Here is a 68,232-nt window from a genome sequence, read left to right as displayed (position 1 = left end):
GGCTAGCTCCCTGGCCAGAGATGGGACTCTTGCCTCAGTGACTGGTGATTGCTTGATAGTGCTGAGGCATTAACCCCTGTGCCACCAGCGAGGCCCAGAGATGGATTTTTCCAGCTTTTCTATGAAAGTTATTTCTTTAATAATGCACTGAGACCTGAAGAAAGAGTAAGGCAACTTATTAAAGAGAGAAGGGGATGTTCCTTCTAGGCAAAGAGGTTTGCACAAAAGGCCTTTTGGCAGGAAGCAGCATATTAATAGGAACTGGCATTCTTCCAGTTTGAAGCAGGGAGTGAAGAGGAAAAAAGCCCTGATAAGGGGTTCAATAAATAGGGTAGGACCAAGACTGGGGAGGCTTGTAAAACACATTGGAGATTGTCCCAAGTATGATATGTAACCAATGAAGTGTCACAATTAGATTAACATTTCAGAAATCTACTTGGCTGCAGGTTAAACCTAAATGGGAAAAAGAATAGATGAGGCAAACCAATGATGAAACTCTTACAAGAGCCTTCTGCCACAAGAGGGCAGCAGGGATAATAGAAGCAGAGAAAATTTGTTTTCCTGATTTAGGATATAAAATTGACAGTATTTAGTGAAAATTTAACTGAAATAATATAACATTCAGCTGTCTAACAGTGTGCCATTGACTGGGATAAACATTGGGGGAAGATTTGGAAACTGAATTAAGTGCCTTTGAGAGCCAAGAAATAGCAAGTAATCGTGGCTATATAGTTGGTTTAGAAAGTTTGGGGTTTAGAAGACAAATACTCAAGTACTATAATGCTGATTAAAGTAGAAGTAGCTTTCTCAGGAGAGCAGATATGAATAGGGAAAATACCTGGAATTTTGTGGGGTGTGTTGGATGATAAGAGATTTTTAGACCTATCCAGTGACTTAGAATACAGGTTGAAGGTATTGCACAGTGGGTCATAGCTTAAGTTTGGGAGAATTAGTTGATGTGTAGGTTTGTGGGGACTAGGTTAGTCTAGTTGAGAGTAGAGTAGTTGGTTGTAGCTATGGGCTGATGAAGGCATTAGTACTTAGTCTTCAATTTAATGGTTGTCAGCCTATCTGCAGAAAAGAAGCACCCAAGCCCTTATCCCTCCTCCTTGGATGAAGGGGTCCCATCAGCATTTTTTTTACTTGCTCTTGTGCTTATTATCTCACTAGGAGCTTGTTGGGGTTTTTTTTTTTTTTTTTTAAGTCACCCTGTTAGAGATACTTTCCTTTTTCAAGTGGGGTTATCACTAACAGAATGGTGGGAATAGACTTTGGGTTTCAAACCCACTCCCCCCCCCCTCCAGTTTGCTCACTATACCTCTGCTGCCATAGATGCCACTTAAAAAGCTTTTTCAATACCTGAAAAGCATTTTAGAATATATTTTAAAAATGTTAATTTCCACATCTCTATAAGAGATACTGTGCTTTAAGATACTTATGTCAGTCAAGACAATCATAACTTCGTGGTATCTTAATTTTTAAAAGATACAATACGCATTCTACCCATATAATTACTATAGCCATCCTATTAGATATAGGTAGATAAATTATATCTAGATGCTAACATTGTAAAAAGATTTGGACATTGACTCAGGAATTGGGCCCTATTCCAGTACAATATAGAAACTTGAGTTAGGACTGTACATTTAGTTCTTTTTTTCCTCTAAAATTGGTGGCCATGTTTAATATTACTACCTTTTTCTTTACTCAAGTTGGGGGAAGGAAGGGGTTATCTTAAATGTCAACACAAAATGCAAGAATCTTCCTAAGTTTCTAATTATACTCAGCATGTTCATTTTATTAAATTATTTCCAGCACGTTAGAAATAAACTAATAATTTATATTTCATGTTACATGTGAACGTGTATACTTACTGGAAGGCTGCCTAGTATAGACTTCTGTAGTAGTCTTTTTTATGTTTTCCTTGTCTTTCAAAGTGATCTGAGTATGTGATATGACACTGAAGGAGAGGAGATGGCATACTTTCACATCCTTGAGAATACTTTGGCAATAATCTACCTAAAGTTACCATTATCAGTCTGGAACATGCCCTCTTACAAGAAGTTGGCCATTGAGCGATTAGCATAGCTAGGCAGATAAGCAGAAAGTTACAAAGAATTTATACACTATTCCTTATATCCTTAGAGTCTTCCTTGCTGTTTCTCTTCCCTAATATTTTTATTTTGGGATGCTCCCATATCTGTTCTCCCTCATTCCTTGATGGTGTTTTCCTGTTTTGGCTTTAAGCATTACACACTGCCAATTTTCTAAATTTATATTTTCAGATGAGACTGTTTTCCCAAACTGAAGATTTTACCTGCCTTCTGGATATTTCTACAAGTATCTAATAAGTATTTATTAGGTATTTCTTGAATATCTAATAGGCATCTCAAACTTAATATACCATTTTTTAAAAGAATTATTTATTTATTATAAGTTTGTTATTTTGCATGGAGGAACTGAGATATAGGCCAGAGGTGCAGGGGGGTGAGAGGGTTCACCAGAGACAGTGGGGAGCAGAATGGGTGGATTGACTGAAATACACTGGTAAGGGGAGCAGCAGGCGAGACAGGAGAGGTCTGCTGTGCCATATATGGGGTTAGCTTCCCGGCCAGGGATCAAACCCAGGCCGTTGTGGTGGGCCATCTCCATGGCTGCACTGAGTTTCTCCTATAGCTGATACCAACACCATCATTTCAGTTGCTTAGATTCAATTGCTATTATATCATTCTTGAGTTACACCCCACATCCAATATATCACATCTTTTTGCCAGCCATTAAGAAATATCTGCCCTTTGACTAATGCTTTCATACTTTACCTGTATTATATTATTATTGCTGTGTCAGTTTCAGGCATGTTTGTTCAAATCATGTAGTGGCTCCCATTTTCCATCAGTAAAGCGCTCTTTTAATGAGCCTTCAGTGATTTGGTCCCTGTGATTTCTGACCACATTTCCCAATACCTTTCCTCCGTGCTCACTACATTCTAGCACTGTGGCCTTGTTTTTCAAACAGTCTAGGCATGCTCTTGTTTGGGCCTGCCTGGAATGCCTTAGCTATCTACGTGACATTTGTCATCTTAATGAGATTTGTTTTCACCTTTCTGTTGAAAATGGAACTTTTTTCTCCTTTACTGTTTACTTCTACCAAGCATTTATTACCTAACATTATTACCTTGCACAATACTTGATATTTTTGTTGTTCATTAGAACATAAAGGCTCATGAAAGCCAGGATCATCTTTAAGTCCCAAATGCTTACGTCAACATGTGGTACATGCATGATTAAATAAATATTGGAGTGTCCTTAAAAGTGTTGGTCTACCACAGTTGAAAGAGCAACTTAGCACCTTTCCATTTGTAAACTAGCTGTAACACAAAAGTTAACACTTTCAGTCATTTAAATACAGATTTCCATGGCATTACAGGCTGCAGATAGTGTGCAGCTATCACTGCTTTCCATTTCCAGAACTTTCTCATTTCAAGCAAACTACCCATTCAACAGTAACTGCTCTATCCTCTAGCCCATAACTACTTTTACTGTATTTTCTATGAATTTGCTTGTTCTTGATACTTCATGAATGGAATGGTGGGAATCAGAATATGGTCCTGTGTGGCTGGCCTTTTTCACTTAGCACGTTTTCAAGATGTGATGCAGCTTGCATCAATTCCATTACTTTTTATGGCTGAATAATGTGCATATATACATTGTGTTCCTCTGTTAAGAGGTTGAGTTGTCTCCACCTTTTGGCTGTGGTGAATAATCCTGCTATAAACATTGGTTTATACAGCCCTGCTTGTAATTCTTTTGAATTTGTATCTAATGGAGTGGAATTGCTGGAACTGAGGCAATTCTGTTAACTTTTTGAGCAACCCTGAAACTTCCACCACAGCTACACCCCTTTGCATAGCCATCAGCAATGCATGAGATTTTCATTCTTACCAGTACTTCTGATCATAGCCATTTTACTTACTGAGTCTTTACCTAGTAGTCAACTTATTTTTATTGAACCAGTTCTGTTGGCATTCGTTTACACATTAAGTCAGGAAAAAGTACTATTGACATAGCTTACAAACAGCTGCTTTAGAAAGTAATAATTAGAGGGCCTCCCCGGTGGCGCAGCGGTTGAGCGCTGGGTTGCAAAGCTGCCCGCAGCCTCTGTCTGCAGCGCCAGTTCGATCCCCGGCTGCTCCCCAGCCACCAGAGGAGGGTCCCACATGGCGCGACAGACCTCTCCTGCCGCCCGCTGCTCCCCTCAGCAGTGTACTTCGGTCCTTCTGCCTGCTCTGCTCCCCGCTCTGGCTCTGGTGAATTCTCTCACCCTCCCGTGCTTCTGACTGTACCCAGTGCATGTATAAACAAAACAAACAAATGAATAAATAAAAAAAAAAAAGAAAGTAATAATTAGAGCAGAAGTTCTTGTACATTTTGTTGTGTGTCAGTCATATAGGGAGAATGTGTAAGGATATGTGAAGGATACTTGAATGCATTTACTATGTCAACATTTTCTTATTAAATAGTCTAAAAGCTAGCTACTGAAAACTCTGCTTTCAGCTATCTACGTGACATTTGTCAAATGTCAGCAAAACGTAGACTGGAAACTTGTTACAAAACTTGGACCCGGCTTCAGTGAATATCCTCAAGTAACTCTAAATGCACATCATATTTTCCCAAAAATTTGGATTTTTACTGGGGTGCTTGATTCAGTAAGTTTGAACCCAAATAAGGTGGTTGGTTTTTTTTGTTTTGTTTATTTTAAGACAGGTTTATTAGGAAAGGAGAAGAGAAAAAAGAGGCATCTGTTTAAACACAGGTTGGCAGAGAGCTGCTTCTGCTGCTGGCTTGCAAAGGCCAAAGTTTTGTGGAAACCCCTACATAGTCACAGGCGGGCAGGAGGAGCACTTGAAATTTTATTTATTTATTATATCATTGTTCATTTTTAAATAATATTTGCTTTCCCCTACCCCCTCAAGTGTAGTCCCCGTAAAATTTCCTTCACCAATGCACCTGTGCACCCTCACAGTCCCCTGTGCTCCTCACTCCCTCCCTCCCATCACTTGAAATTTTTAACACATGAAATTGCCCTCTGATTTACCTTATCCCAGCTGTATGTGGAAATGCACATTTCTCCACATCCTTTTTAATAGTAGATGCTTTAAAAATCAGTTTTGCAAGTAAGAATGTGTTTTCTTTCTAAGGTTAAAATGTTAATGTGCTGCCACCTAACAAATTTCTTAACAATTTCTTAACAATGTTAAGAAATATATTGGGCGGGCCTCCCCGGTGGCGCAGCGGTTGAGTGCTGGGTTGCGAAGCTGCCCGTAGCCTCTGCAGCACCGGTTCGATCCCCGGCCACTTGGTGAGGGTCCCGCATGGCGCGCAGACCTCTCCTGCCGCCCGCTGCTCCCCTCAGCAGTGTACTTCGGTCCTTCTGCCTGCTCTGCTCCCCGCTCTGGCTCTGGTGGATTCTCTCACCCTCCCGCGCTTCTGACTGTACCCAGTGCTTGTATAAATAAATAAATAAATCTTAAAAAAAAAAAATTTAAAAAAAAAAAAAAAAGAAATATATTGGGTAAGTCTGATTCCATTTTATAACTGAGAAACAGTTTAGTGTGTGTGCATTCAGGCTCCAATTAATTCACCCAATCACAGGCAAGCCCAGGAACTGAAAGATCTAAGCAAAGCCCCAATATCCAAGAAAGAATTGAATGATTGTTGTCTATCCAATTTCCCTAGTAAGTCACAACAGTACAGTCAAGCCAGAATGAATCAAGAGTAGTAATAGTAGTGCCCTACTTATGGTGAAATCAGTTACTGAAACCTAGTTTCCCATCCTTACAACTGAAAGTTTCTAAACTTGTTCATTGTACACAATTAGAATCATTTGAAGGGGAGGTATTTTGTACCTACATATTTTGTACATGTATACATAGAACATTAATATTTAACATTTCATTGAAGAAATGTGTACTATCCTAATGTTACTTTGAATAGAATTCTCATAGTAGTGTAAGAATGGTCTTAATTTTACTTACAAGCCGTGGGTTTTATTTTCAACCCAAAGTAAAAGTATCTTCTTTAGCATTTGAGTGCCTGGTCTGCTAAGTATAGGATTCAGAAGATTATAAGGTAAGGAATGTTCTTTCTGTCCTTTGAGAGCCAGGAAATAATTTCTACTCAGTGAATACTGAGAATGACTGCAATGTGTAAATATCTTGAGCATAAAAAGAAAAGGCTGCTGTCTGGGAGAAAGGAATTAGATAACACTTGCCCATGTGTTATTTCATATGTGTCAAAACAGTCCTGTGGGGGTTTCTCTTTTTACAGGTGAAGTAAATTTAGAAAGATAAGTGGCAAAGCAGTAATTCAGTTTACTTTGGCCTCAGAAAAGCCAACCTGTACATGTAACAGTGGCACTTCCTATGGTCGTTATTTGCATATGATAGATGAAATGGTATGAAAGACTACAGATAAATTACAGTTAGAAGAAAAACAAACTCTGAAAATACAAAACCAATATAGAAACCAGATATAAAGTAGCTGGTATTAAATTTAATAAAAGATGTAAAAATCCTTTTTGGGGAACATTAAACCTTTTTTTGGGTAGACAATATTGACCCAAATAGGAAGAGTCAATATTGTAAATACTGAAAAGGAAAAAAAGGGCATTTGCATAGACACAGGTGGGCAGAGAGCCGCTGCTCCTTTGCAAAGGGAAAGGTTTGTGGAAAGAAAGAAAACACAATGCAAGTGCAGTTAAAAACCCAAGAGGTTTCTCTGCTAATTTGGTGATCTGTTAGTAAATTTTATGTAGAAATTTAAGGCAAATGATAAAATGGAAGGAGACCTGTGAGATACCAAGACCTGTGATAAGGTAGTACAGACTTGGTTCAGGAATAAGCAGACCTGTGTATGAAACCTAGATTTATGCTAGAATGGAAATTGTTCTGAACTGTACTGAACTACAAGTAACTACTTGGATGTCTACTAACAGCCATCCCTCACTGAGCAAACTTGAAATTTTATACTTGGAGCCACTCTGGTGAGCCTGTATCTTAGCCTTTGCATCTGATAATCTTTCTGTGCCAAGCCATTTCTGCCCTTGGTAAGTATAGGAGTCAGGAGAAGATTATAAGCTAAGGTAGTGTGGTGCCATCTTTTTTTTTCCCCCAGGTGTGTTTTTGAAGAAGAGCTGTTTGTTAAACCATTTGTGCTAACAAGTCCCCAATCTTAGAATGGTGACCTCTGTTGAGTCTGCTTCTTGAAGAAATTGGCTAAGATGGAGATTGCAGAATTAGTGTTTTCCTAGGACAGAATGGACCCTAGCATAGTGTTGGAAGCAATTACCCTTAGGTGGCAGGCAAAGTTCATTTAGGGACACTGGTATTGGGATAACAGTAAATAGTGTCAACAGTATTTGAAAGGCCTTAATTATCACTCTGCTGAGTATTCATTCAGGAGTTAGAGTTGCCCACTTGATGCTAGATACTGCTTGGACCAAACTTTAAAAAAAATAGCAAGGAAATGAATAGTTAATTTTTAAGTAAAGCAGTGGATATATTTTCCTCAATTTGGAGGGCTCCCAACCTACTATGACTGATGTCTAGAATATAGAGTTAAATTGGTTGAAGTTCTGGGGGTTTTTGGTGTTTACCTTTCATACATGTACATTTCAGGGTTAGCCTCAGAAGAGGTGGTGCTCAATTATTTAGGAAATCTTGGCTGCTGGCTTGTGGGATGTCAGATCCTAAGCACCGTGGTGAGGCTGCCCACATGGGGGCAGACTTACATTAGCTGTTGGAGTCCAAATTGTGTGAGAAGGGTGTCTGTGGAGGTGGTAGCCTGGGATGTACGATTGTTGTGCAGGGAGTGAGAGGGAAAAGTTAGAGCCTAAGGTGTCTGCATAGAGGTGCAGCCTTGTAAAGTATTAAAACCCAAGGTGAATAAGGAAGGTGTCCATCATAGGCTGCAGTTTTGGCATGGGGAGTCGGAGATTAAGTGGTAAAGAACGCCTACTGGTGTTGCCACAACCTGTGGGATGAAAGGGCATCCATGCACGGGACTAACCCAGCATGGAGGGTAAACACTAAGCAGGTGTGAAGAGGAGGCAGGTGACAGGCAGCACGGTGACCTGCTGTGAGGTGGCATAACCAAAGCAGGAAGAGGTGATCCCCATGTGGATAAAAGGGCAGCAGTTGAGATGGGGGAGTAGTTACATATAGGGAACTGATTAAATAGGAAAAAAGAAAACAAGGTTTTTCAGTGAGGAGGGAGTTAAAAATGCCAACAGGGTGAAAGTTAGAGTGAACCCTGTGTTTTTGGATTAATGTTCTAGATATAATGTGTATGTTTTGAAAACGTATGTGTATGTGTGTGTATATGCTGTGTTGAATTCATGTGTTCAGAGAGAGCCTAGAAACAATGACACTTCAGTGGAAATACCTAGCATCTAGATCTTAGCTTCTAAATAACATCTGCTAAAGGAAATCACAACTCTAGAGAAATGGCTGATTTTGACACTGGTGTAGGCAAAGTGAATGATGAGATCAGAAAATGTGCCAGAAAGCAAGAAAGGTCTTTTTTTTTTTTTTTTTTAATTTTCTAGAGGCATGTCTTATTTATTTATTTATTTATTTATTATTTGTTTGTTTGTTTGTTTGGTTTATACATGCACTGGGTACAGTCAGAAGCATGGGAGGGTGAGAGAATTCACCAGAGCCAGAGCGGGGAGCAGAGCAGGCAGAAGGACCGAAGTACACTGCTGAGGGGAGCAGCGGGCGGCAGGAGAGGTCTGCGCGCCATGTGGGACCCTCCTCCGGTGGCCGGGGAGCAGCCTGGGATCGAACCGGCACTGCAGAGGCTGCGGGCAGCTTCGCAACCCAGCGCTCAAACGCTGCGCCACTGGGGAGGCCCCAAGAAAGGTCTTAATGAACAATGGAAACATCAAAATAACCCAGAAAACAATGAGAATTTGCAACAAGCCAAATTGGGGACGATATGGGTAATAAAAAAGTGATAGTACAAACACATAGACCAATGAAACAGAATCGAGAGTGCAGAAATAAACCCTTGTGTATATGTCAAATGATCTTCAATAAGGGTGCCTATAGACAATAGGAAAAGGAAGTTTCTTCAACAATGATGCTAAGAAAACTGGACATCCACATATCCACATGCAAAGAAGGAAGTTGGGCCCTTATTTATACCATATACAAACTTTAATATGAGTTAAAGACTTAAATATATAAGACCTAAAATTACAAAACTCCTAGACAAAAACACAAGAAAAATACTGGTTTGACAAATGGCTTTTTAGATAGGATCCCCAGAAGCACAGGAAACAACAGCAAATGGATTAATAGGAAAAATTAAGTCTGAAAACTTTGGCACATTAAAGGAAACATTGGAGTGAAAAGGCAACCAATGAAATAGGAAAAAATGAGTTATCCTGAATATATAAGGAACTGTACAACCCATGTACATAAATGTGATCATTTAAAAATGGTTACAAAGATAGGATTTATGTATTTTAACCACAATTTTTTAGAAAACTGCAAAAGTAAGAGATTTTCATGGATTATAAAAAGAATGAGACTATAGAACATAAATTAGGTATGGGTAATAAGGTAGGGGTAATAATGAGGCTAAATTCATAGGAAATAGGATATTTACATAGTTTCAAATGTCTCCCTACAGTGTACTTTGTGATTATAAAAGGGCAAACATTAATTTTGCAGTAGAGATTAATGTGATCAATGTGAATATCAGTAATGGGATAAATTGAAACCCTGTACAACTTGATAGGTTGCATTGAGAAGAATACAGGCTAATATCTGTAATATGCCTGCTGAAGTTATATAATGTGATTCATGAGGAAAAAATAGGACAAACCAAAACTGAGGGACATTTCTACAAAATATCATGATTTCAAAATCATGAAAGTCAAGAAAAGATTAACAAACCGTTCTAACAATAAAAGTTATTATGTGACTGTCATCTGGATCCTTTTGCTTTATCAGACATTGGGATAATTAATGAAATTGAATGAGGCATGAAGGTCAGATATTAGCAAATATCACTTAATTTTGTAATTTTGTTTGTGATTATGTAAGAATGTCCTTTTTTTGTAAGGATAAACCTAAAGTAATAGATACCAGTTCAGTAATTTATTCTGAAGTTATTCAGGGTAGAAAGTTCTTTATAATTTTCAGCTCTCTTGTAAACTTACAGTTGTTTGAAAAATTTGATGGGATATTTGCATTTTATCAACTTTTAGGGGGAAAAAATAGTCTCTTCTTTTTGAACCAGTTTCTCTTCAAATCTTTGAAAATATATTTGAGTCCTTAAAATGTTTTTGAATACATGTTGCAAAGTTTGAATAGCTTTATCATGGGCAGATCATTTTTGAGATACTTCATCTGTAGATGAACCTGAAAGAACAAGATAATAGCTGGAAAATGCTGAACAAATCCTGGTAGTAAGGAAGCAACATTTTCTCAATGAGTTTTTTTTTTTTTTTTTAACTAGCTCAACAGACCATAGTTGTATGTATAGTCATGGTTCTAAAGAATGCTTTGTGGGCCTCCCCGGTGGCGCAGCGGTTGAGCGCTGGGTTGCGAAGCTGCCCGCGGCCTCTGCAGCGCCGGTTCAATCCCCGGCTGCTCCCCGGCCACCAGTGGAGGGTCCCACATGGTGCGCAGATCTCTCCTGCCACCCGCTGCTCCCCTCAGCAGTGTACTTCGGTCCTTCTGCCTGCTCTGCTCCCCGCTCTGGCTCTGGTGAATTCTCTCACCCTCCCGCGCTTCTGATTGTACCCAGTGCATGTATAAACAAAACAAACAAACAAGCAAACAAATAAATAAAGAAAAACATGCCTCTATTAAAAAAAAAATCTTTTAAAGAATGCTTTGTTCATATGTGTCAGTATAGCTGAGTTGTCATACAGCTGATCACAAATGTTCAACAACAGGTTCAAATCATTCAGAACTTGCTTCACTTTGTTAATTAAAGCTACAACGTTTTTAGTTGCCACAAAGGCTAAAATTCACTCAGGGTTTTCTGTCATAACTCTATTATGCAACAATTAACAATTGATCAGGGTTGTCATATCTGAGATAAAACCTCCAATAATAGACTATTATTTGCTGTCTGATTTACTTTAGTTACCACCAGAATTTATATGTATTTTCCATTTTTGATTCTTAACATATTTTAAGTAAATGTTTTTCAATTTAATGTCTTTCTAAATGTTTGTTTAAAACCACTTTATTTTGATGATTTCTATGAAGTATTTGTTATGTCGCTGATAACTGTGACCTCTGTAGGGAAATTCTCTATATTGCTTTACAATCTTCATAGCCACAAATACTAGCACTTCAGATTGATAGTGTACTTTCTTGTCTGAGTTCCTTTAACCTAGTGGATTTCTTTTTATGTGTAAACCAAAAAAACATAAGTCATGAAAACAAATGCAACATGATACCCTGGGGTGGATCCTAGAAAAGAAAAAGGACCCTAAGTGGAAAAACGAGTAAGATACAAATAAAGCTTAAAATTTAGTTAATAGTAAAATTCTAATGTTAACATCTTACATAAATCCAACTCAGTTGTTAAAACTAAGAGATTAATGACACTGGAGAAACTGAGTTATGTAATTCTCTATTTCCAACTTTTCTAAAATATAAAAATGTTTAATTTTTTATTCTTTTGTAAGATTCATTTATTCATACAAGAACTGGGGTACAGGCCAGAAGTGTGGGGGATGAGAGGATTCACCAGAGACAGAGTGAGAAACAGAACAGGCAGGCAGACTGAAATACACTGCTAAGGGGAGCAGCGGGCGAGTCATGAGAGGTCTGCTGCATCATGTGGGTTGCTCCCTGGCCAGCTGGGAATTGAACTCAGTGCTGCAGAGGCTCCGGATAGCTTCATAGGTTGCATCTTAACCCCTTGCGCCACCAAGGATGCCCAGGTAACAAATATTTTTGGGTAATACAAACGCAGTAATTCTGCACTCTGGGTGATGTCATCTTCAGTATTTTAAGTAACAACCTATATGTAAATGACTCAAAAGTTACCTCTTATGGGTAGATCTTTAACCTGTTTTTTTGGGTTTTGTTTTTTACATAGAAGAACTGGGGTGTAGGCCAGAGGTACGAGAAGTAAGAAGATTCACCAGAGACAGTGGGGAGCAGAACAGCAGATCTACTGAAATACATTGCTGAGGGAAGCAGCGGGCGAGACAGGAGAGGTCTGCTGCGCCATGTGGGTTAACTCCCTGGGCAGGGATCACACTTGGGCTGCAGAGGTGATAGCGCTGATACTTAATCCCTAGGCCACCAAGGAGGCCTTCAGTCATTCAGTGTTACGGTAAGGATGGCACATACAGTTTTGTTTGTGATGGATATAACAATATGAATTTACTCTCCTTCCATTAAAAAAAAAAAAAACAGTTAAAATTGGGTATTTTTAAATGGTTATTTTGAGACCTTAAACAACTAGCAGCCCAAGATGATCCCCTAGAAAAGTCAATTCTGCAGTGGCCCCAGGTGTTGCTTGGAGGGACATTCTGGATGCAGTGTAGACAGAAGGATTCCAAGTAGAACTGAAACAAATTGGAGACTAATGCAGCAAGAAGCAGAAGAAAGTGGCACAGAAGAGGGTGGGACACAGAAAAACAGTTCCAGAAATCTGTGGGAGCATCACCTTGAGTCTTTGCTAAATACCAAATCTTGCGTTTACTGTAGAGTGAAGCAGGAGACGAGGCACCAACCAATGAGTTGTACTGTGTGATTTCCAGATGTGTTTAATAGTACAAGACCATATAATTGATTTTTCAAGATGTACTATAAACAGATGATAGGGTAATGACATAAGGATATGTAGATGAACAACACAACAGAGAAGTCAAATACGTCCATACCTTATGCAGCCTAATACTTTCTGACAAAGGTGTCAAGGAAATTCAATGAGAAAAAATGTCTTTAAAATTTTTTTTTCTTACATCATTGTTCATATTTGTACAATATTTGATATCTCCCCTCAGGTGTAGTCCCCATAAATCTCCCACCATCACATCACCCATGAATGGTCACCATAATCCCTTTTGCTCTTCCGTCCTCTTTTTGACCCCTACCCTGCTGTATGCCTCAGAGCTATAGTTTGCCAGCAAGTTTTGTTTCCCATGGTTCCAGCCAACAGCCTACTTAATGTCAAATATATGAATGGGGCTCTGTTAGGTCATCTAGCTCTCAGCCACCCTTAGCTAACTACAAACACATGAGGGCCTAGCAGTTATCAAGCTAGCCCAGATCAGAACTGCCTATCTAGTGCAACAAATAGTAAGGAAAGTCAATGACTGTGATGCACAGAAAACACTGACAAGCTTTTCAAAATATTAAATAAATTTACTTTGATATAATTCTATGGTATGCTTTTAAAAAGTTACAAAGTAAACATTAGTACTTTTACCTTACATAGGAGGAAATTGAAGGTGAATACTTGGTCAGGATCACAGAGGCTAGTGCCGCTTATTTTTTATTTTGGAGAGGTTATGGGAGCTAGGTTTATATCACTCATAGAAACTATGGAGTCTGATGGTGCTAATTCAGCCACTGATAAGTCTTTATAGTAGGATGAGGTTGGAAGAAGACACTTCTGTACCTAGGTCTCACAATTCTATATTCTGAATGGTGCTCTGTCTTAGTGCCTTGCTTCACCATTCAGAGGTGATTTGCCAATTAAGATCTCATTTGGTCACACCGTTTAGAGTATCCTATTTATCCTCATTTCATCCTGAAGTAAGAAGCTGAGACAACTCAAGAACCTAGCCTGTTTATAATACTTGTAATCAGTGTTGCTAAGCCCCAATTCTTCTGGAGGAGAGGCCAAAGTATCAATACATAGTTCCTTTGACCAGCATGAAACAATTGTTGCTGAAGGGTGTGTCAGCCCAGTTGGGAGAGTAGGTTTTCTGCTTGTCTTCTCTGTTGCCAGGATGCTGATGCATAATGACCCATGATGGAGCTCCCATGGGGCTTCAGACTGTTGCTTCCTCCTGTGTCGTCCCAAAAAGAACTCTCTATCCCCCAACAAATCTAAATACCTCCAGACTACCCTTATCCCTTAGTCCTGTCCCCCACAATCACAGACCTCTAACAGAGTTCAAAATGACTCCCTGTATAAATGGAGCTGTCAGTTTAGGATGCATATAAATGAGGCTGTGATAGAAACCAAGACCTGAATCACTTGACAAAAAACCCCAAAAAACAATTGTCTTTCAGAACCAACTATAGTAAGAGTAAATTAAAAAGATGGGGAGACGTGAAAACCTATGCTAATATGTCAAAAACTAGGATGGTGTAGTAATAGTGTTTATTTTTTGTATTTTATGATGAGTTGACATTTGGGGGCCACTGTTGTCTGGGACAAGACTGCCCCTCAGGGTTAACTAATTCCTAGAGACAGTAAGTAAATAACTTGCTTGGGAACATGCCTTTCATATGCAAACTGAACAATCCAGAGGCCATACTCTGAACCACATTCTTTAACAGAGCCAAAATTCCCCTCAAGGACCCCAGGCTCAGGCAGCAAACAGCTAGAGACCACTCTTACAACCTAGAGTGTGCTGAAATTATTCAGACTAGCCAATCCAAAGTGCTTATCCAGCCTGGCCCCTTCCTTGCAATAGAAAGCACCACAGTGACTCTTGGTCACACTTTCCCATCTTCCTACCTTCTAACTGATCAGTGTGCTTCCGTTGTGGCCTGACATGACCTGATGTGACCATTCTTCTTGGGAATTATGAGTAACAATAAAATCTTATTTCAATGATACTAGCCTCTCTGTGTCATCATTCAGTCCTAAGTTAAAATCCTACAGATACAATCAAGGCAATGTAAGTACCCAATGAGAACAGTATAAAAGCTACATTGGGTCACCGGAAGAAGCTATTATTTTCAGCCAGTGACTGATGTATGAAAGACTTACTTTATTTCCACCTAGGAACAAAGCCATGTCATTTGGATGACAACCTAATATTCATTTAAACTGACTTTGAACATCTGGATTTTTTTTTTAAAGATTTATTCATACAAGAACTGGGGTTGGGCCAGATGTGTGGGAGGGTGAGAGGATTCACCAGAGACAGAGTGGGAAACAGAACAGGCAGGCTAACTGAAATACACTGCTGAGGGGAACAGCAGGCGAGACAAGAGAAGTCTGCCGCGCCATGTGGGTATCTCCTGGGCCGGCTGGGATGGAACCCACGCTGCAGAGGCTGCAGACAGCTTCACAGTGCTGTGCTCAGCCACCTGTGCCACCAGGGAGGCCCTGAACATCTGAATCTTAACAAGAGGAACAACTACTCCAGGGTAAGGCTCAGTATTCAAGAGTAAAGGAAGTAATTCTCAAACTGTAATCACCAATCAGTGCTACATCTATGGGTCAACTACAACTCAGAGATTGAGACTGGTATTAGAATGTTCCAGATGTTTTGGCTGAGGTGTTGGCTTAGGGGAAGGGCCAATGGATTACCACAGCACAACTTGGGTACCTTCTGCACTGTAATGAGCTTGAAATTTTGGTGCTAAGTAGAGGCAAACTTTTGATGCCCTTCTGCTCTGGTTCCTATCTGGCACACCTACTGCACTAGTACTCTTAACAGGTATAGAGGCATCAATCTGTAAAATAATAGAAACCTAAAAATCTTAGGTAAAATACTAAGGATTATACCCAGTTACTTGATTATAGGATATAAAGCAAATTTATCAAGACAGGGGAAGGAAACTTATTTCTACAACATATAAAGCTAAAAGTGAACCCTTTCACCCCTGGGGGGGGGCACCTCTGGCCTGTACCCCAGTTCTTGTATGCATAAATAAATAAATCTGTAAAAAAAAATCAGGGCCTCCTCAGTGGCGCAGGGGTAAAAAGTCTCAGTGCTATCAAGCTGTTGCCACATAATTAATGTAGCAAAATCAATGGTCCAGAAATAAATCCATGCATATATCATAATTTATGATTAAGGAGCCACATCATACAATAGAGAATGGAGAGTCTTTTAAAAATACTGCTGGGAAGGGTCTCCCCTAGTGATGCAGTGGTTGAGCGCTGGGCTGAGAAGCTGCCCACAGCCTCTCAGCGCTGGTTCGATCCCCTGCCGCAGGCGAGGATCCCACATGGCACACAGACCTCTCCTGACGTAACCACTGCTCCCCTCAGCAGTGTATTTCATCAGTCTGCCTGTTTTGTTCCCCCAGTGTTTGTATAAATAAATAAAATAAATCTTAAAAAAATAAAAATACTGCTAGGAAAACTGGACACTTGCATGTAAAAGAATGAAGTTAGATCAGGGCCTCCCCTGGTGGCGCAGTGGTTGAGCACTGGGCTGCGAAGCTGCCCTCAGCCTCTGCAGCGCTGGTTCGATCCCCAGCTGCCGGCGAGGGTCCCACATGGTGCGACAGGCCTCTCCTGCCACGCCTGCTGCTCCCCGCAGCAGTGTATTTCATTGGTTTGCTTGTTCTGCTTCTGCTCTGGCTCTGGTGAATTCTCTCACGTTCCCGCGCTTCTGACTATACCCAGTGCTTGTATAAAATAAATAAATAAATCTTAAAAAAAAAAAAAGATCAGTTTCTAACTCCATGCACAAAAATAAATGCTAAATGGAGTAAAGACTTAGATATGATACCTGCAATAATAAAATATATAGAAGAAAACATTGGTGATACAGTTCATGACATCCATCAATGAGAATGATATTTGGGGGAACTTGATCCCTGCAACAAGAGGAATAAAAGAAAAAACTATAAGGTCTACGTCAAATTAAACAACTTTTTAAAAAATTTATTTATGCATATAAGAACTGGGGTACAGGCCAGAGGTGGGGGATGTGTGAGAGGATTCACCAGAGACAGGGAGAAACAGAACAGGCAGATTGACTGAAATACACTGCTGAGGGGAGCAGCGGGTGGGACAGGAGAGAGGTCTGCTGCACCATGTGGGTAGCTCCCTGGCTGGGTATCGAACTCATGCTGAAGTGGCTGCAGATAGCTTCATAGGTTGCGTCTTAACCCCTTGGCCACCAGGGAGGCCTTAAAAAGCTTTGATACACTCCCCGGTGGCGCAGCGGTTGAGCGCTGGGTTGCGAAGCTGCCCGCGGCCTCTGCAGCGCCGGTTCCATCCCAGGCTGCTCCCCGGCCACCAGAGGAGGGTCCCACATGGTGCGCAGACCTCTCCTGCCGCCCGCTGCTCCCCTCAGCAGTGTACTTTGGTCCTTCTGCCTGCTCTGTTCCCCGCTCTGGCTCTGGTGAATTCTCTCACCCTTCCGCGCTTCTGACTGTACCCAAAACATGTATAAACAAACAAACAAAAACAAATAAATAAAACATGCCTCTAAAAAAAAAAAAAATGCTTTGATACAGTGAAAGAAAATATAGATTAAAAAAATAGCAGACTGAGTGGGAAAAAATATTAAAACATTACACAACCAACAGGGGATTAGTATCCAAGATATACAAAAAACTCATTTAACTTAATAAAAAGACAACCCAATTAGACAATAAAGTCAGGGATATGTGATTGACGACGTGTTTTATAAACATGACGTTCTCTGAGTTCAAGGCTGTCATACCCTAAGTGCATAGTGGGTTGGAGAGGCGAGACTTGAGGTAAGGAGACTACTTATTAAGTCATGTCAGAAGTTCTGACATGAAATTCAGGTCTAACTCAGATTCCATATACATGGAAGATAGTTAACTTGCGTTGTGATAGAATTTCTTACAGAAGGAAGATATGTTAAGTGTAGTTTTCCTGTATTTTATTCCCATTATTTTTCATAAAAAAGTGTGTATAAATTAGTCTATTTTAGAAGATAGTATTCATATGGTAAAACTTTAAAATACCTTTATTTCCTAGATGTTAAAACATCCATTTTTCTAGCAGATTAGATTTTATCATTCCATATATTTTTTTAAAGATGTATTTATGCATACAAGAACTGGGGTATAGGCCCGAAGTGTGGGGGATAAGAGGATTCACCAGAGACAGAGTGGGGAACAGAAAAACAGACTGACTGAAATACACTGCTGAAGGGAGCAGGGGGTGAGTCAGGAGAGGTCTGCTGTGCCATGTGGGTAGCTCCCTGGCCAGGATCGAACTTGTAATGCAGTGGCTGTGGACAGCTTGTTGTGTCTAACCCCTTGTGCCACCAGGGAGGCCCTATCATTCCATATTTTTATAATATTTCTGATTTCTAAGTTATTCTCTAATTGAACTATATTCTGAATAAGTCAAGGAAACTATTTTCCAAAATAAATGTGATACCAATCCTCATATTCTTTGGCTCAGGGTGACTTCATTGCAAGGCCTGTGTGTAAATGTGATATCTTCCTATGTCACTAATTTCCTATTTCCTATTTCACTGAGTTGGAAATAGACCATCTCATGCCAGTAGCCAGCCATCTCAGAGGTATGATGTTGGCCTGAGGTGGGGTGGGAAGTACAGGGTGGGTGAGAAGAGAGTGTGTCTGTGAAGATAGTGTGTCTGCACCCAGAACAATTTAGAGTGATGCCAGAAAAGGAGAACAGCATCGTCTTCAATTAAATATATACATTATTATTAATAAGCATGCTTTCTTATTTGCTAAGGGTATCAGTATAATGTTTGTTTGTTTGGAAAGGGAATATATAACCCAAGAATATGATTTCATTACCTTTTTTTTTTTAAAGATTTATGCATACAGGGCCTGAGGTACAGACCAGAGGTATGGGAGGGTGAGAGGATTCACCAGAGACAGAGTGGGGAACAGAATAGGTGGATTGACTGAAATACACTGCTGCAGGGAGCAGCGGGCAAGACAGGAGAGGTCTGCTGCGCCATGTGGGATCCACTGACATGCTGCAGTGGCTGCAGATAGTTTCACAGTGCTATCTGCGCCACCAGGGAGTCCTCGCAGTACCTTTTTTACAATTTCTTCTCTCCACCATTTTGTGATGTTACTAGAACTCGTTTACAGATTAAATTACTGATTTCTAGTTCTCTATAAAGAAATTTAATGAATATGGAGTTGCATTGGTACAAAGTAAAATGATCATAAAGAACCTTAAACCCAAAGATCATGCTTAATAAAGAACTGAAATTGAAATACTTTCAGAAAGGGGAAATTAAAATGGGAACATATCTATCTTTTTGCAAGTAAGACTTACATTTCATCACATTTTGAAAAATCACTTAACTATTTTACTATGATTTCTCAATATTGAGTGTTCAATTGTGTAAGTTAAGGGATTTTCGTAACGACCAAAGGAGGAAGAAAAAAGTATGTTTATAATATGTAAAGGGGGAAGTGAAATCCAGCCAAAGTTCTAAATTCACTGACATCAAAGATTAAAAGATCATCATAACAATAACTGATTGTTCAGTGGTGGTCCTGGTGTTAGACCACTCTTTCAGAGAAAACACACTTTTATATTCTTTTTTTTAAAGTTTTGTTTATTTATGCATCCAAGTGCTGGGGTACAGGCCAGAAGTGCTGGGGGTGAGAGGATTCACCAGAGACAGAGGGGGCAACAGAACAGGCAGATTGGCTGAAATACACTGCTGAGGGGAGCAGCGGGCGAGACAGGAGAGGTCTGCTACATCATGTGGGTAGCTCCCTGGCTGGCCCAGGATTGAACTTGTGCTGCAGAGGCTGTGGATAGCTTCACAGTGCTGTACTTAACCCCTTGCGCCACCAGGGAGCCCTGAAAACTCACACTTAAAATAAATACATGGCTCCCCGGTGGCGCAGCAGGTTGAGTGCAGCACCATTAAGCTGTCCATAGCCTCTGCAGCGTGGGTTGAGTCCCGGCCAGCCAGGGAGATACCCACATGGCATGGCAGACCTCTCCTGTCATGCCCGCTGCTCCCCTCAGCAGTGTATTTCGGTCTGTCTGCCTGTTCTGTTCCCCACTCTGTCTCTGGCGACTCCTCCACCCTCCCGCGCCTCTGGCTTGTACCCCAGCTCTTGTATAAAAATAAATCTTTAAAAAATAAAATAAAATAAATACATAAAATGGGTTTGCACAGTGATAGTGTAAACTTCAATAAGGAGGTAGTCAAGGAAGTTGTAACAAAGGATAAGAATTGGAACTAACTAGAATTTTTCTCCCTTCCGTTTCAAGTTTTCACCAGGTAGTGTAGACTGAAAAGATCATGGAACTGACCTGAATCCAAATCCCAGCTCTGGTTCTTTTTTTTTTTTTAAACAACTTTTTTTTTTTTTTTAAAATTATTATTTATTTATTTATTTTACACAAGCACTGGGTACAGTCAGAAGTGCGGGAGGGTGAGAGAATTCACCAGAGCCAGAGCGGGGAACAGAACAGGCAGAAGGATCGAAGTACACTGCTGAGGGGAGCAGCGGGCGGCAGGAGAGGTCAGCGTGCCATGTGGGACCCTCCTCCGGTGGCCGGGGAGCAGCCAGGGATCGAACCGGCGTCGCAGAGGCTGCAGGCAGCTTCGCAACCCAGCGCTCAACCACTGCGCCACCGGGGAGGCCCCCAGCTCTGTCTCTTAGTAACCGTATTTGGGGGATGATGAGGTATGACTTTACTCCTCTGGAACACATTTTTTAATCTATAAAATGGAAACAGAACTTTCCTATAAGATCTCTGAGAATTACAGTAATGGTTATTAAGTGACCAACACCTGGTAAGCATTTTTTTTTAAAGATTTATTTATGCATCAAGAGCTGGGGTACAGGCAAGAGATGCAGGGGGGTGAGAGGATTCACCAGAGACAGAGTGGGGAACAGAACAGGCAGACTGACTGAAATACACCACTGAGGGGAGGAGCGGGCGAGACAGGAGAGGTCTGCTGCGCCATGTGGGTTGCTCCCTGGCCAGCTGGGGATTGAACTCGTACTGCAGAGGCTGTGGATTGCTTCATAGTGCAGTGCTTAACCCCTTGTGACACCAGGGAGGCCCCTAATAACTGGTAAGCCTTTTATAAACAAAAGCCACTATTATTTACCTTCCCTTTGTCCTTTCTTTCCACATAGTCTAGGTAATCACCAATCTTGATTATTCAACCCCAAATAGCTATTTAACTTACTCAGTTCTTTCCATCCCCACCATGACCTGCCATCTGGATTACTTGTCAGTTCCGTAGGAACAGTCCTTCACTACAGTCTAGAGTGTTTTGTTTTTTTTCAATTTGCTACTGTTATGCTCTTTAATAGTTCCCCATTGTTTGTGATACTACCTTCTAAATACCACCATCTTTGGGATTAAGTGCCTGTGTGGGGCCCTGCTCACCCCCTAACCTCATTTACGTTGCCATTTTTCACCAGACATCCTAGCACTTCCTTCACTGTACTGACTAAGGACACAGCAGGAGAGAAGGCAAAGAACAGAGTGGTACATGGCAAATACCAGGAATAATCAAATCTCCCCTGTAACTGACAGTAAAGTACAAGGCAGGTCTTACTGGGCTAGTGCTATTTATTAGACTTAGTAATCACATGATAGGTTTCAAACAAAGTAATTCATGACTCTTGCTAGGGATACGAAGAGCACTTTTATCTTACCATGCATATTAAATAGCATGAATTAGGACCTCCCTGGTGGCGCAGGGGTTAAAGTCTCAGTGCTATCAAGCTATTGCCAGCCACTTTTGCATGAGTTTGATCCCGGGCTGGGAGGCTAACCCACATGGCACAGCACCTTTTCTGTCTGGTCTGCTGCTCCCCCGTCAGCAGTGTATTTCAGTAGATCCATCTGTTCTGCTCCCCACTCTTGTCTCTGGAAAATCTTCTCACCCCCAGCACCTCTGGCCTAAACCCTAGTTCTTATATGCATAAATAAATACAAATCATCTTAAAAATTGAAATTATTTTTTTTACCAGTTTCATTCATCTGATTCAAAACACAACAGCCACATCATAGAGTAAATAATTTAACCTATATAATTTACCATTTTCCAGCTACCATGCACCTCAAGGGCCAAAATCACCTTTGAATTGGGGCCAGGCCCTGCTCCTCAGGGCTTGACCATGGCCAGGTTGCTGGACTTGCAAGGAACAGCAGCTAGGGATATGGATCCAGTTTCACAAGGCTGTTTTACAGCTAGATAAACAGCAACTCTGAAAGTTGGCTAAGGAATGGCTTCATCTTAACATGTCAGCATTTGAGCTCCCCAATGCATCCCTCTCCTCCTACCCCAGTGTGTTCTCTTAGCAGCGGTGCTACCACATCAGCAATGAGGCAAGATCTCCATCCAGTAGCCATACCCCACAGCTGAGTAATGAGCTGAGTGCAGCTGCCCTGTGGTCTCCCAAGATCCTTAAGCGCTTCAAAGAAATGGCTCTGGTGAGTAATTATTTACAACCTTCAACAAAACCCATGCCAGTGCCTCCTTCCATTCATACAAACTATTTTGATTTACTAGTGTTAGTTACTTTTGGAGGTTTTTTCCCATACGGTTTTTCATATTCTTTATATACTAACACACATACATTGTAATGACTTAATATTAATGGAGGAAACAGGATTACAGGAACAACAACAAACCAGATATAGAGATCTGTCCCAATTTTCTGAGTCACTGAAAGTCAAAACACCTAGGCTTTCCGCCCCGGTTAGTTGTGACCTGGATCAGAACCAAGGAATCACTTTTATGAAAACAGATTGATCCCCAGGAAGCATCTAACCTCCTGCTCTTCAGTCACGTTATAATCAGAACAGGCAAGCCTAGATCAAATAGTGTAGCAGGTACAAAGTTGCTCAGCCATTAGGTAGTGCAAGAAACTTCACTTTGCTTTATTTTTCTAAATCAGACAAAATTTGTCTCTAAGTTCCACTTCCCTGATTGGTGAGGCAGTGCTAGTCTAGTTAATTACTTTAGCTGATCCCCTGGCTAGGATCTTCCAAGAAACTATGAAGTCCAGAAAACTTGAGGAAGACCTTAGAACTTCAGTCCATCATAGTCATGCCTGAGATGTTCTTTCAGGGGTTATTGCCCAAGCTGTTGTGTTTCATTCAAAGTCGGGAAGCTCTTTCCAAGTTTTTGTTGATTCAAGGCAAAGCAATTAGATTTCAATTTCCCCAGCAGCTACATATCATCCAAGAAACCTCTTGTTACTCGGGGATCCTCACTGGAGGGGAGGGGGGGAGACAAGGCTTTGCCACTCTTTGAACCTGCTACTGCTATCCTCTTATATCTAGGCAAATTTGCCTCCTCAATACCTATAGTTTCTGGGAATTTCCTCCCAGTTTGAGCTTCCCTCAATAGACTTAGTTTTCCAAACAAAAGCCTTGATGAAAGATAGTGTTCCAGGAACTTAGCAACTTCTGTTTTATTCTAACAAACATAAATGCCATTCTTAAAGGAGTATTTTTTCAGTTTTTTTAAAAAAATTATGCAATCAAAATAATCCTACTAAAGGGCCTCCCCGGTGGTGCAGCGGTTGAGCGCTGGGTTGTGAAACTGCCCTCAGCCTCTGCAACTCTGGTTCGATCCCTGGCCGCCGGGCGAGGGTCCCACATGGCGCGCAGACCTCTCCTGCAGCCCGCTGCTCCTCTCAGCAGTGTACTTCGTCAGTCTGCCTGCTCTGCTCTCTGCTCTGACTCTGGTGAATTCTCTCACCCTCTCACGCTTCTGACTCTACCCAGTGCTCGTATAAATAAATAAGTAAGTAAGTAAGTAAGTAAATAAATAAATCTTTAAAAATAATAATAATAATAATCCTACTAAAACAGCACTGCCCCAAGATATTCTTTCTGGTTACTTTATATTATTTATATGTCATTTTTATGCAATTCACAAAGCTCAGTGGAAATTACTTAACTACTTAACATTGAAATTTGAGATACTGCTGTTCTGTGTACAGATGAGCTGCACAGAAGAAAGATGATCATAAAATTAAAATACAAAATTTTTTTAAAAGATTTATTTATACATGCAAGAGCTGGGGTACAGGCCAGAGGTATGGGGGGGTGAGAGGATTCTCCAGAGACAGAATGGGGAACAGAACAGGCAGACTGACAAATACACTGCTGAGGGGAGCAGCGGGTAAGACAGGAGAGGTCTGCTGTGCCATGTGGGTAGCTCCCTGGCCAGCTGAGGATCAAACTCATGCTGCAGAGACTGTGGATACCTTCACAGTGCTGTGCTTAACCCCTTGTGCCACCAGGGAGGCCCTCAATACAAAATATTTCAGCAAATATCAAGCTCGTATATACAAAGGGATGGTAAAGACTTCAAAATAATCACCATTATTTTAGTGATATGTACATTCCTCTGCATGTAGTTATTTATTATGCTAATTGCAAAAGTATTACATGCCAAAAGTAGAAAACTTAGTATAAATGCCCCAAAATACAGAGAAAATGAAAATTCTGAACAATGTACATAAATAATCATTGTAAACATTTTAGGATATGTATTTAGTTCCCTTTTTTTACATAATATATTTTTATCTTTATTATTAAAAATAGGCGTATATATTTTAATTCAAATAAAATGTTAATTTGGGGCCTCCCTGGTGGTGCAAGGGGTCAAGATGCAGCACTATAAGCTATCCACAGCCTCTGCAGCATGAGTTTGATCCCTAGCCAGCCAGGGAGGTAACCCACATGGCGCAGCAGACCTCTCCTGACTCGCCCACTGCGCCCCTCAGCAGTGTATTTCAGTCAGTCTGCCTGTTCTGTTACCCACTCTGTCTCTGGTGAATCCTGTCACCCCCTGCATCTCTGGCCTATACCCCAGTTCTTGTATGCATAAGTAAATAAATCTTTTTAAAAATGTTAATTTAATAATGAAAAATAGCCCTAATCAGGCAATTCCCAACATTTTCTTTGTAACTTCTTAAGCTATTTCTTATTACTATTTTTCAAGAGCAAGTTTATTCTATTTCTTGACTTTTTCAGTCGTAGACATTATTTATTTTGACCAAAGAAGATGAAGATTTTTCATTTTACTCTCTCTCAACTCCCTCTTCCCACATAGTTCTCCTTTACAAGCATAGCACTTAGAGATGATATATCAGCAGTATTTGGTTGTTTCACTTTTAAGGTTTTTTGTTTTTCCTGGCATTAATAATTGCCTTGTTTTTGTTTGCTTAGTCTTCCCATGTACTTATTTGTGTATTAATTCATTATTCAAATTCTCAGCCACAGTTGTCAGACCCCCTTCAATAAAGCATAGATTTAGGTATTTCTAAGTTTGATTTTACCATAGGGGCTCCCTTTCCTGCTGCAATCTAGATCAGCTTCTCCTCAGTCTATTGCATAGGTGTCAAAGTTGGGTAACACTCACCCTTTATCTTGGTAATTTGCTTTACTTACCTCTTTGTGTAAGAACCCCTGTTTCTTAAGTCCAATATCTTTTTCCTTATTTGCTCTGAAAAAAGTGTAAGCAGATAATTTTCTTTTTGTCTTCAGATAACTAAGAATGTCTTTTCCCCCTCAGCTCACAATTATTTGACTGGATATAGGATTTGAAGTTGAACATGATTGTCCTTAAATTTTTTGACTTTCCCTTTATCCCTCATGTTCTGAAATTTCATGATGATGTGCATTGGCATGGATTTTATTCTACACCATTGTACTAAGAAGCAAAGTGGAAAATCTGTGAGCCTGAGTAGGTCTCACCAGAGGCAGTTGGGCAAGGCTAACCATATAATTGTGAACCCTAAATATTACACATTTGCTGAGTCTTAACCCATTGCACCACCAGGGAGCCCCCCCCAACTTTTTTTGAAAATTTTTAAAAATTAATTTTAAAAATTCACTAGCTTATAAAAAACTAGTTGGAGCTAAATGGTGTTTCTGGCAGCTAGAACAAGGCTACCCCCTCAGATAGCTAAAGCTTTTTACCAATATTTCTGAAGAAGACTTCAATTTTTTATTTGCCTTTATTAAATAATCTTATAGAGGCTATGCACTATATTTTGGGTAATAGGCAAATAGGTCAATGAGTTCTCTCTTAGATAAAACTTGCAGTCTTTTTCAGATATTGCATTGCTATATCAAAGTAGCATTTGGGTTTTTAAAAACCTTTTCTTTTTTCTTCTTTTTCCCCTCCAAAATCAGGGGCTGGCCTCCCCTGGTGGTGCAGGTGGTTGAGCGCCGTGCTGTGAAGCTGTCTGCAGCCTCTGCAGCGCCGGTTCGATCCTGGCCAGCCGGCAAGGGTCCCACATGGCGTGGCAGACCTCTTCTGTCTCGCCCGCTCCTCCCCTCAGCAGTGTGTTTCGTCAGTCTTCCTGTTCTGTTCCCCACTTTGTCTCTGATGAATCCTCTCACCCTCCCGCAAATCTGGCCTGTAACCCAGTTCTTGTATAAATAAATAACATAAATCTTAAAAAAAAAACAAAAACAGGGCTTCCCCTGGTGGCGCAGGCGGTTGAGTGCAGCGCTGTGAAGCTTTCTGCAGCCTCTGCAGCGTGGGTTCGATCCCGGCCAGCCGGTCAGGGTCTCACATGGCAAGGCAGACCTCTCCTGTCTCACCTGCTGCTCCCTTCAGCAGTGTGTTTTGTCAGTCTGCCTGTTCTGTTCCCTGCTCTGGCTCTGGTGAATTGTCTCACCCTCCCGTGCATCTGGCCTGTACCCCGGTTCTTGTATATATAAATAAATAAATCTAAAAACAAAACAAAAACAAAGTCAGGGACTATTTTGGTCAACAGTTATCTCCTTAGATGTTTACATTTCAAAGATTAATATTTCCAAGGGACTGAAAAAGACTGCAAGTTTTATCTAAGAGAGAACTCATTGACCTATTTGCCTATTATCAGAAATCTAAGATAAGTAATAATCAATCAATTGTCCAATTGACAATCAATTGTCCGATGATTTTTTTTTTTTTTTTTTGGCATTGGAAACCCAAATTACAGGAAGGCCTGATCATGGGTGATTCTGCTTACAGAATAAGGGGCAATAACTGTAGCCTTCTTCTGTGTTCTGGATCTTTGTCAAAGCAATTTCCTGACTATCAGTATTTACGTAAGTTCCACAACTGCTTATGCACATTTTAGTTTATGAAGTTACTATAACTCTGATATCTACCTCCTATTCTTGCTACGGAAGCAATTTGGGGTTTTTCCTTTTTTTCCCCTAACACGAGCCAAGGCATTCTTTTTTTTTTTTAAGATTTATTTATTTATGCACAAGAACTGGGGTACAGACCAGAGGTGGGGGGGGGGTGAGAGGATCCACCAGAGACAGAGTGGGGAACAGAACAGGCAGATTGATGGAAATACACAGCTAAGGGGCACAGCGGACGAGACAGGCAAGGTCTGCTGCACCATGTGGGTAGCTCCTTGGCTGGGGATTAAACTCGTGCTGCAGTGGCTGTGGATAGCTTCGTAGGTTGCATCTTAACCCCTTGCCCCACCTGGGAGGCCTCTGCCAAGGCATTCTTCTATATTTACTTTTTTTTTTCCTCAATTTGCCCTTCCTGTGGATACAAATAGGACATTTGTTTAGGATTAGAGCACTGTAAAAAGTCCTTTTAGATATAGAAACCCACATATTCAAAGGAATACCTTTTCTAATGGTGACTCCAAACCAATAAGTCTTTTGTAGTTTAACGTGGGCACAAGAGGTGTCCTCCAAAGGGGTGCAAAGGACATAGCCCTCTCAAGATCCAGAGTCACTCAAAGAGCGCCTAAGAAAGCAAAAACCTTGATTGTCTGGTGGTCTAGACACTTCAGTCGCTCACAAAGTGAGACACTGTGGAGACAGCCTGTGTTGAGCTTTAACAGTTGTCATTAATGACCTTTAAATATCTGTAAATATAAAATTACATGTAAACTGGTGGCTCTCCTAATGATCCTGAATATTCTAATTCATTTTCTTAAATCACCATCAAAGTGAAAACACAAAGGTTTTAATATAAATTTAAGGTATTTTTGACTGCCAATAACGGCTAACCAGAAACTTCTGCAGGGTACCACTAAGTAGAGAAAATGTCACTGGGCCTGAGAATTTGGGTATTTCCAGCCTCAATCACATGCTTACTCATACGCCTGGAAGGATCTATAACTTGATGGTGCAGCGTTTAGGGGTTTGGGTCCCAGCCCAGCTGCTTACTAGCACTGTAAACACAGATGTTACTTAATTCTCTATGCTTCAGTTTCCTCTTCTGTAACATGGAGGCAATAATTCATGCTTCATAGAGTGGTTGTAAGAACTGAGATACCACATGCAAAGTATTTATGAGATTGTATGGTACATATTTAGGGCTCAAAATGCTAACTATTGTCCTAAAAAACCTGAAAAGTTAGAGACAACAAGACCCATGGACTGGGACCCTTTTTTTAATTATTATTTTCTTTAAAGATCCATTAATTTATGCATACAAGAATTTGGGTACAGGCCAGAGGTGTGGGGGGGAGTGAGAAGATTCACCTGAGACAGAGCGGGGAACAGAACAGGCAGATAAATGAAATACACTGCTGAGGGGAGCTGCGAGTGAGTTAGGAGTGGTCTGCTGTGCCATGTGGGTAGCTGCTTGGCCTAGCTCCTTGGCTGGGGATTGAACTTGTGCTGCAATGGCTATGGATAGCTTCGTAGGTTGCATCTTAACCCCTTGTGCCACCAGGGAGGCCCTGGGAACCTTTATTAAAACAGACTCCCCTGAGAGTTGGCATTCTTGGAAAAAAGTAAAATTGTATATGTGCTGCTGAAGCGAGCACAGGAAAAAAGTAAAATTGCTTGTCAACTCTCTGTCTTGGGTTCCTCACCCACTGGCTTGGCACCCAATCCATGCCTAACAATCTGTACCCACTATGTGGCAGATAACACAGAGGATATTCTCAGTGGTTCCAAAGCCAAGTTATCAGAATATAAAAACGAGAAATTGGAGAATATCCCCTCATAATGTTCTCTTGTGACAAATGACACAAAAGACAGGGACAAAGAAAAACATGAATATTTCTGGAATGCTAAGAATCAATAACCAACGGATATCTAAAGCCAAATTCACAAAAATCACAGTTCAAAGCCTATTTTTTTTAAAGAGCTATTTATTCATACAAGAACTGGGATACAGGCCAGAGGTACAGGGGATGAGCGGATTCACCAGAGACAGAATGGGGAGCAGAACAGGCAGACTGATTGAAATACACTGCTGAAGGGAGCAGCAGGCGAAACAGGAGAGGTCTACTGCACCATGTGGGTAGCTCCCTGGCTGGGGATTGAACTTGTGCTGCAGCAGCTGCGGACAGTTTCATAGGTTGCATCTTAACCCCTTGCGCCACCAAGGAGGCCCCTCAAAGCCTATTTTTACAAACATTTTTCTCCTGCCATTATGACTTTGGAAAAGGGGCACTACAGACAGGTATTGAGATGGACATGGTAAAAATACTTACCTTTTTTTTTTAAAAAAAAAGATTCATTTATTGGGCCTCCCCAGTGGCGCAGTGGTTGAGCGCTGGGCTGCGAAGCTGCCCTCAGCCTCTGCAGCACCGGTTCGATCCCCGGCCACCGGCGAGGGTCCCATATGGCGCGCAGACCTCTCCTGCCGCCTGCTGCTCCCCTCAGCAGTGTATTTCGTCAGTCTGTCTGTTCTGCTCCCTGCTCTGGCTCTGGTGAATTCTCTCACCCTCTCGTGCTTCTGACTGTACCCAGTGCTTGTATAAATAAATAAATCTTTAAAAAAAAAAAAAGATTCATTTATTTATGCATATAAGAGCTGGGGTATAGACCAGAGGTGCAGGGGGTGAAAGAATACACCAGAGACAGAGCGGGGAGCAGAACAGGCAGACTGATGAAACAAACTGCTGAGGGGAGCAGTGGGCTAGTCAGGAGAGGTATGCTGCACCATGTGGGTAGCTCCCTGGCCAGGGATCGAACTCGTGCTGCAGAGGCTGTGGATTGCCTCATAAGTGTTGTTGCTTAACCCTTGCGCTACCAGGGAGGCCCAAGAATACTTACCTTCTGCTGGTACCTTGTCTGTTATCCCATATCTCAACTGCAGTTCCCAAGGAAAATGGAGTATTCCAGCCTTTTACTTTACCATCCTTCTCATCAGAACTGTATGGGAAGTAAAAAAAAAAAAGTATTTTTCCTGCTACCCTTCTAGATTCTCAGGGAATTCTGTAAGAATAGATAAATTAACAAGAGAAAAAGAAAAACAAGCAAGTTTATTAACAACATATCTCATATACTTGGGAGAAATGCAGGTATAACAAAGACCTTGAGTTTTTTCCTTTTTTTCTCACATTAGCCAAGGCATTCTTCTGCAATTCTTTTTTTTTTTCCTTCTCAATTTGATCTTCCCATAGATACCAATAGGATGTTGGATTGCAGCCAAGGACAGCAACTGTGGGAGGTAAATATTTTGGGAATTAATGGAAGATAATAACTAGTCAGTCAAATTTGTTATGTAGAGTCCTCTGGTGTTGTCTCAGGGTTGATAAGCATCTAGAGTTTTCAATGATTAGCTTCTGTACACATTTATATTTTGATTTCAGATAGATGGTGAGAAGTGAATTTTTCTTGCATCTGTTTCTATTCAGTTGCCTTTTGCTCAAAATAATCATTATGGCAAAGGTGTAGGTTCTGGGGTAATATGTTGTGCTCTCCTCTGTAGGTTTGAGTATCAAGCATCCTTGTCTTACAATGACCCTTTATGTTCTAACATGGAATGTTGTGAAAAAGGAGAGGTACTCTGTTCATGTGAAGCCTTTTTATAGCAAGAAAAGATTGATTTATAAATAAAATTACAATAGTAATAAAAAAAAAGTTAGAGTAGAGGGCCTCCCTGGTGGCGCAGCGGTTGAGCGCTGGGTTGCGAAGCTGCCCACAGCTTCTGCAGCGCTGGTTCGATCCCCAGCTGCTCCCCGGCCACCGGAGGAGGGTCCCACATGGTGCGCAGACCTCTCCTGCCGCCCACTGCTCCCCTCAGTAATGTATTTCATCACTCTGCCTGTTCTACTCCCCACTCTGGCTCTGGCTCTGGTGAATTCTCTCACCCTCCCGTGCTTCTGACTGTACCCAGTGCTTGTATAAATAAATAAATAAATAAATCTTTAAAAAAAAAAGTTAGAGTAGAAATCTGGCTGGGAAACTGTGGCATTTTTTTTCTGTGGAATACATATATATATATAATTTTAAGTGAAAAAGATGACTAGGCCATATTAAATGCATAGAAAAATTTTATAAAAATGAGTTAGTCAAAGGTTAGAGTTTGTTTTCAGTTGTGTAAAATGTTCATTTGCATTTTTTTCTTTATAGTTTCTCAAATCCATAATAAAGTGGGAGAAAGTTCGTGTTTTGGAAACAGCGCTTCTTCCCAGTTCTTCATGGGCTAGTTCTTTCAACAATGCCACTTCATCATTTCCATGTAGCTTAATTTGAGCACATCAGAATAAATCTCTTCAAATCTTAAAAAAATATTTTAAAAAGTTAGTCAACCCACCACCTTTCCTGTGGCCCTTATATCTCAAGAGGTGGAGCTACCAAACCACTAAGAGGAAGAGGAAGTTAAACCCTTTAAATACCAGGGACGACTTGGGATGCTCAGCTGGACATCTGGCTTCCCAGGCAACATGAAAGCTTTCCTTATTCTCGGGCTTCCTCTCTTTGCCATCACTGTCCAAGGCAAGGTCTTTGAAAGATGCGAGTTGGCCAGAACTCTGAAAAGATTTGGAATGGATGGCTACTGGGGAATCAGCCTGGCAAATTGTAAGTCCACTTCATACTTCCGTAAGCCAAGTGTGGGTAAGATATTAGAAGATGAACAGTAAGAGTGGCGATTTGAATGAATGGGCTTTTAAAATTTTTTTGAAAGCTTGTTTTCTTACATTCCTCAAAAACATCCAGTTGAGGGGACAAAGGGTAAGAAGAAAGAAGAAAGGAAGCACAATGGGTCTATGGTGGAGGAATGTTAGTAAATGCGTGGTGAAATATGGGTAAGTGCCTGGTGGTGATACCTGATGGGTACCGCAATATTACCTCAACCAAATATTAAAAAGCAAACAAACATCACCTTGTTCCTTTAGAATCAGAATTGCCAAATGAAGGAATGAGGAGGGCACAGGGAGTGAGCCAGGGCCCCTGTACCCTTCTGGTGCCCGCTGTCCCTGACTCAACACAGCTAGGCTGACTGAGAGCTGCATTTGGGAACTCAAGACATCTCTGTTAAGTTCTAGTACTTGACTCGAGTCATTTCCATTCGGGCATTTGGATTCTGCGAGCCTAGAGTAATAGAGTGTGATTCCTTTTTCATTCCCCTTCCATGAAGTGGGATTTTTAACAGCAAAGTTATGTTGCACTCTTAGTACTAGGGCAGTAAGAATCTATTTCCTCTCAGTCACTGTCAGGGGAACTCTGAAATGCAGCATGAAATGTCCTATCACTCTTACTCCCAGTTAGTTAATTAATGCTTTTCAGTTTCCTCCATCCAATTCATGATGTGCCCTGAATGAAAGTTTTGTTATATTTAATCAATATTTGTCAGTGTAATCACTGTACTTTTTAGACTGAATTCAAACATTTCCCCTCAACTCTTAATACTTTTGAATGAATGTGTGGATGTATATGGGAATGAGTGAAACAGCCTACCCTTTCCTGTCACTTGTTTTCCAGATTCTAATTTGATATCCAAATTAATTTCAAGTGTTCTAAGAAAACGTATCTCTCAGAAAATCCTCATTTTTCCTAATAACATTTTTCCATCAACATATGTATTTGCCACTAATTGCAAAATTCACTCAACAACTCTGTTGATTTTTCTATTCTAGCCTGAATCTTGTCTGAGGGTGGGGAGTCAGGAAAGGGCAATGGCAATAACAGAAACAGTTGTTTTAATATTTTTAAGTGTGTTATCCTGCTTCGTTGGTATTAAAAATGATTTGCTAAAAAAAGGATTCTATTAACGATCCTTCAACACCGAAGTATTAAGATTGTTTACAAATAAAATACTTCTTTATCTTATAAATTAAGTTACTAGAAAAATAGAATTAGCTAAATAGAGCTGATTATGATATGCAGTATAACTCACCTGTTGCTGTTTATTACTAAAAATACATTCTTTTCAGGGATGTGCTTGGCTAAATGGGAGAGTGGTTATAACACGCGAGCTACAAACTACAATCCAGAACGCGAAAGCACCGATTATGGGATATTTCAGATCAATAGCCGCTGGTGGTGTACTGATGGAAAAACCCCAAAAGCACGCCATGGCTGTGGTATATCCTGCAACGGTAAGACAATAGCTGCATTGTAAGACAAGATGAGAGTCAAATGAGAGTCAAATGAAAAAGTCTTGACCTAGAAAAACTCCACCTCAACTTCTAGAAACTGTTATTCTTCTCATAAACCCTTATATAAGAAATTAAAGAGTCACTAGTCACTATAATAAAAGCTTGCTGTTTTCTAATACATGAATGTTCCTGGGATGACCTATTAATTTATTATAAATAGATTTACCGATATTTTGTCAATAAGAGTACAATTTCTCCAACTTACTTTGTGGAACTTATGGGATAATTTGGTTGCTTAGTCCTTTTTTAAAATTGTTTTTACTTGTTATTATAAAATGTTCTAAATCTAGAGAAAATTAGAGGTATTTGTGTCATAACTGGCCATATGCACATGCCCATTACATTATGTTAAAGTTGTTACTCTTTTGTCATTTTCATTTCTTTTATGCAGACTTGCTGAATGATTTTAAACTAAATTAGAAACATGACACTCCATTTCTAAATTTTTTTAAAAGATTTATTTATTTATGCATACAAGAACTGGGGCACAGCCCAGAGGTAAGAGGGGTGAGAAGATTCACCAGAGACAGAGTGGGGAGCAGAGCAGGTGGATTTACTGAAATATACGGCAGGCAAGACAGGAGAGGTCTGCTGTGCCATATGTGGATTAGCTCCCTGGCCCTGGATCTAACTCAGGCAAACTCAGGCAATATTGGTGATAGCGCTGAGACTTAACCCCCAGGCCACCAGGCACCCGGAGGCCCTGGGTACTTTTCTTACTAATTCTTTAGGATAAATTTCTAGTAGTAGAATTGCCATTTTTTTTTAAAGATTTATTTATTTATGCATACAAGAGCTGGGGTACAGGCCAGAGAGGCAGGGGATGAGAAGATTCACCAGAGACAGAGTAGGGAACAGAACAGGCCAATCTACTGAAATACACTGCTGAGGGGAGCAGCGAGTGAGGCAGGAGAGGTCTGTTGCACCATGTGGGTAGCTCCCTGGCCAGCCAGGGATCGAACTCATGCTGCAGAGGCTGCAGATTGCTTCATAGTGCAGTGCTTAACCCCTTGCGCCACCAGGGAGGTCCCTGTTTTGATTTTTTTACAGTGCCTAGTTTTCCCTCAACATTCACAGACGCCTGGAAAATAATTTCAGTGTTCTTTCCTTAGCCTAAATGAATAAAGCTGGCTAAATCTAAACTTAAAATGGAATGTCTAAGAAAGTTGTTTTCCTCCTTGCTACCTCTTTTTCAGCTGTACTTCAAGATGACATCACTGAAGCTGTTAAATGTGCAAAGAGGGTTGTCAGAGACCCACAAGGCATTAGAGCATGGTAGGTTTTCAACATGAAAGAAGAAAGCTATTGTACTCAGTTATTGTGAGAGAAGATTTTCAGAGTCCAGAGTATGCTACTGAGAACTTAAAATCATACCTTTAGACTTCTGCTAAACAATGTACTACCTAGAAACAGTCTACTTTTACTGATTCAGAATCTTACTCCCTTACGCCTCAACTTATTTTATTTTTTTAAGATTTATTTTTTTTATCCCTACTGGGGTACAGGCCAGAGGTATGGAGTGGGGGTGGTGGTGAGAAGATTCACCAGAGACAGAGTGGGAAACAGAACAGGCAGACTGGTTGAAATACACTGCTGAGGGGAGCTGTGGGCGAGGCAGGAGAGGTCTGCTGTGCCATGTGGGTAGCTCCCTGGCTGGGGATCCAACTCATGCTGCAGTGGCTGCGGATTGCTTCTAAGGTTGCATCTTAACCCTTTGTGCCACCAGGGAGGCCCTGCCTCAACTTATTTTAGGGGATTTCCAGAATTTTTGTAACTCTCCAGCTCCTTCTTGTATCTTGAAATTATTTTTGGAATTAAGGAATGCACTTAGCAGTTGCTGTTGTCAGATGCACATTATTTCACCACTATGCTCTAGTGAAGGCTTAGGGGGGATATGAAGTACTTGGTTTACATTTTTCCATTTACTAAATAGCAAACCAGGACCTAGCTATAGCCTGTATTTCATTTACATTAAAGAGTTTATTTCCCCAAAGGATTTCAAGTGTCTGTATTACAGTGAAGATGTGTTTAAGCTGATCACTGTTTCTCCTTTATTTACAGGGTGGCATGGACAGACCATTGTGAAAACAGAGATGTCAGTCAGTACATAAGGGGTTGTAGAGTTTAACTGCAATTTCCCTTCTTCAGCTCATTTTGTTTCTTTGCATATTAAGGGAGTAGTAGTTGAGGGGAAGGTGACAATACCATTTTTTTCAAACAAATTGCATTTAAACATAATTAGAAACAAAATATGGTCTTTCCCCTAGAGACGCAATATCTACTAATGTGTTTATTATTTTATATGAAGCCTACAAGAATTTTCAGTTTACTAACAGAATGACTGTTTGTGAAATTTTTGACTATCCAATACATTTCCAGTACATTTCCAGGCACTCTAGCCCTAAGGACTTTAAGACCAACGTTCCACAGTGGCCTCACAGGAAACCAAAGATACAGAACAGCTTTTCTTGAAGAGATTGGTAGTTGTGACCTTTATGCTAATGGAAAGGAGTTTTTAAATGTTGCTTTTATAGCTTTAGAAATAAAATCACAATTTATATATCAATGTGTTTTCTTCCTTCAAAGAACTCTTCTATGCATCTGGCTTGTTATGAATTAATAGAAATGTTTAGTTGAGCTGTTGCTGGTTTAGTGTTATTGACCTAGAGTCATGCATTGTCACTGAATACAGAGGCAGAAGTTTTCCAGGAATTGAAATAATTGTAATTAATCACAGGTGTGAAATTACGCATGTTTTGAACAAGAAAAACATTTTTTCATTAAAGGCTTTGCAACTCACCTTATCTGTCTTTGTTCAAACCCATCTGATCTCTGAAGAAAAAAAAATATCGGGGAAATAAAAAGATTTGGTACTTTTACTATTTCCTGTATCCCTAGTGGAACCTAAAGAGCTAGAGAAACAATCCACATACTGTTACAGGGCCCCTGTGTTTGGCTTGCTGTTTGTGCTATTGGATTAACCTGGTGCTAGTTCCTTCTACCTTTCTGTTGCTGACAACCTGATGGACTGAGATGCACTTCCCTTCAGAGTGAGGCAGAAAGGGTGTAAACTTGAGATGATGTAAAGCGTCTGTGTGTGCTTAAAGGTTCTGATGCCTTGCTTACAAAACCTGACGGCCAATATGCTGCTGCCCTGTCCTGGTAATCAGCCACATAAAACCAGAACCCCCAGTCCTCTCTACTCGGGAGTATGACTCGGGACACTTGTCCTTCTTCCCCTACTTTTTTTTTTAGAGGATGAATTTTTTTTTTTTTTTTTTTTTAAGATTTACTTCTTATTTATACAATGCTGGAGTACAGGCCAGAGGCACTGGAAGATTCACCAGAGACAGAGTAGGGAGCAGAGCAGGCAGACAGACCCAAAGCACTGCTAAGGGGAGCAGCAGGCACTACCGCACCATGTGGTCTGCTGCACCATGTGGGAATCTCCCTGGCCAGCTGGGTTTCGAACCTGCGCTGCAGAGGCTGCCGACAGCTCCACAGCGCTGTGCTGAACTCGCTGAGCCACCGGGGAGGCCCTTCCCCTATTTTTTTTTAAAGATTTATTTTATTTATGCATACAGAAGCTAGGTACAGGTCAGAGCTGTGGAGGGTGAGAGGACTCACCAGAGACAGAGTGGGGAACAGAACAGGTAGACTGATTGAAATCCACTGTTGAGGGGAATGAGTAGCGGGTGAGACAGGAGAGGTCTGCTGCGCCATGTGGGTCACCTCCTTAGCTGGGCATGGAACTTGTGCTGCAATGTCTGTCAGTAGTGCTGAGACTTAACCCTTTGCACTACCAGTGAGGCCGACCCCTATTGTTTATCCACAATAAATGTTCTTCTATTGAAACCTTTAACTGGCTATCAAAGTTTTTGTGTTTAGTTGGTGAAAGACAATGGCCCTTCAGAATTGGTAACAATTTGGTGACCAGGAAGGGATTGGGCCTCTGTCTCTTGAGACCCTTCCTCCAGTTTTCTTGATGACAGGACTGGCTGCTGACCACCCTAGATGACCCCAGGGGTTGCAAGAATGCTTTTCTTCTGAAATCCTCCAGGAAGGTAACTGGCACTGTCCTTGTGGCTTGGCTTAAATTTACTTTCAGTGTCAGGAAAGACAGGGTAGAGAACGCTTGAGTGAGTTGAGTGGAGCCCATTTGGCTCACTGAAGGAACAAAAGGGGCTGTAGGGCATTCCAGGCAGCCTATCTGCAGGCACCCCACTGGATATGCTAAGGAAAAGAACAATTTGGAAAATTAGGTAAGCTAGGAAAATGGAGATTTTCTTTACCTCCTCCTACATCTGGGAATAATCTGGACCCTCACTATGAAGATGGACAACACAGTTTGGAAGTCAGTAGCCTTTTTTAGAAAAGTCTATGAAAGGTCTTTGAGAGAACTCTGAGAAGAAAAGACTCAGAGAACATCCTGTGAGAAAATAGTTTATTCCAGAAATATTAGTTTGTAAGGGTTAACAATTTGGAAAATCTAAGGAAAAAAGTGTATAAAGAGAATTTTGTGAAAAGTATGGATATGTCTTTTCTCACTTTGTCTTGTCTAATATTAGAATTCATATATAATTGGGGTATAGATGACACACATAAATTCTCAACTCAAGAATATAGTAGCAACTAACCCAAAATGTTTAAGAAGTCACTGGAATACTTTTTGGTTAATAAGAGTTAGTTCAAACCTTAATTTTTAGGGGCCTCCCTGGTGGCACAAGTTCGATCCCTGGCCAGGGAACTGCCCACATAGTTCAGCAGACCTATCTTGACTCGCCTGCTACTCCCCTCAGCAGTGTATTTCAGTCAATCTGCCTGTTCTGTTCCCCACTCTGTCTCTGGTGAATCCTCTGACCTCCCCCCCAACACCTCTGGCCTGTACCCCAGTTCTTGTATGCATAAATAAATAAAACTTTAAAAAAAAAACCTTAATTTTTAAAGCTTGCATGTCTTTGAAGTGACAAATAATCCTGCTTACTAATCAGAATTAATTCATGTTATTCAACAAAAAAAGTAACTGACTTGGTCTCACAAAGTTTTTTGACTAAGAGGAAAAGAAACAGGCTCAGTACAGAGTTGTTTGGGTTTAATCATGAAGTTAGAAAGATGAGCCTGAAATAAGAAATGTCAGCCTGAAGCAGAAATATTAGCCTGAAGATAGACTCGCTTAAAAAGAAGTAAAGATTTAAACAAATGAGGTAGTAACCTTTAGCAATAATTAGCCTCTCAGAGATTTTTGGTAACTGAAACTTTAGAAATAGGTTATAATCTAGAAATTGGGAAGTTCAACTTTTAGGGTTGAGAGTTCTAATTGATGTGTGAATTTTAAACTAATGAAGGGAAACAACTCTGTAAAAAGGTGGGATGTTGATTGTGCTTTATTATCATTAGTTTTTTTCCTGATCCCTTATTTGGGTCTTCTAAATTCCTGCTATAAGTGAGATCATCCGGTATTTTTCTTTTTCTTTCTGGCTTATTTCACTGAGCATGATCCCTTCCAGCTCCATCCCTGTTGCTGCAAATGACATGAATTTATCTTTTTTGATTTCTGAGTAATATTCCATTGTGTTTATGTACCACATCTTCTTGATCCAGTCATCTATCAAAATCAACAGACAACTATAAACCAGAGACACACTATGGGAGGCCTGTCGGGTCGGGGAAGGGAGTAATATCAAAACAAGGGGTGGTGGGAATTTTATATTGGCTATAACCAAGATGAAAATGAATACATTGTACAAAAAAGAAAAATGATGCAACAAATATATAAAATTAGGGGCCTCCCTGCTGGTGCAAGAGTTAAGCACCTCACTATGAAGCAATCCCCAGCCTCTACAGCATGAGTTTGATCCCCAGCCAGCCAGGGAGCAACCCACGTAGGGCAACAGACCTCTCCTGACTTGCCTGCTGCTCCCCTCAGAAGTGTTTTTCAGTCAGTCTGCCTGTTCTGTTGCCCACTCTGTCTCTGGTGAATCCTCTCATCCCCTGCCTCTCTGGCCTGTACCCCAGCTCTTGTATGCATAAATAAATAAATCTTAATATATATATATATATATATCATTTTAAAAAGGTGGGATGGCTATGAAGGTATAGAAAATGTAGGCTTTTTAAGGGGCTGAGAAAAATTTAGTCTCAAGATGGAGCTGGTTATTTTTGGAGTGGAAAAGAAGGAGAGGAAAAGAGCAAGGTTTGAAAGAGAAATCTTAGAAGATTCAATGACTTGTCATACAAGTTTCCATCTTCTAAAAGGCCAAAGACTTAAGCTGTCATCAGAAGGTGATGTGGAAAGAGGGCAAGTGCTGATAGTCACTACAATTACATTGGTATTATTATTTTTTTAAAGATTTATTTATTTATTCATACAAGAACTGGGGTAAAGGCCAGAGATTTGGGGTGGGGTGAGAGGATTCACCAGAGACAGAATGGGGAACAGAACAGGCAGACTGACTGAAACACACTGCTGTGGGGAGTAGCAGGCGAGTCTGGGAAGGCTGCTGCACCAAGTGGGTAGCTCCCTGGCCGGGGATCGAACTCGTACTGCAGTGGCTGCGGACAGCTTCATAGGTTGTGTCTTAACCCCTTGCGCCACCAGGGAGGCCCTACATTTGTATTATTGAAGCTACTTGTGAGAGGGTAACCCACCTGCCTTCAGTCTCATGAATAATCTCATGTACCGCACAGGTGGCTAGGTTGCCAGTCCTTCATTATCTACTTGCTTGTTTTTGCTGCTAAGATCAACCTAGGATAATTCTGGAATTTTAAGCATTTCAGGGGCTATTAGGTAGATTTAGTGTGGGACCTCTAGCAAAGTAGTTATGGTGAATTTGCTGTTTATAGAGAGACAGTTGAAACCAAGAGCAGATGATTTATTGCAAAAGAAAGCATTTCTACCTTATGAAAAACTTTGTATATTGTTACTAATATTCTTTTTTGTTGTTGTTACAAATCTTCTAATGTTAAAAAGTTCTAAAAATTAAAAACCATTGTAGGCATGTGTTTGTTTCTTATTTAAAATATGTACCCATGATAATAATAAATAGGAATGACATATTGATTTCTCAGCAGCATATACATGTTTAGTATTGAAAATTATTTTTATATACAGAATGTTCCTATGTGTGCTGAATAGAATGTCTGATTCTACTAAAATTAAGTGGATACGTGATATAACTCATTCCATTTTTCAGTGATTATAAAGTATTTTTATCACTTTCTTTAGTTTTTTTTTTTTTAAGATTTATTTATGTATACAAGAACGTAGGTACAGGCCAGAGGTGCAGGGGCGGGGGGTGTTAGAGGATTCACCACAGATAGAGTGGGGAACAGAACAGAAGGATTGACTGAAATACACTGCTGAGGGGAGCGGTGGGCAAGTCAGGAGAGGTCTGCTGTACCACGTGGGTAGCTCCCTGGCCAGGGATCAAACTTCTGCTGCAGTGGCTGCGGACAGCTTCATAGGTTGCATCCTAACCCCTTGTGCCACCTGGGAGGCCCACTTTCTTTAGTTTTTATTTCCTCCAGAACAGCACCTCTGTCAAGCACCATGTCTGCCTCTCCCCCTCTCTAACTGTGAAACTCTTTGTCCTACTCCTATACAAGAGGATGACTGGTCAAGCTTGGGCTACACCTACTGTCAAGGACTATTTAATTATAGGTCTTTGTCTTCCTGGAGAAACTGCTTAGGGTCATTAATGACAAAATCAATAGGAAAAAAATTACACTAATTTGGGAATGCTTGTTTTTCCGAACAGTGATTCAGAAAAGACAGGATACAATCTTCTCTGCTCAAACAGCAATGGCCACTTGTGACTGGATCATAAATTTGTTAAAGATTTCTCTGGCACATTGGAACTTGTTCTGGACCCAGAAAATTCTGGGTCTTTGAATTAAAATAAACACAAAGAGGGTAATTGTCAATTACAGTACTACATTATAATTTGTAATAAATATATATATTTCGCCTTCATCCTCTTTCTGAGAGAGCTTAAAACCCTTAGGATTTCCTAAGTGGTAAGCTCAACCAATACTTCAAATTCCAATCCCACACCACGGGGTTCATTCTAGTTTTTTCCTTTCTGTTTGTACCTCTCTTCTCTGACAGTAAGAAACCTGGCAACCATTATTGTTAATACCCTTAAAATACATTCTTAGCACATGTATGTATTTGCTCAATTTTCCTACATGTAATTAATCTCCCAACATTGCCACACCTTAAAATAGATGCTCTCCATTCAGGCTCTGCACCCGTTATTGGGCTGCCTCTCCCATATCTGGACACCATTCTTACAGTGTTACATCTCTGACACACCACCCTAGATCAATTCCTGACAAGAAGGGTAGACATTTTTTATTCTTCTTTAGACCTATATTCTAAACACCTGATGTATGGTACACAATCAGTTTCAGGTGACTGAGCGAACCTCTTTCTGATTATTTGGTGTATTGCCCCATGTTGAGCACGCTAAGATTTTTCTTACTCTTCAAACCCACATGGTTCTGGTACAACAGCTTCTAGTACTTAAGTTCAGGCTTCAAGTCTGTGTGAATGCAGAGCAGCCATGGGGGGCAGCACAGGCCCCACACAAGTGTAGCCTGAGACTTGACGCTTCTGCAACCATTGTGATATGAATAACCCCAGAAAGAGTGTAAGTTTATTCATATTGCAGAGGTGAGTGAAGAATGAGCCCAGTAGGGCAGAGAAACCTGAAAAGCAATCGCTGAGAAGCAGAGACAGGATATATCTCAGAATTACCAGGCTAACCCAATACAGAGGCTAACTGGAAAAAAAACAACCAGAGATTAGCAAAACTTGACCAAAGAGGAAAAGCAATGTTTGTTGGAGATTTTGCTTAGTTTTTTTTAATAAAAAAATATTTTCTGACCCATACATGTTACTTTAATATACAATTAAGTTCTCAAACAAAATTTCAACCCTTATTCTGGGAGTAGAATAAAAATCAGTATTATTGTTTAATATCTTAAAACGCAAATCCTGTACTGCTTTAGTTTCATCCCTGGATATTCAGATAACAAAATCGAGATGACAAAACTGAGTTCTTCCTGTGGTACTAATTATACCTAAGTTCTGAGCACATTTCTTGCATGTCTATTTAGTGAACTCACAAAAAAATACTTCCTTGTAAGTAACCCACGGGAATTACTAAAAAATATAATCAGGGGTGTCTAATGTCATTCATAGACATGTTCTTCAATTAAATGAATATTGGGTAAATTCTTTTTTAAATCATTTTAATTTTACCAAGTTTATGAATCTGCAATGTTGTCAGATAGTTCTGCAAGGTTAAATTAGATATAACTAAACTCCCCATCCCCTTTCTTCCCATGCAACCACTTTTTTCTCTTTTAGCTTACTTAATATTTCAATAATCTTACATCTATTTAATGCTTTTAGGTATTATCAATAGGTTTATATTGATCCTTTTTTAAAAGATTTATTTATGCATACAAGAACTGGGGTACAGGCCAGAGGAGGGGTGTGTGTGTGACAGGATCCACCAGAGACAGAGTGGGGAACAGAACAGGCAGAATGACTGAAATACACTGCTGAGGGGAGCAGTGGGCAAGTCAGGAGAGGTCTGCTGTGCCCTGTGGGTTGCTCCCTGGCCTGCCAGGGATCAAACTCATGCTGCTGAGGCAGCGGATTGCTTCATAGTGCAGTGCTTAACCCCTTGTGCCACCAGGGAGGCCCTATATTGCTCCTTCTTGATGTTTATTTTTGGTTACTGCCTTCCCACTATAGAAGTTAAGGATTAACTATTTCCTTCTCCTCATTCACGTACAGCAACCTTCCCCAAAATAATATTATTTTTTTGGTTAGATGGATATTCAGTACTTATAGAGCCATAACTCAATTACTTTCCTATACATGATTTCATCTTCCTAGCTGTAACGGCAGCGCATCCCTAAATTTCCTTGGCTGGGCTGACGACAGGCTGACCGCGGACTCCGGGGTCGCGGCGGACGCCCCAGACTCAGCCGCCCTCCCCGCGCGGCGCGGCCCCACGCATGCGCAGATTTTGCGCGCGCCCGCCCGCCCGTCGCGCCTGCGCACGCGCCGCCGCCGGCCTCCTTCCGCTCCCTCTCCCCGCGCGCAGCTGAATGGGCTTCCGGGCCGCCTCCCGCCGTGAGGAGTTGGCGGTTCCTCCGCGCCGCTCGCCCCGGCCTCGCCCGCCCTCGGCCAGAAGCGCTCGGTCTGGGCCCGCGCGGGAGGAGCGGGGGCTCTGAGGGGAGAGGCGACCCCGCCGGCCCCGGTGTGTTTCCCTGGCGGCGGCGGCTTCTTCCGTGGGACAATATGTTCAAGAGAATGGCCGAATTTGGGCCTGACTCCGGCGGGAGAGTGAAGGTCAGTGCCCGGCCCGCGCTAGCCCCGGGGCGCTCGGCGCCGCCCCTCTGCGCGGCGTGGGGCGGGCCCGCCGGCCCCTCGCGCCCGCCCTGCTCGGGGTGGAAGCGTCGCTTCAAGGCGGAGAGCGAGGCGAGCTCCCGAGCGAAGAGTCAGTGTTCATTGGGCCCCAGGTTGGGCGCGTCAGCATCACCCGTCCGTCCGCGCCAAAACAAAGCAAAATACAAAAAAACACACAAAACCAATCTGACGGCCGGGAAAAGCTGATTATTATTGCCGAGAAAAAATGCACATGGAGGGCTGGGAAATTAGGCCTTGGGGTTCACTGCTGCCAGTCACCTGATTGTGAGGATAATAACATTAGCAGATAATTGGGGCCTCCCTGGTGGCCCAAGGGGTTAAGACGCAGCACTAGAGCACGAGTTCGATCCCCAGCCACGCCAGGGAGATACCCACATGGCGCCGCAGAACCTCTTCTGACTCGCCCGCTGTGCCCCTCCTTCATGGATTTCAGTACATCTGCCTGTTCTGCTCCCCACTCTGCCTCTGGTGGATCCTCTCACTTACTGCATCTCTGGCCTGCACCTGAGCTCTTGTATGCATAAATAAATAAAGCTTTCAAAAAAATTTGAAGATAATTGATAAGTGTTTATCGCGTGCGCCAACTCAGTAGCCAAACTTCTTAGCCAATCGCTTGATTGAGCCCCAACCAGAGCCTCAAGGAGGCGGTGGCACCCGCAGTCATTATGAATGTGGTGGCTGAAGGACTAGCGGGTGGGACAGTTGAGTTCAAGGTGTTCACAAAGCCTGGGCAAGATACTAAGGCACGCAAACAACAATAAAATGGCAATGCCTTTCACAGAGGAACTGTTCATTAAACGTTAGCTTATTTCTTTTTTAAAGTCAATAGCACAGTAACAACAGTACCTGACATGTTTGACACAGAAGCATTTTCCTCCCACTTTCCTACCTCCCTGGTACATTAATTGTTAAGGCAAGACCATCTGGTTCATGATAACACCTATATTCTGCAGAAAAGCACTTTTTCTCTAAAAGGGAATCATGCACTTTTGTGCCTACCTAATCTTTGGGATTGTTTGAGTCCTTATCCATGGCATGCTGTTTTAACTTAATTTTAGTTACACTCTAGCAAACTGCCTTACTAATGCTTTAATAGCACATGTCAATGGGAGTTCTTCGAAAATTTCAAAAGGTGTGGTAATTTAATGAAAGGGGAAAGGGAAAAGCATGCCAGGTAAAAATAGAAGCTTCATCAATATGTTTCTCTCAACTTTGGGCAAGGTTTTGGACTGAGGAAACTGCGAAGAAAGGGTTAAAATAGTATATTTTAGAGAAGCTACAGAACTTTCTCTACTTGTAATCTATGTTCGATTTGTAAATTTCAGTCCAAAGTGACGAGATTACACCTACAGTCCTCAGATACTTTTCCACTAGAAGTGGGTGTGAGTTAATCAAGAGCTTTACAATTACTTCTCCTTGCTGATGGTTTTTCAGTGTGGCATCTTTTTTCAGTTCAGTTAAATTTCATCCAGGTAACAAATCTGTTGATAAATGATGCCCCTTTTCACCAGTGAGGAACTCTGCAAGTTCTTGAAAAAAGGTAGCAGCTAGGGGTTAGATTATACATCCACCATGTCAGTGCTGCTTGTACTCATTCTGTCAGGCCTTGAAACAGCTCCATCTGTGCTTACCACAAAAGTGTCAACAGCATATCCATATTTTTTTCAGTTTTCATATAAACTGCTCGGTATATTCTGACCTAGCTTTAGGCTAAGAGGTATTCATTTTAATTGCTGATTATTCAGTCACAATGAAGTGTTTTCCACTTTGTTCATTTTCCTCATTTTTTATTATTGATTAGCTTGTCACAGCACTTTTCATGTGTGTTATGTCTTGCTCTCTATTCTTCAGGTACATTCTTGAAAAGCTGATTTCAAGTTCATGTGCAACACCCCGTATTTTCTCTTCACTCAATTTTTCTCTCCTTTCCATCATAATCTATCAATTACTCATTGCCTTTGTATTTGCCAGATGCTGAGAAACATGTATGTACATCTCAGAAGTGAGCACTAATGTAGCAAAAAAACCATCACCAGTTTTTACCAAGTTTCACTTGGTAATGCCACTCACCATTATTTGAATCCAATTGTGATTAATATTTTTATCTAAATCAATTTTCTATAAACCCCTTCCTATGCAACATTTTTTAATATTGTGGGTTTTGAGTTTCTGATTAGTTATGGTTTCAGAAGCAAACTCTAGTTTGTTCGACTACCTGCCATTCCTTAAAACAAGCTTTCCAAATTCTCATTCCGTTTGTTGGGTAATGACAATAATTGTTGATCTTTAAATTATTTTTTTTGGGGGGGATACTATTGTTAAACCAATAGTTTATGGTAATGTTGCTCGGTATTTTGGGAAGAAAAGAGAAGAGGATGGCCACACCCATCGGTGGACAGTCTATGTAAAGCCATACAGAAATGAGGTAGGCACTTAATTTTCCTATAATTTTTAAAATTTGTTTTGCTAGAAGATGAGTTGTAATGTTTTCATAGTACCTTTCTAATCATAAAATTGGTGCATTGTAGGAACGTTCCAAAAAGTTGCAAGATTAAAGAACTGTTATCTTCACATAGTTCTTAATAGAAGTCAAATGTTCCAGAAATATTTTCTCATTAAATTACAGTAGCAAGAGCTATGCTGTCAACACAGTACATCTTCCAAACATCACTGAGTATAGTATTTAATCAGGTATTTCAGGAATAGCGGTAAATACTTTTGAAGTGATAATTTGGTAGTAAGACTATTTCAGAGAAAATGGAACACATATCTACATAATCTGACTTTTGGTAATTTTAGCTGCTAAACATCTAGTGCCTGGAATGCAGCCATTACATAGTAGGCATTCAGACAGACATTTATTAAATGAATACACTATTCTTCTACTTAAAACTCTTCAAAGTCCATACAAAAACGGGTCTATGAACGTTTGTAGAGGCATTATGCATAAAAGCTAAAAAGTGGGAAGAACCCAAATGTCGATGAACTGATGAATGGATAAATACCATGTGGTATGTGCACACAGTGGAATATTATTGGACAATAAAAAGAAGGAAAATGATGATACCTGCTACTACCACATGGAAGAAATTTGGAAATTGGTAAATGAAGGAAGCCAGAAACAAAAGGCCACATATTATATCATTCCATTTTTATAAAATGCCCAGAATAGGCAAATCTATTTGTTACAGAACAAAGGAAGAGGTACCGCAGAACCTCAAACCTGCCCACTTTATGTAGATTCTGCCATCCTCTGCATCAAGGTAAAACATACTCTAATGCTTCAGCCCTTTAATGGAAAGGAACTTGAATACAATTAGTGTGCAACAAAGAAAAGGGGAAGAATAAAGTGTCCAAATCACGCACCCAAAGTTAACCATCCCTTGTGGGTAAATGTCCAGCCAAACAGGATTGGCCCAAAGCAGGCCTGAGCGCCTGCCATAAGTCTAAAGCACTTTCTAGTGGGTACCCTAGAAAAGGGTTAGAAATAGGGCCTCCCCGGTGGCGCAGCGGTTGAGTGCTGGGTTGCGAGGCTCCCCGCAGCCTCTGCAGTGCCAGTTCGATCCCCGGCTTCTCCCCGGCCACCGGAGGAGGGTCCCACATGGCACGTAGACCTCTCCTGCCGTCTGCTGCTCCCCTCAGCAGTGTACCTCGGTCCTTCTGCCTGCTCTGCTCCCCGCTCTGGCTCTGGTGAATTCTTTCGCCCTCCCGCGCTCTGACTGTGCCCAGTGCTTTTATAAATAAATAAATAAATAAATCTTTAAAAAAAGAAAAAGAAAAGGGTCAGAAATAGCCAGACAAGTCTGGAAGGCAAAGAGCAAAATCAAAATCAAGATAAACACTGCCAGTGTTAGCCTCCCCACGAGTCTCTCACCCATGTCTGTTTCAGCCAGTCCAGGACCAAAAAGCAAGAGCAGATTCCTCACACATCTCTGCTCCATGTGCCTCCTCCAGGTCTCCTTCTGGCTCTCGGTCCTTCTTCCTCCTTCCCCAGTGTCCTCTGCAGCAGCTTTTCTCCCTGCTCAGCTCCACCCTACCGTGGGTGGGGCAGGGAACCTGGAACCTCCCCTTTCCTTGGGGACCACCTTATTATACATTAATAGAGAAAATAGATTTGTGGTTGCCAGATTTGGTTGTGGGATCGATAAGAGAGAAACGTACTCATAGGTGTGTGGTTTCTTTTTGTGTGATAAAAGTGTTCATTTTAATTATGAGATTGTGTCTGTTGCACAACTCTTTGAATTACTGAAAACCATTGTCTGGTACACATTAAATGGGTGAATTATGTGATTATGTGAATACATCTCAAAAAAGCTCTTTTTTTTAATCATTGAATGATTACCTTTTTTTAAATTTAAATATTTTATTTTATATAATTCTTATATCTTTTTTCATCTTTGCACAATGTATGCATTTTCATTTTGGTTATATTCCCCATACAATTGCACCCCCCCCCCTTATTTTGACTCTAGTCCTTCATTTTTCTTCCCCTCCATCCCCCCCGCCTCCCACTCTGGTTTCTGGTTTCTAGTTGCTTGTTAATTTTGATTTTTACTTTGTATTGATTAGTCTTTTTCCTGGTCACTTATTTAGGATTTCTGAATTCCTGCTACGAGTGAGACCATCCAGTATTTTTCTTTTTCTTTCTGACTTATTTCGCTGGGACAATAATGATCCCTTCTAGCTCCATCCATGTTGCTACAAACTGCATGTGTTTATCTTTTTTTGATTGCTGAGTAATATTCCACTGTGTATATGTACCACATCTTCTTGATCCAGTCATCTATTTTTGGGCATTCGGGTTGTTTCCAAATCTTAGCTATTGTAAACAGTGCTGCTATAAACACAGGTGTGCAGGTGCCCTTTGGAATTACTGTTTCTGTGTCATTTGGGTAAATACCTAGGAGTGGAATTGCTGGATCATATGGAAGCTCTATGTTTAGTAGGTCAAGAAATCTCCACACAGCTCTCCATAGTGGTTGGACCAGTTTTCACTCCCACCAGCAGTGCAGGAGAGTTTCTTTTTCTCCACAACCTCGCCAACATTTGTTGTTGCTAGTTTTTTTAATATGTGCCAGTCTCACTGGTGTGAGATGGTATCTCAATGTAATTTTCATTTGCATTTCCCTGATTACAAGTGATGTTGAACATTTTTTCATATGCCTGTTGGCCATTTGCATTTCTTCTTCGGAGAAGTGTCTTTTTAGCTCTTCTGCCCATTTTTGACTGGATTATTTTCTTTGTTTTTGTTGAGTTTCATCAGCTCTTTGTAGATTTTTGTCATCAGTACTTTATTGTTAGTATTGTGTGCAAAAATGTTCTCCCTGTCAGTGGGGTTTCTCTTTGTTTTTGTTATTGTCTCTTTTGCTGTGCAGAAGCTCTTTAATTTGATGTAGTTCCAGTTGTTTATCTTTGCCTTCACTATCACTGCTTTGGGTGATGTGTCTGTAAAGATGTCTTTGATGTGTATGTCATGTAGTGTTTCGCCTATTATTTCTTCTATTTATTTTATGGTTTCAGGTCTTATGTCTAGTTCTTCAATCCATTTTGAGTTGGTTTTTGTGCATGGTGTGAGGTAGTGGTCAAGCTTCATTCTTTTGCATGTAGCGACCCAGTTTTTCCAGCACCATTTATTGAACAAACTTTCTTTGCTCCAGTGCATATTCTTTGCTCTCTTGTCAAATATTTGTTGACCATAAATCTGTGGGTTTATTTCTGGATATTCTATTCGATTCCATTGGTCTGTGTGTCTGTTCTTAGTCCAATACCATGCAGTTTTGATGATTATGGCTTTGTAGTATAGTTTGAAGTTGGAGTGTGAAACCTCCATTCCCTTTTTTTTTTTTTTTTTTTTTTCAGAAGAGCTTTGGCTATTTGGGGTTTTTGGTGATTCCATATGAATTTCATCAATAATTGTTCTATTTCTTTGAAGAATGACATTGAAATTGCATTGAATCTGTATATTGCTTTTGGTAGGATGGCCATTTTGATAATGTTAATTCTTCCAATCCATGAGCAGGGGATGTCTTTCCATTTCTTTGTGTCTTCTTCTATTTCTTTTAATGGTGTTTTATAGTTTTCTTTGTATAGGTCCTTTACCTCTTTTGTTAGATTTATTCCCAAGTATTTGATTTTTTTTGTTTTGATAATAAAAGGGATTTTTTTTTAATTTCATCTTCAGATTTATTGTTTGTGTATAGGAAGGCTACTGATTTTTGCATATTGATTTTGTATCCTGCCACTTTACTGAGCTGATTGATTAGTTGAATTACTTTTTCTGTGGAGTTTTTGGGGTTCTCTATGTATATTATCATATCATCTGCACATAGTGATAGTTTAACTTCCTTTTTTCCTGTTTGGATTCCTTATATGTCTTTCTCTTGTCTTATTGCTCTGGCTAGGACTTCCAGTATTATATTGAAAAGCAGTGGTGAGAGTGGACATCCTAGTCTTGTTCCAGATCTTTTTGTTTAATCCTTTTTTTAAGATTTATTGATTTAATATTTTATTTTATATAATTCTTACATCATTTTTCATTTTTGCACAATGTATGCATTTTCATTTCAGTTATATTCCCCATACAATTGCATCCCCCCTTATTTTGACCCTAATCCTTCCTCTCCCTGAACGCCTCCCCCCACCCTGTAGTGTGTCTCTGGTTTATAGTTGCTTGTTGATTTTGATTTTTACTTTATTATAATTAGTCTATTTCCTGGTCCCTTATTTAGGTTCTCTAAATTCCTGCTATGAGTGAGACCATCCGGTATTTTTCTATTTCTTTCTGGCTTATTTTGCTGAGCATGATCCCTCCTAGCTCCATCCATATTGCTGTTCCAGATCTTAATGGAAATGCTTTCAGTTTTTCGCCAGTGAGAATGATACTGGCTGTTGGCTTGTCGTATTTGGCCTTTATGATGTTGAGGTATGTTCCTTGTATTCCAAGAATTTCATGAATGGGTGTTGTACTTTGCTGAAAGCTTTCTCAGCATCTACTGATATTATCATATGGTTTTTATATTTCTTGTTGTTGATGTGTTGGATGACGTTGATTGATTTTCGGATGTTGAACCATCCTTGTGTCCCTGGAATGAATCCTACTTGGTCGTGGTGAATTATCTTATGGATACATTGTTGGATTCTGATAGCTAAAATTTTATTGAGGATTTTTGCATCAGTGTTCATTAGGGAGATTGGCCTGTAGCTTTCTTTTTTTTTGTTGTCCTTGTTTGGTTTTGGTATTAGTGTAATGTTGGCTTCATAGAACGTGTTTGGTATTATCCCTTCCTTCTCAATTTTTTGGAAGAGTTTGTGAAGGATAGGCACTAATTCATCTCTGAATGTTTGGTAGAATTCATTTGTAAATCCATTGGGTACTGGGCTTTTGTTTTTGGGGAGGTTTTTGATTACCATTTCAATTTCGCTGCATGTAATTGGTCTGTTTAGGTGTTTTATTTCTTCTTTATCTAGCTTTGGGTGATTGTAGAGTTGTAGGAATTTGTCCATCTCTTCCAGATTGTTGAACTTGTTTCCATATAACTGTTCATAGTAGTTTCTGATTATTATTTTGATTTCTGCTGTGTCCGTTGTGATTTCTCCTCTTTCATTTGTGATCCTGTTTATTTGTGCTTTCTCCCGTTTTTCCTTTGTGAGCCTGGCTAGGGGTTTGTCTATTTTGTTTATTTTTTCAAAGAACCAGCTTTTGGTTTCATTGATCTTTTGGATTTTTTTTTTTTTTTAGTTTCGATTTCATTTATTTCTGCTTTGGTTTTTATTATTTCTTTTTTTTTAATTTTTTAAAATTTTATTTATTTATTTAGATTTATTTATTTATTTATACAAGCACTGGGTACAGTCAGAAGCGCAGGAGGGTGAGAGAATTCACCAGAGCCAGAGCGGGGAGCAGAGCAGGCAGAAGGACCAAAGTACACTGCTTAGGGGAGCAGCAGGCAGCAGGATAGGTCTGCGCGCCATGTGGGACCCTCCTCCGGTGACTGGGGAGCATCCGGGGATCGAACCGGCGCTGCAGAGGCTGAGGGCAGCTTTGCAACCCAGAGCTCAACCGCTGCGCCACCAGGGAGGCCCTATTATTTCTTTTCTTCTGCTAGTTTTAGGTTTTTTTTTTGTTGTTCTTTTTCTAGTTCTTTGAGCTTTGAGATTAGGTTTCTTTGAGTTCTTTCTTGTTTCTTGATGTGAGCCTCTATTGCTATATATTTTCCTCTTATTACTGCTTTTGCTGCATCCCATACATTTAGGAAATTGGTGTCCTCCTTGTCATTCAACTCAAAGAATTTTTTAATTTCTTCTTTGATCTCCTCAGTAGTCCAGTGGTCTTTCAGTAGTGTGGGTTTCAATCTCCACGAGGTAGGAGAGTTCCTTACCTTCTTTTTATGGTTTATTTCTAGTTTGATGCCTTCATGGTCAGAGAAGATGGTTGGTATGATTTCGATCTTGGTGTATCTGTTGATGTTTGTCTTGTGCCCCAGTATGTGATCGATCCTGGAGAATGATCCATGTGCACTTGAGAAAAATGTGTACTCAGATTTTTTGGGGGTTTAGTGTTCTGTAGATGTCTGTTAAGCCCAAGCGCTCTAGATCCTTAGAGCTTTAGTGTCTTTACTTATTTTTTGTCTCATTGGTCTATCCATTGTTGATAGTGGTGTGTTGAAGTCTCCTACTACATATGTGTTTTCTCTGATGTCTGTTTTCAAAGATGATAATAGTTGTCTGATGTATTTTGGTGCTCCTTCATTTGGTGAGTATATGTTAATGAGTGTTATTTCTTCTTGAAGTATTGTCCCCTTGATCATAATGTAGTGACCGTTGGGGTCTCTTTTTACCTTTTTGAGTTTGAAATCTGTGTTATCTGATTTAAGTATAGCTGTTCCTGCTTTCTTTTTTGGTCCATTTGCTTGTAGGATTGTTTTCCATCCTTTGAGTCTATTTTTATCTTTTGTAGTTAAATGTGTTTCCTGGAGACAGCAAATGGTTGGGTTTTGTTTCTTAATCCAGCCTGCGACTCTGTGTCTCTTTATTGAGTTTAGTCCATTTACATTTAGATTTAATATTGATATGTTAGCATCTGTATTTGCCATTGTGTTTGTCTTTCCTCTGGTTTTATTTATTTATTCTTTTAATAACTTTTTTTTTTTTTGGCCTTCTTTCGTTGTTATTCATCCCTCTGTTGGTTCTGGCTTTCGGACTCCTTGTAGTATTTTTTGGAGTGGGGGTTTAGTTGTAATGAAATTCCAGAGTTTCTGTTTGTCTGGGTAGGTCCTCATTCTTTCTTCATAGAGGAAGGAAAGCTTTGTGGGATAGAGTATTCTTGGTTGGCATTTGTTGTCTTGGAGTCTGTTGACTATGTCCCTCCACTCTCTCCTTGCCCGCAGTGTTTCTTCGGAGATGTCTGATGTCAGTCTGATTGGTTTCCCTTTGAATGTTATCTGTTTCTTCCCTCTTGTCAGCTTCATTACTTTTTTCCTTGTCTTGGATTCTTGGGAGCTTTACTATTATGTGTCTTGCTGTATTTTTCCTTTCGTCATGGAAGTTTGGTGTTCTTGCTTCTTGTATGTCTATTTTCAGCTCCTTCATGTTTGGGAATTTCTCTTCAATTATTTCCTTGAATATTTTCTCTATTCCTAGGTCTCTCTCCTCTCCTTCTGGGATTCCTATAACTCTTATAATTCCATTCCTCATGGAGTCAGATAGTTCCCGAAGTCTTTCTTCGGTCTTTTTCCTTCGTACTTCTCTTTCCTTTTCTGTTTTGGTTCTTTTTATTTCTGTGTCTTCAAGAGTACTTATTCGTTTTTCCATTTCATCTATTCTGCTTTCATTGCTTTTCCCAGAGTTCTTTAGCACCTCCATTAATTCTTTGATCTCCTGCATTTCTTTTACTTCTCTCTTTAGGTACTCAATTTCATTCTTCTGATTGTTGATTATTTTTCCCTTATCATTGTTTTCCTTTATGACTTCTGTCAGTTTTTTAATCACGGCAATTTTAAATTCCCTTTCTGGAAGGCTCAGAAGTTCTTCCAAGTCACTGTCGTTGCAATCTGGTGGGTGGTTTTTTTTTCGTGGTGTGTCTTTTTCCTGAGGAGTTGCTACGTTGCATGTAGTTTTTCTTCTCCCTGCTGCCTCTTTTCTAATTTGCCATATGCATTGGGACACTGTGCCGCTGGTACTGGCCGGCATCTTTTTGGTGTGCTCTTTGTGGGGTTTCGGAAACTGGTGGTCCAAATGAGTCAAATACTGTTATGCCAGAAGTCTAGTGAGGCAGTGGTACTTTGAGTATGTTAATGGTTGCTGTCACAGAATATTTCCTCCTTCTGTGTTTAATTACAAAGGTGTGTCTTGAAGTCCCACAAACTTCCCTGGAGGTGGGGCAGCTGGATTGCACTCTGGGTTCCAAAAAAACTGGATCCCCTCTGGGCTCCAACTTCCTGCCAGGCGTGACTAAACTTGTGGCGGCCTTCAGCTCACCTCTGACTGCGCAGGTAACCTTCTCCCTCTAGCTCCACGGGAGCCTTCTGCCAGTTTCCAGCAGTCTTTATTGAAGGAAGGTCCCTGTTCTAAAATGGTGATGCGGAGACACACTCCCCTGTGCACCCAGTCTGCCCCAGCTGTGGGTGGCCGCTCCCACTCTGGGCTCGGACTGTTGGCCAGAAGGGGCCTAGCATGGGCAAACTTCCAAGCTCACCTCTGGCTCCGCTGGGAGCCTTCTGCCGGTTTCAAGCAGTCTTTACTGAAGAAAGGTCCCTGTTCTAAAATAGTGATGCGAGGACACACTCCCCTATGCGCCCGGTCTGCCCAATGATTACCTTTTGTCCTAATGATGAAGTTAAAACCACCGGAAGACCTGCCATGATCTTTTCTTATTCGGTCTTTGCACAATTATTCTATCAGCATTTGCCTCATTTTCTTCTAATAATAAATTACTCTCAATTTTCCTAAGGAACACTCTTAAATCTCTTCACTCATTCCATTCCACCTATTCCATTCCCACTGTCACCTTAGGTCTTAGTTCAAGTGTCATTCCCCCCCCCCCCACACACACTTTCTTGTCTCCACAGACAAAGTTAGGTGACCCTGCTAATGCCCTCATTTGCAGGTTACATTGAAATGCTAATTTTCTTGTCTGCTCCCTACTCAGTAGTGTATTTCAGTCCTTCTGCCTCTTCTGCTCCCTGCTCTGTTTCTGGTGAATTCTCTCACCCTCCGCACCTCTGGCTTGCACCCCAGTGCTTGTATGAATATATAAATCTTTAAAAAAAAAAAAAAGAATTTAAAAAAATTTTTTAAAAAAGCATTATTTCATGAAGAATTAATTTCCTAACCTAAATTCATTGCACATGGTTATTTCTGTCACTCTAGCGCTCACCACATCAGAGATTTTTGGGGCCTTGTCCAACTGGGCAGTTTTCTTTTCCTTGAAACACCCTTTTTCTTACTTTCTTCAAGACTTTTTTATTCCTTCTTCACTAGTTCTTTTGGCAGTTTTTCTCAGTGTCTTTTATTATGTCCTCTCTCTTTGCTTATCCTGTAAATATTTTTTATTCTCTGGCACTCAATCCTGAAGCAGCATGTTTTTCTTATTTGCCCATGGTTACAAATACCCGTTTTTGGTTTTGTTAATTGCCACAAGCCTAGCTTTCCAGTCCAGATTCCCATGCCAAACTCTGGAGTCTACGTTCAGTTGTCTCCTAGCCAATAATTTGGATGTTCTGTGGGCAAGGCAACTGAACATACTCAAAACTTAAGTGATCATCTTCTGTTCTGATCTTTCGTCATCATGAACTCCCTACCTTGATAGATGGCACTAGTAACAACTGAGTTGCCCATTGGTTCGTAGCAGATAAGATCTCCTCAGCTTAGTTTCCTCTGGTGAGAACGGCTGGCTACACTCCCAAGGGAGAATAGCCCTTCACCTTGGTTAGAGCTGATGAGACTTGGGAGGATGCTTAACCCAATCTGGCCCTATCAGATTATCCTCTATATAGCTTCAGCCGTTCCTGATGTTTGAACTGGAGCTGGTCCAGCAATGTGCATGGACAAGAACAGAAAGTTGGCTTCAGCAAGAGTGAAGGTAATACACAAAAGCTGAGAGAGCAGAGGTGGCCTTGGATAGAGTCATCTTGAGTCCTCCTCCCCAACTTTCCACCTGCCTGTGTCTCACCTGCAGGGTGGTCAGCGTGCCTGGATTATCGCCCTCTGAATATAAATAATTTGCCTCTAAATTTTTTTTTGTTTTATTTTTTAAAGATTTATTTATTTGTGGGTCTCCCCTGGTGGCACAGTGGTTGAGCGTTGGGCAGCAAAGCTGCCCACAGCCTCTGCAGCGCCGGTTCTATCCCCAGCCACTGGCAAGGGTCCCACATGGCACGCAGACCTCTCCTGTCCTGCCCACTGCTCCCCTCAGCAGTGTATTTCGTCATTCTGCCTGTTCTGTTCCCTGCTTTGGCTCTGATGAATTCTCTCACCCTCCTGTGCTTCTGACTGTACCCAGTGGTTGTATAAATATATAAATAAATCTTAAAAAAAAAAGATTTCTTTATTAGTGCATATAAGAACTGGGGTACAGGCCAGAGGTGAGGGGGGTGAGAGGATTCACCAGAGACTGAGTGGGGTACAGAACAGGCAGACTAACTGAAATATACTGCTGAGGGGAGCAGCGGGGAGACAGAAGAGGTCTGCTGGGCCATGTGGGTCACCTCCCTGGCCGGGGATCAAACTCGTGCTGCACTGGCTGCCAATAGCTTCATAGTGCTGCATCTTAACCCCTTGTGCCACCAGGGAACTGCCTCTAAATATTTTTTGTAAATATTTAAAAATTAATGTAAAAAACCCACTAGCTTATAAAAGACTAGTTGGAGCTAAATCGTATTTCTGGCAGCTAGAGCAAGATAAGTCTACCCCCTCAGATAGATAAACTTTTTACCAATATTTCTGAAGAAGACTTCATTTTTTTTATTTGCTTTTATTAAATAATCTTATAGAGGCTATGCACTATATTTTGGGTGATGAATGGCTTTGATATATCAAAGTAGCATTTGGGTTTTTAAAAACCTTTTCTTATTTCTTCTTTTTCCCCTCCAAAATTGGGCTATTTTGGTCAACAGTTATTTTCTTAGATGTTTACATTTCAAAGAGTAATATTTCCAGGGGACTGAAAAAGACTGCAAGTTTTATCTAAGAAGGAACTCATTGGCGTATTTGCCTATTATCAGAAATCTAGGATAAATAATATTCACAGACCTTTTTTTTCCTTAAGAGAAAGACAATCAATTGTCCAATGATTTTTTTTTTTTTTTTTTGGCAGTGGAAACCCAAATTAAAGGAAGGCCTGATCACGGGTGATTCTGCTTACAGAATAGGGGGCAATAACTGTAGCCTTCTTGTGTGTTCTGGAGCTTTGTCAAAGCAATTTCCCGACTATCAGTATTTACATAAGTTCCATACCTGCTTTAGCACCTTTTACAGTTTTTGAACTTATGGTGAGTCTGATATGTACCTGTTGTTCTTACTACAGAAGCATTTTTGTGTTTTTCCTTTTTTTCCCCTTACACTAGCCAAAACATTCTTCTTTTTTTTTTTTTTTTAAGATTTATTTATGCATACAAGAACTAGGGTACAGACCAGAGGTGTGGGGGGTGAGAGGATCCATCAGAGACAGAGTGGGAAGCAGAACAGGCAGCTTGACTGAAATACACTGCTGAGGGGAGCAGCGGGGGAGTCAGAAGAGGTCTGCTGCACCATGTGGGTTGCCTCCCTGGCCAGGGATCGAACTCATGCTGTACTGGCTGCCAATAGCTTCATAGTGCTGAGTCTTAACCCCTTGCGCCACCAGGGAGCGGCCTTCCAAAAAATATTTTTTGTAAATTTTTTTTGAAACACATTTTTTTTTAAAGATGTATGTATTTTTATACAAGAGCTGGGGTACAGGCCAGAGGCTTGGGAGGGTGAGAGTACCCACCAGAGGCAGAGCAGGGAGCAGAACAGGCAGATGACAGAAATACACTGCTGAGGAGAGCAACGGGTATGACAGGAGAGATCTGCTGCGCCATGTGAGATCCCGCCCGCTGGCCGGTATCGAACCCACACTGCAGAGGATGCAGCACGCTTCACAGCACAGCGCTCAACCTGCTGCACCACCAGGGAGGCCCTTTTTTGTAAATTTTTAAAAATTAATTTAAAAAACTCATTAGCTTTTAAAAGACTAGTTGGAGCTAAATGGTGTTTCTGGCAGCTAGAACAAGATAAGGCTACCCCCTCAGATAGATAAAACTTTTTACCAATAGTTCTGAAGACGACTTCATTTTTTTTAACTTGCCTTTATTAAATAATCTTATAGAGGCTATGCACTGTATTTTGTGTGATGAATGGCATCGATATATCAAAGTAGCATTTGGGTTTTTAAAAACCTTTTCTGTTTTCTTCTTTTTCCCCTCCAAAATCGGGCTATTTTGGTCGTTATTTTCTTAGATGTTTACATTTCAAAGAGTAATATTTCCAGGGGACTGAAAAAGACTGCAAGTTTTATCTAAGAAGGAACTCATTGGCATATTTACCTATTATCAGAAATCTAGGGTAAATAATATTCACAGACCTTTTTTTTTTCCTCAAGACAAAGACAATCAATTGTCTGATGATTTTTTTTTTTTTTGGCAGTGGAAACACAAATTACAGGAAGGCCAGATCATGGGTGATTCTGCTTATAGAATAAGAGGCAATAACTGTAGCCTTCTTGTGTGTTCTGGATATTTATAAAAGCAATTTCCTGATTATCAGTATTTATATAAGTTCCACACCTGCTTAAGCACCTTTTATAGTTTTTGAACTTACTATAAGTCTGATATGTACCTGCTGTTCTTGCTACGGAAGCATTTTTGGATTTTTTCTTTTTTTCCCCTTACACTACTAGCCAAGGCATTCTTCTTCCTTTTTTTTTTTTTTTTTAAAGATTTATTTATTTATGCATACAAGAACTGGGGTACAGACCAGAGGTGTGGGGGGTGAGAGGATCCACCAGAGACAGAGTAGGAAGCATAACAGGCAGCTTGACTGAAATATATTGCTTACAGGAGCAGGAGGGGAGTCAGGAGAGGTATGTTGCACCATGTGGGTAGCTCCTTGGCCGGGGATTAAACTCGTGCTGCCGTGGCTGTGGATAGCTTCGTAGGTTGCGTCTTAACCCCTTGCTCCACCAGGGAGACCCCTGTGAAGGCATTTTTCTATATTTACTTTTTTTCCCTCAGTTTGCTCTTCCAGTGAATACAAATAGGACATTTGTTTAGGATTAGAGCACTGTAAAAAGTCCTTTTAGATATAGAAACCCACATCTTCAAAGGAATACCATTTCTAATGGTGACTCCAAACCTATAAGTCTTTTGTGGTTCAACGTGGGCACAAGAGGTGTCCCCCAAAGGGGTGCAAAGGACATAGCCCTCTCAAGATCCAGAGTCACTCAAAGATAGCCTAAGAAAGCAAAAACCTTAACAAAAAACTATGAACCAGAGACACATTTTGGGGGGTGGGGGGCGGGAGGGGAGGGATTGGGGTCAGAATGGGGGGTTTGCAATTGTATGGGGAATATAAAAGTAAAATTTATTATTTAAAAAAAAAAAAAGAAAGCAAAAACCTTGATTGTCGCTGGTGGTATAGACACTTTAGTCGCCCACAAAATGAGACACTGTGGAGACAGCCTGTGTTGAGCTTCAAAAGTTGTCATTAATGACCTTTATTTATTTATTTATTTATTTAAAAAAAGATTTATTTATTTATTTATTTATACAAGCAGACTGGGTACAGTCAGAAGCGCAGGAGGGTGAGAGAATTCACCAGAGCCAGAGCGGGGAGCAGAGCAGGCAGAAGGACCGAAGTACACTGCTGAGGGGAGCAGCGGGTGGCAGGAGAGGTCTGCGCGCCATGTGGGACCCTCCTCCGGTGGCCGGGGAGCAGCCAGGGATCGAACTGGTGCTGCGGAGGCTGCGGGCAGCTTCGCAACCCAGCGCTCAACCACTGCGCCACCGGAGAGGCCCCATTAATGACCTTTAAATATCTGTAAATATAAAATCAGATGTAAACTGGTGGCTCTCCTAATGATCCTGAATATTCTAATTCATTTTCTTAAATCACCACAAAGTGAAAACACAAAGGTTTTAATATACATTTAAGGTATTTGACTGCCAATAATGGCTAACCAGAAACTTCTGCAGGCTACCACTAAGTAGAGAAAATGTCACTGGGCCTGAGAATTTGGGTATTTCCAGCCTCAATCACATGCTTACTCATGCGCCTGGAAGGATCTATAGCTTGATGGTGCAGCGTTTAGGGGTTTGGGTCCCAGCCCAGCTGCTCACTACCACTGTGAACACAGATGTTACTTAAATCTTTATGCTTCAGTTTCCTCTTCTGTTACATGGAGACAGTAATTCATGTTTCATAGAGTTGTTGTAAGAATTGAGATACCACATGCAAAGTATTATGAGATTGCATGGTACATATTTAGGGCTCAAAATGCTAACTATTGTCCTAAAAAACCTAAAAAGATAGGGATGACAAGACCCATGGACTGGGATCCTTTGTTTAATTTTTTATTTAAAAAAAATATTTTTTTAAGATCCATTAATTTATGCATACAAGAACTTGGGTACAGTCCAGAGGTGTGGGGGGTGAGAAGATTCACTAGAGACAGAGTGGGGAACAGAACAGGCAGATTGAATGAAATACACTGCTGAGGGGAGCGGTGGGCGTGTTAGGGGAGGTCTCCTATGCCATGTGGGTAGCACCTTGGCCTACCTCCTTGGCCAGGGGTCGAACTTGTGCTGCAATGTCTGTGGATATCTTCGTAGGTTGCATCTGTGGAATACATATATATATATAATATATATATATAATTTTAAGTGAAAATGATGACTAGCCATATTAAATGCATAGAAAAAATTTATAAAAATGAGTGTTAATCAAAGGTCAGAGTTTGTTTTCAGTTGTGTAAAATATTCATTTGCTTTTTTTTCTTATACTTTCTCAAATTCATATAGTTTCTCAAATTCTTATACTTTCTCAATTTCTTGTAGTTTCTCAAAGTGGGAGAAAGTTCCTATTTTGGAAACAGCGCTACTTCCCACTTCTTCATGGGCGAATTCTTTCAACAATGCCATTTCATCATTTCCATGTAGATTAATTTGAGAAAAAAAAATTTTAAAAATTAGTCAACCCACCACCTTTCCTGTTTTCCTTACATCTCAAAGGGTAGAGCTGCCAAACCACTAAGAGGAAGAGGAAGTTAAACCCTTTAAATACCAGGGATGACTGGGGATGCTCAGCAGGAGATCTGGCTTCCCAGGCAACATGAAGGCTTTCCTTATTCTCGGACTTCTCCTCTTTGCCATCACTGTCCAAGGCAAGGTCTTTGAAAGATGCGAGTTGGCCAGAGCTCTGAAAAGATTTGGAATGGATGGCTACAGGGGAGTCAGCCTGGCAAATTGTAAGTCCACTTCATACTTCCATAAGCCAAGTGTGGGTAAGATATTAGAAGATGAACAGTAAGAGTGGCGATTTGAATGAATGGGCTTTTAAAATTTTTTTGAAAGCTTGTTTTCTTACATTCCTCAAAAACATCCAGTTGAGGGGACAAAGGGTAAGAAGAAAGAAGAAAGGAAGCACAATGGGTCTATGGTGGAGGAATGTTAGTAAATGCGTGGTGAAATATGGGTAAGTGCCTGGTGGTGATACCTGATGGGTACCGCAATATTACCTCAACCAAATATTAAAAAGCAAACAAACATCACCTTGTTCCTTTAGAATCAGAATTGCCAAATGAAGGAATGAGGAGGGCACAGGGAGTGAGCCAGGGCCCCTGTACCCTTCTGGTGCCCGCTGTCCCTGACTCAACACAGCTAGGCTGACTGAGAGCTGCATTTGGGAACTCAAGACATCTCTGTTAAGTTCTAGTACTTGACTCGAGTCATTTCCATTCGGGCATTTGGATTCTGCGAGCCTAGAGTAATAGAGTGTGATTCCTTTTTCATTCCCCTTCCATGAAGTGGGATTTTTAACAGCAAAGTTATGTTGCACTCTTAGTACTAGGGCAGTAAGAATCTATTTCCTCTCAGTCACTGTCAGGGGAACTCAGAAATGCAGCATGAAATGTCCTATTACTCTTACTCCCAGTTAGTTAATTAATACTTTTCAGTTTCCTCCATCCAATTCATGATGTGCCCTGAATGAAAGTTTTGTTATATTTAATCAATATTTGTCAGTGTAATCACTGTACTTTTTAGACTGAATTCAAACATTTCCCCTCAACTCTTAATACTTTTGAATGAATGTGTGGATGTATATGGGAATGAGTGAAACAGCCTACCCTTTCCTGTCACTTGTTTTCCAGATTCTAATTTGATATCCAAATTAATTTCAAGTGTTCTAAGAAAACGTATCTCTCAGAAAATCCTCATTTTTCCTAATAACATTTTTCCATCAACATATGTATTTGCCACTCATTGCAAAATTCACTCAACAACTCTGTTGATTTTTCTATTCTAGGCTGAATCTTGCCTGAGGGTGCGGAGTCAGAAAGGGAAATGGCAATAACAGAAACAGTTATTTTAATATTTTTAAGTGTGTTATCCTGCTACGTTGGTATTAAAAATGATTTGCAAAAAGGATTCTATTAAGGAACTTTCAACATTGAAGTATTAAGATAGTTACAAATAAAATACTTCTTTATACTTATATAAGTTACTAGAAAAATAGAATTAGCTAAATAGAGCTGATTATGATATGCAGTATAACTCACCTGTTGCTGTTTATTACTAAAAATACATTCTTTTCAGGGATGTGCTTGGCTAAATGGGAAAGTGGTTATAACACACGAGCTACAAACTATAATCCAGGAGGCAGAAGCACCGATTATGGGATATTTCAGATCAATAGCCGCTGGTGGTGTAATGATGGAAAAACCCCAGGGGCCGTCAATGCCTGTGGTATTTCCTGCAATGGTAAGACAATAGCTGTATTGTAAGACAAGATAGAGATTCAGTGTAAATGGAAAAGTCTTGACCTAGAAAAACTCCACCTCAACTTCTAGAAACTGTTATTCTTCTCATAAATCCTTATATAAGAAATTAAAGAGTCACTATAATAAAAGCTTGCTGTTTTCTAATACATGAATATTCCTGGGATGACCTATTAATTTATTATAAATGGACTTACAGATATTTTGTCAATCAGAGTGCAATTCCTCCAACTTACTTTGCGGAACTTAAAGGATAATTTGGTTGCTTAGTCCTTTTTTAAAATTGTATTTACTTTTTATTATAAAATGTTCTAAATCTAGAGAAAATTAGAGGTATCTGTGTCATAAATGGCCATATGCACATGCCCATTACATTATGTTAAAGTCGTTACCCTTTTGTCATTTTCATTTCTTTTATGCAGACTTGCTGAATGACTTTAAACCGAATTAGAAACATGACACTCCATTTCTAATTTTTTAAAAAGATTTATTTATGCATGCATGCAAAAGCTGGGTACAGGCCGGAGGTATGAGGGGTGGGAAGATTCACCAGAGACAGAGTGGGGAGCAGAACAGGTAGATTTACTGAAATACACTGCAGGCCTGACAGGAGAGGTCTGCTGTGCCAAATGTGGATTAGCTCCCTGGCCCTGGATCTAACTCATGCGAACTCAGGCAATATAGCCGTGAGGCTTAACCCCCAAGCCACCAGGGAGGTCCCGGGTGCATTTCTTGCTACTTCTTTAGGGTAAATTCAACTAGTAGAATAGCTGGTTTGTTGTTTTTTTGTTTTTTTGCTTTTAACAGTGCTTAGTTTTCCCTCAACATTCACAGACGCCTGGAAAATAATTTCAGTGTTCTTTCCTTAGCCTAAATGAATAAAGCTGGCTAACCCTAAACTTAAAATGGAATGTCTAAGAAAGTTATTTTCCCTCCTTCCCACTTCTTTTTCAGTTTTACTTCGAGATGACATCACTGAGGCTGTTAAATGTGCAAAGAGGGTTGTCAGAGACCCACAAGGCATTAGAGCATGGTAGGTTTTCTACATCAAAAGCGAAAGCTATTGTACTTAGTTATTGTGAGAGAAGATTTTCAGAATCCAAAGTATGCTACTGAGAACTTAAAATTGTAGCTTTAGACTTCTGCTAAATAATGTACTACCTAGAAACAGTCTATTTTTACTGATTCAGAATCTTACTCCTTTATGCCTCAATTTATTATTTTTTGGGGGGAGTTTATTTATGCATACAAGAACTGGGGTACAGGCCAGAGGTGTGGGGTGGGTGTGGTGGTGAGAGGATTCACCAGAGACAGAGTGGGAAACAGAACAGGCAGACTGATTGAAATATACTGCTGACGGGAGTCAGGAGAGGTCTGCTGTGCCATGTGGGTAGCTCCCTGGCAGGGGATTTGTTTGTACTCATGCTATAGTGGTTGCAGATTGCTTTGTGGGTTTTGTCTTAACCCCTTGTGCCACCGAGGACCTGCCTCAACTTATTTTAGGGTATTTCCGAATTTTTATAACTCTCCAGCTCCTTCTTGTATCTTGAAATTATTTTTGGAACTAAGGAATGCACTTAGCAGTTGCTGTTGTCAAATGCACATAGCTGTTCACCACTCTATGCTCTAGTGAAGTCTTGGGGGGGAAATGAAGTACTTGGTTTACATTTTTCCATTTTTTAAATATCAAACCAGGATCTAGCCTGTATTTCATTTACATGAAAGAGTTTATTTTCCCAAAGGATTTAAAGTGTCTGTATTACAGTGAAGATGAGTTTAAGCTGATCACTGTTTCTCCTTCCTTTACAGGGTGGCATGGACAAACCGTTGTCAAAACAGAGATGTCAGTCAGTACATAAGGGGTTGTGGAGTTTAACTGCAATTTCCCTTCTTCAGCTCATTTTGTTTCTTTGCATATTAAGGGAGTAGTAGTTGAGGAGAAGGTCACAATACCATTTTTTTCAAACAAATTGCATTTAAACAGAAATAGAAACAAAATACGGTCTTTCCCCTAAGAGATTTAATATCTACCAATGTGTTTATCATTTTATATGAAGCCTACAAGAATTTTCAGTTTACTAACAGAATGACTGTTTGTGAAATTTTAGACTATCCAATACATCCAGTACATTTCTAGGCACTCTAGCCCTAAGGATTTTAAGATCAACGTTCCACAGTGGCCTCACAGGAAGCCCAAGATACAGAACAGCTTTTCTTGAAGAGATTGGTAGTTGTGGCCTTTATGTTAATGGAAAGGAGTTTTTAAATGTTGCTTTTATAGCTTTAGAAATAAAAATCACAATTTCTATATCAATCTGTTTTCTTCCTTCAAAGAACTCTTCTATGCATCTGGCTTGTTATGAATGAATAGAAAAGATAGTTGAGCTGTTGCTGGTTTAGTGTTATTGACCTAGAGTCATGCATTGTCACTAAACACAGAGGCAGATGAATTTGCAGAAATTGAAATAATTGTAATTAATCACAGATGTGAAATTACGCATGTTGTAAACAAGAAAAACATTTTTTCATTAAAGGCTTTGCAACTCATACCTTGTCTTTGTTTGTTCAAACCCATCTGATCTCTGAAGAAAAAAAAATATTGGGGAAATAAAAAGATTTGGTACTTTTACTATTTCTTCTAAATTTGCCTCTAAATTTCTTTTTTTTTTTTTTAAGATTTTTTTTTTTTAATAGAGGCATGTTTATTTATTTATTTGTTTGTTTGTTTTTGTTTATACATGCACTGGGTACAGTCAGAAGCGTGGGAGGGTGAAAGAATTCACCAGAGCCAGAGTAGGGAGCAGAGCAGGCAGAAGGACCGAAGCACACTGCTGAGGGGAGCAGCGGGCGGCAGGAGAGGTCTGCGCGCCATGTGGGACCCTCCTCCGGTGGCCGGGGAGCAGCCAGGGATCGAACCGGTGCCACAGAGGCCGCGGGCAGCTTTGCAACCCAGCGCTCTACCGCTGCGCCACCTGGGAGGCCCGCCTCTAAATTTCTTAAACCCCTATTCACCTTTGCCTGTGTTTAGCAACTTACTCCCGTGACAACATTCTAGAAGAATTTATTTTATGGAATTGTAGATGCTATCTCATGCCTTGAAATAGATCTATTTGTTTATCAATCTTATTTCTTTGTCCCCCTAAACCTAGTAAGAGCTAGAGAAACAATCCACATACTGTTACAGGGCCCCTGTGTTTGGCTTGCTCTTTGTGTTACTGGATTAACCTGGTGCTAGTTCCTTCTACCTTTCACTTGTTGGGAACCTGATGGACTGAGATGCATTTCCCTTCAGAGTAAGGAAGAAAGGGTGTAAACTTGAGATCATGTAAAGCGTCTGTGTGTTCTCAAAGGTTCTGATGCCTTGCTTACAAAACCTGACGGCCAATATGCTGCTGCCCAGTCCTGGTGATCAACCACATAAAACCAGAACCCCCATTCCTCTCTACTCGGGACACTTGTCCCTCTTCCCCTATTTTTTTTTTTTTTAGAGGATGAATTTTTTTTCAAAGATTTATTTCTTATTTATACAATAGTTGGGGTAAAGGCCAGAGGCACTGGAAGATTCACCAGAGACAGAGTGGGGAGCAGAACAGGTAGACCGAAAGCACTGCTGAGCGGAGCAGCAGGCGCTATAGGAGAGGTCTGCTGAGCCATGTGGGAATCCCCTGTGGGCTGGGAATGGAACCTGCGCCACAGGGGCTGCAGACAGCTCCACAGCACTGTGCTCAACCTTCTGAGCCACTGGGGGGGCCCTTCCCCTATTTTTTTTTTGAAGATTTATTTTATTTATGCATACAAAAGCTGAGGTACAGGGCAGAATGTGGGAGGTGAGAGGACTCACCAGAGACATAGTGGGGAACAGAACAGGCAGACTGATGGAAATGCACTGCTGAGGGGAGCAGCGGGTGAGACAGGAGAGGTCTGCTGGGCCATGTGGGTCACCTCCCTAGCTGGGGATCGAACTTGTGCTGCAGTGGCTGTCAATAGTGCTGAGACTTAATCCTTTGTGCCACCAGGGAGGCCCTTCCCTCCCCTATTGTTTATCCACAATAAATGTTCTATATTGAAACCTTTAACTGGCTTTCAAAGTTTTTGTGTGGTTAGTTGGTGAAAGACAATGGCCCTTCAGAACTGGTAACAATTTGGTGACCAGGAAGGGATGGGGCCTCTGTCTCTTGAGACCCTTCCTCCAGTTTTCTTGATGACAGGTGTAGGGTAAGGTAAAAGGTATCAGGCTTTTCTGCCCTCCCGCCATCAGGATAGATGATGGATCCTTGCGGTCCTGAATGCATGCCTGATGGCGGGCACCTGGAATAGGGTGTGGGTAGAGGTAGATGGGATTCACCTGGGCTGAGACGGTGTTTTTAAGGGCAGCGTCACGGGGATGCCAGTAGAAGCTGAAAGAGAAGCCGAGAGCAGCAGAACGAACAGAAGAGCAGAGAAGCGGAGAGAAGGCCAGAGAGCCCAGATAGAGTGAGGATTTGCTGGGGGCTGGGAGGACTGCCAGCCTCCCAGCCCCCCAGCCAGCACCCCTGCCTGCCATATGCCTGGTAAACCCCAATAAAAGCATGCAAAAAACCACTGAGGACTCTGACTCCTCCTTTACCCGGTCTGCATGGGATCAGAAAACCTGCCCTGTGGTCTTCCTGACCTTAACAGGACAGGCTGCTGACCACCCTAAATGACCCCAGGAGTTTCAAGAACTCTTTTGTTCTAAAATCCTCCAGGAATTGGGTCTCCCCAGTGGCGCAGCAGTTGAGTGCTGGGTTGCAAAGCTGCCCACAGCCTCTGCAGCGCCAGTTGGATCCCCGGCCGCCGGGCGAGGGTCCCACATGGAGCGCAGACCTCTCCTGCCGCGCCCGCTGTTTCCCCTCAGCAGTGTACTTCGTCATTCTGCCTGCTCTGTTCTCCGTTCTGGCTCTGGTCAATTCTCTCACCCTCCCGCGCTTCTGACTGTGCCCAGTGCTTGTATAAATAAATAAATTAATTTTAAAAAAGTAATAAAAACCTCCAGGAAGGTAACTGGCACTATTCTTGTGGCTTGGCTTGAATTTACTTTCAATGTCAGGAAAGACAGGGTAGAGAACGCTTGAGTGAGTTGAGTGGAGCCCATTTGGCTCACTGAAGGAGCAAAAGGGGCTGTAGGGCATTCCAGGCAGCCTATCTGCAGGCACCCCACTGGATATGCTAAGGAAAAGAACAATTTGGAAAATTAGGTAAGCTAGGAAAATGGAGATTTTCTTTACCTCCTCCTACATCTGGGAATATCTGGACCCGCACTATGAAGATGGACAACACAGTTGGGAAGTCAGTAGCTTTTTTAGAAGTCTTGTAGAGGCAGGACAGGCCACTGAGCAGGTTTTCTGATCCAGCAGAAGGGATAAAGGAGGAGAGTTCTAGAGCCCTCAGTGGCTTTTGCAGGCTTTTATTGGGATTTACCAGGTACAGGGCAGGCAGGAATACTGGGGGGCCGGGAGACTGGTAGGCCTCCCAGCCCCCAGTAAGTCTTCACTCTGTCTGGGCTCTCCGGCGTTC

General features: G+C 40.9%; 2 protein-coding genes across 2 annotated transcripts; both read left to right on the top strand.

The window, feature by feature from the left end:
- The first annotated feature begins 31,249 nt into the window (after positions 1-31,249).
- Positions 31,250-36,495, top strand: LOC119247524 (lysozyme C-like). The gene is made up of 4 exons (XM_037514011.2): positions 31,250-31,661; positions 33,017-33,181; positions 34,438-34,516; positions 35,303-36,495. The coding sequence occupies exons 1-4, from the start codon at positions 31,493-31,495 to the stop codon at positions 35,367-35,369; spliced, it is 480 nt and encodes a 159-aa protein (XP_037369908.1). The 5' UTR covers positions 31,250-31,492; the 3' UTR covers positions 35,370-36,495.
- Positions 36,496-43,384: 6,889 nt separating this feature from the next.
- LOC119247523 (lysozyme C) lies at positions 43,385-65,265 on the top strand. Its single transcript, XM_037514010.2, has 5 exons — positions 43,385-43,610; positions 60,932-61,167; positions 62,516-62,680; positions 63,652-63,730; positions 64,507-65,265. Exons 2-5 carry the CDS (start codon positions 60,999-61,001, stop codon positions 64,571-64,573), a joined length of 480 nt encoding a protein of 159 aa, XP_037369907.1. The 5' UTR covers positions 43,385-43,610; positions 60,932-60,998; the 3' UTR covers positions 64,574-65,265.
- The last annotated feature ends 2,967 nt before the right edge of the window (positions 65,266-68,232 follow it).

This window comes from Talpa occidentalis, unplaced genomic scaffold (assembly GCF_014898055.3).
Source record: "Talpa occidentalis isolate TD23 unplaced genomic scaffold, MPIMG_talOcc4v2.1 talOcc4.16, whole genome shotgun sequence".
NCBI lineage: Eukaryota > Metazoa > Chordata > Mammalia > Eulipotyphla > Talpidae > Talpa > Talpa occidentalis.
This window is presented reverse-complemented; position numbering and strand designations above follow the sequence as displayed.

What these genes read in the sequence shown, in the direction of transcription:
- LOC119247524 (XM_037514011.2), top strand. Translation starts at nt 31,493, where the DNA reads ATGCTCAGCTGGACATCTGGCTTCCCAGGCAACATGAAAGCTTTCCTT. An exon ending in GGGAATCAGCCTGGCAAATT is followed by an intron (nt 31,662 to 33,016) that starts GTAAGTCCACTT and finishes CATTCTTTTCAG; the next exon opens with GGATGTGCTTGGCTAAATGG. An exon ending in CTGTGGTATATCCTGCAACG is followed by an intron (nt 33,182 to 34,437) that starts GTAAGACAATAG and finishes CCTCTTTTTCAG; the next exon opens with CTGTACTTCAAGATGACATC.
- LOC119247523 (XM_037514010.2), top strand. Translation starts at nt 60,999, where the DNA reads ATGCTCAGCAGGAGATCTGGCTTCCCAGGCAACATGAAGGCTTTCCTT. An exon ending in GGGAGTCAGCCTGGCAAATT is followed by an intron (nt 61,168 to 62,515) that starts GTAAGTCCACTT and finishes CATTCTTTTCAG; the next exon opens with GGATGTGCTTGGCTAAATGG. An exon ending in CCACAAGGCATTAGAGCATG is followed by an intron (nt 63,731 to 64,506) that starts GTAGGTTTTCTA and finishes CTTCCTTTACAG; the next exon opens with GGTGGCATGGACAAACCGTT.